Below are 72,089 nucleotides of genomic sequence, written 5' to 3' on the forward strand. Positions count from 1 at the left end.
GAAAAAATGACGTTTTGCCATTCGTGCACCCAGGTTCGTCGTGGAGTACAGGCGCTCTAGTCTGTGATGCAGCGTCAAGGGTAACTGCAGCCATGGTCTCCGAGCTGATAGTCCATGCTGCTGCAAACGTCGAACTGTTCGTGCAGATGGATGTTGTCTTGCAAACATCCCCATCTGTTGACTCAGGGATCGAGACGTGGCTGCACGATCCGTTACAGCCATTCGGATAAGATGCCTGTCATCTCGACTGCTAGTAATACGAGGCCGTTGGGATCCAGCACGGCGTATTACCCTCTTGAACGTACCAATTCCATATTCTGCTAACAGTCATTGGATCTCGACCAACGAGAGCAGCAATGTCGCGATACGATAAACCGCAATCGCGATAAGCTACAATCCGACTTTTATCAATGTCAGAATCGTGATGGTAAGCGTTTCTCCTCCTTACACGAGGCATCACAACAACGTTTCACCAGGCAACGCCTGTCAACTGCTGTTTCTGTATGAGAAATCCGTTGGAAACGTCCCTCATCTCAGCACGTTGTAGGTGTCGTCACCGGGGCCAACCTTGTGTGAATGCTCTGAGAAGCTAATCATTTGCATATCACAACATCTTCTTGCTGTCGGTTAAATTACACGTGTGTAGCACGTCATCGTAATGGTGTAGCAATTTTAATGGCCAGTAGTGCTTTTTTGTAAGGCAGATTATGTAATACCTAACTTTGCCCAACATGGCTTTTGAAATGGTGTTAAGGTCCTCCTGTAGTGCAAACTACGTTCAGTCAATTTGTCGAATATCTGCGGAGAGAATCCAGAGCGTTATACACACGTTATCCAGCTTCCCAGTACCTCTCTCTTCGTGCCGAAACTTAGCGCTGCAAATTTACAGTTTGCTCAACAGTTCACACTTGTCTTTCAACAAAGCTGTCGCAGCAGCAATTGGCGTAACCTGTACCATATTGATTCTTAAAGATGTTACAAGGGACATTACACAGATAAGCTCACAAGTTCAGATTTCGCGATATCGTGCAGTAGACCGCAAGCTGGTTCATATTTCCAAGATACAGTAGTGACGTCGCAAGCCGCGACTGGCACGTATAAATACTGCTGCTAGCGGGCAATTATTAGAGGTGAGCGGTTTCAAGAGTCAGTGACATGCGTAAGATTCAGACACTTCTGCTGTTGGCGACAGTGGCCGCCATGGTGGACGCCACAGCAGGACAGCTGGCGTGGTGGCAGTCCGGCGTCATCTACCAGATCTACCCAAGGTCCTTCAAGGACAGCGATGGTGATGGCGTGGGCGACCTCAACGGTAAGACACGGATGGACATTCTTGCACTGCGCCTGCGTTAGCCGTGAATCAAACTCTGTGACCGGAGGTAGACAAATATGTGGAGGTGGAGCGAGAGAAATGAGGTGATACGAGTAGAGATAAGAAACGGAAGAAACACGGGAAAGACTGAAGTAAAAACAGAGGAGGGAAGGCAGAGAAAGAGGGTTAAAAGACACGAGGATGGTGAGAAAGACCCAGACACGTACGTAAAAAGAGAGGGAGAGATGGGCGGGGGTTTGGCATAAAAAAGAGAAAGAAGTGGCAGAGGGAAAAATGAGGAATGAAAAGCTCATAGTAGGAGAGAGTGACGGAAATTGGGGAAGGAAGTTACCAGGAAGGACGAGAAGGAACTATAAAGACAACAGGTAGGATAATATACGGAAAATTGGCCAGTGAAGAAATAGACTAGAGCAAAGGCAGATGGTGGCTCTGATGGAGGTGATATACAGCACTTTTTAGTAAGAAGATTATGGACTAAAGAGGAAGCTGCTAACGTAACAGACAGATGGAAATTAAAGGGGCAACCTGAATAAACAGGCTATATATAACCTTTGTTCATATGGTATGCACTGGTGTGTGTGTGTGTGTGTGTGTGTGTGTGACAATGAGAGAGACGTAGGTGAATGATAGGTAGAGTGTGGTATAGAATGGAAGGAGGGATAGTAGAAGATGGCAGGAGAGCAAGGAAGTGTGATGGAACAAACAGGTAGAGACAGGGGTGGTGAGAGGAGACTAGGAAAGGCAAGAGAGAAATTATTGAGAAAAATGTAAAGTGAGACAAAAATAAAAATTTGGCGAACTATGGAGAAATGTAAGTAAAGATTAAGGGAAAGAGACAAGACAGAAAATAAAACAGAGAGATATGAGACTAACAGGAAGGGAACAGGTATAATCATGGGAAATGTGCTAAATGTTTTGTTACAAGTGTGTATATCTGTGTCATTGGAGGGATACTGAGAGTGTGATATAAAAAATTAGATCATTGCTATCGATTCAAGATACACCTCTCAAAAACGTCCAGAGAGCAACTAAGTTTTTATAGATTTAATTTTAAGAATCCACAACTTTTTTGTGTAAGACAGTTATGCAAATAAAAGCAAATTATTAATATCAATAAGTACTCACAAGCCAAAACACATGGAGACTGCAAAAACTGCGAAGAGCCAGAACCCACATTAAAGCTGCACTAGTGGGTAGAACGACAGGCATAATAATAGCAGAAACAATTTTTTGTATCGTAGATTTTCGCTGTGAACTATGAGTGAAATTAAGCAATTCCTCTCTCGAAAACGTCTTCATTCGTCCTACAAATACAGATTTAAACTGTGATTTTGGCTATTTAAACTTAAAAAAAGATGTTTATTTCTGTGTCTGACAGACAGCGGTATTATTTTGTGCTTTCTACCCTCACTGTGTCAGTCAGTAACAGTTATGTCGGCAACAGTAGCCAACACTTGACATTTGGATCCATCAGGCACTTAATTCAGACTGATAACTAGCTAATCTTTTCTCAGCACTCCATATTATTCAATTAGTGGCAGTTGGCAAGACACGATAAAACTGCACTTAATGGTTTAAGCTTAGTTACACATTTGAATGCTCCATAAAATAAATATATAACCTCAACTTCAGAGGCCTGAAGCGTAAGATATATTAGCACACAATAATGCGGGCAGTGTTTCATGAATATTGACGTTCCACCTTTACCGACCAGTTAAATTTGAACGCTGTCAATAGATCTACTTGAGGGGTTTGGGTTCTCACTTAGTGAAATTTATCAACAGAGACTTTGTGCTCCAGTATCTACTATTGCTGTGGACACTAAGAACAATGTCTCATGATGTCACTCAGAATGTGAGATCTAATGGGATGTTAAAAATGCGATGGATTTTGATACACGTACGATATTACCACTTCTGGGCTTTAGAATTGTAACAACATAAGCGTTGTTGCTGTTGTGGTCTTCATTCCAGAGACTGGTTTGATGCATCTCTCCATGCTACTCTATCCTGTGCAAGCTTCTTCATCTCCCAGTACCTACTGCAACCTACATCCTTCTCAATCTGCTTAGTTTATTTATCTCTTGGTCTCCCTCTACGAGTTTCACCCTCCACGCTACCCTCCAATACTAAATTGGTGATCGCTTGATGCCTCAGAACATATCCTACCAACCGATTCATTCTTCTTGTCGAGTTGCGCCACAAATTTCTCTTCTCTCCAATTCTATTCAATGCCTCCTCATTAGTTACATCTAATATTCAGCAATCTTCTGTAGCACCACATTTCTAAAGTTTCTATTCTCTTCTTGTCTAAACTATTTATTGTCCACGTTTCACTTCCATACGTGGCTACACTTCATACAAATACTTTCAGAAACGACTTCCTGACACTTAAATGTATACTCGATGTTAACAAATTTCTCTTCTTCAAAAACGCTTTCCTTGCCATTGGCAGTCTACATTTCATACCCTCTCCACTTCGAGCATCATCAGTTATTTTGCTCCCAAAATAGCAAAACTCATTTACTACTTTAAGTGTCTCATTTCCTAATCTAATTCCCTCAGCATCACCCGATTTAATTCGACTACAGTCCATTATCCTCGTTTCGCTTTTGTTGATGTTCATCTTATATCCCCCTTACAAGACACTGTCCATTCCCTTCAATTGCTCTACCAGGTCCTTTGCTGTCTCTGACAGAATTACAATGTCATCGGCGAACCTCAAAGTTTTTATTTTGTCTCCATGGATTTTAATTCCTATTCCGAATTTTTCTTTTGTTTCCTTTACCTCTTGCTCAATATACAGATTGAATAAAATCGGGGATAGGCTACAACCCTGTCTCACTCCCTTACCAACCACTGATTCCCTTCCATGCCCCTCTACTCTTATAACTGCCATCTGGTTTCTGTACAAATTGTAAATAGCCTTTCGCTCACTGTAAATTACCCCTGCCACCTTCAGAATTTGAAAGAGAGTATTCCAGTCAACATTGTCAAAAGCTTTCTCTAAGTCTACAAATGCTAGAAACGTAGGTTTGCCTTTCTTTAATCTGTCTTGTAAGATAAGTCGTAGGGTCAGTATTGCCTCATGTGTTCCAACACTTCTACGGAACCCAAACTGATCTTCCCCGAGGTCGGCTTATAAATGTTTCTCCATTCGTCTGTAAGGAATTCGTGTTAGTATTTTGCAGCTGTGACTTATTAAACTGATAGCTCGGTAATTTTCACATCTGTCGACACCTGTTTTCTTTGGGATTGGAACTGTTATATTCTTCCTGAAGTCTGAGGGTATTTCACCTGTCTCATACGTCTTGCTCACCAGATGGTAGAGATTTGTCAGGGCTGGCTCTCCCTAGGCTGTCAGTAGTTCTAATGGAATGTTGTATACTCCCTGGGCCTTGTTTCGACTTAGGTCTTTCAGTGCACTGTCAAACTCTTCACGCAGTATCGTATCTCCCATTTCATCTACATCCTCTTCCATTTCCATAATATTGTCCTCAAGTACATCTCCGTTGTATAGACCCTCTATATACTCGTTCTACCTTTCTGCTTTCGCTTCTCTGCTTAGAACTTGTTTTCCATCTGAGCTCTTGATATTCATACAAGTGGTTCTCTTTTCTCCAAAGGTCTCTTTAATTTTCCTGTAGGCAGTATCTATCTCACCCGTAGTGATACACGCCTCTACATCCTTACATTTGTCCTCCAGCCATCCCTGCTTAGACATTTTGCACTTCCTGTCGATCTCATTTTTGAGACGTTTGTGTTCCTTTTTGCCTGCTTCATTTACTGCATTATTATATTTTCTCCTTTAATCAATTAAATTCAATATATCTTCTGTTACCAAAGGATTTCTACTAGCCCCCGTGTTTTTACCTACTTAATCCTTTGCTGCCTTCACTATTTCAGCTCTCAGAGCTATTCATTCTTCTTCTACTGTATTTCTTTCCCCCATTCTTGTCAATCCTTCCCTAATGCTCTACCTGAAACTCTATACAACCTCTGGTTCTGTCAGAGGGTAGCATGTAAAAAAAAAACATGAAGTTGGTGTGAAATGTAGTAGTTGCCTGGGTACGTAAATGGTTAACACTACAGCTTAACCGCACGACACACTGTCCATACATATCAACGTGACCACCTGTCAACATCCTGAATAACCATCTCTTGCAGCGCGGACCGCTGTGACACGTACAGGAGGACAATCAGCGAGGTTCTGGAAGGTACCAACGGGCATGTGTAGCCATGCTGACTCCAGTGACGTGACCAACTGCGCTAGGTTTCTCGGTTAAGCAACCGTGGCGATAACAGCCCGGTTGAGGTGGTCCCACAGGCACTCGATTGCTTCTAAATCCGGGAAGTTTGGTGGCCAGAGGCGTATGGTAAACTAATCCTGGTGCTCTTTGCATCTCGCACGTACACTGCGAGCTGCGTGATACATTACACTGTCCTGCTGGTAGATGCCATTTTGCCGAAGGACACCAAACCGTGTTTGGTGGTAGATACGGTCTCCAAGGACAGATGCATACTTATGTTCATCCAGTATGCCTTCCAGAATGATGAGATGACTCAGGGAATGCCTTCAGGCCTGGGCCCTTCCGACGATTGTTGCAAGTCATTTGCTTTCAGACTTCTCAAGCTGTATGGGACAGTGCGCACCTGTCCAATGGAGCATAAAAAGTGATTCATCTGAAAAGGCCACTTGTCGCCTTACGGTATTGAGAAGCAAATGACAGCCTTCGTTGCCTATGAACAGTAGTCAGCATGAATGCACGAACCAGGCGCCTGCTGGGGAAGGCCATACTCAGCAACGTTAGCTGAACGCTCGTTGAGGAGAGACTGCTGGCAACCCTCGATCCATCTGGGTGGTCAGTTGGTAAACAGTTGCAAGTCTACTAGTCCGCATACAGCTCTGCAGCCTTCGTTCACCCCTGTTATCTATAGCCCATGGTCCATCACAGTTGCCTTGGCGTAGATTTAGATAGCCTCATTCTGTCATCCATGGTATATTTTAACCACAGGGCACGCGAACAGTTCACAAACTTAGTCATTACGGAAATGTTTCCCGCTTGGTCCGAAAGCCAATGAACATGCCCTTTTGGACTGCAGATGAATCACTACATTCCCGCATTGCGACAACGATGGCACTGTTTCCGGTGTTCCTCGGCAACCTTCACATACCGTCCACTGCTTGTGGTGCCACCTGCTGTCTGTGAGTGGTCACCGAACGTTGTCGTCTATCATAAGTGCTGTTGACTTTAATGTGATCGTCTGTATAAGGAAAATTACCCAGTGAGAATGTCATTCAAAAATTGCAGTTAAATCTTATTTGTTTGTGACAAGATTGCATTGTGTATGTGCATCACTAAGCGCTGATAAATAACCAGACTGTCGCTGGATGTGAGATCTCTCCACAAACTTACCACATATATGTCATTTTGGAGTCCAACGTTCAATGATGTCGCTTTTTAAGATACTGAGATCGTATTTACGAAGTGGTGGGCGAAAAGACCAAAGTCTTACATCTTTTGTAAAGGGAAGTCTAGAGCGAACCGTTTTTCACTTCATGGGTGGTGGGTTATTTGTATACTTAAAACCAGTTACATAGTACAGGTGACATAGTGTGTGAGGCAGGAAAGAACGAGTATTGTCTTACAGTATTAAGGAAGTGCTGGGGCAACGCAGGAGCATGTTGAATCTGTTGGAAATGGCAACCTTAATGTGATGCTGAGCGAATTTGCACGACAGGAGCAGACAGACGGCAATGCTGGTTTAGTTTCAACTATTTAGTGGTGGTTGAGTTAGGAGAGAGATCAAAGAAGATTTCATTGCTAGATGTAGCTTTAGTGATCCGATGCTATTAAATAGAAAATCAATAGGTTGAAATTTTACTTTTTCAGCGACTCATAACTGCTGTAAAATTTCAGCAGTATCATGGGCTATATAATCATTATTAAGGAATACGTCTACAATTTTATCGATACACACTGAAATTGTGGCAAAGCTGTTTTGGATGAAGAGATACCCGTATGGTGCAAACCGAATAGTGGCCTGTAGGTAAGATCGTCGACCTTCAGGATTATTCTAAGGGTTAATAATTACGACCGTGTATCAGTTTCTGCCATGGTTAAGCACCTGGGATGGAGATGCTGCCATCCAAGTCCAGAGCAGCACGTACCGACAGAGTGGAATGGATTGTGTGGGAGCAGGTACGGGGATCGATTGTGTGGATCTGTTGGAAGCAACACTCCCTTGTGTTTTCTCAGTACCCGAATGAAGTCTAGAGCAGCAGATACCGACAGAGTGGAATCGATCGTGTGGAACCATTAGTAGAGAGACTCCGTTGTGTTGACTCAGCACCCAACTGGAGGCTAGAACAGCAGGTACTTACTGGCAGAGCGGAACGGAATGTGTAGGACCATTGGTGCGGAGACCTCTTTGGGTTTTCTCAGCACCTGAATGAAGAAATTTTCTGTCCAGAGCCTCCATTATACTGTCGGGACCACTATGACAAGCCAACTACTGAGAAATGTTGCTCTCACACAGCTGGGAACTATGGTGCCGAGTAATTATTTTTCTGAGAAAATAAATGGTTATTCCATCGAAGTACATCACTGATCAACAAATGTTCAGAATGGGAAGGACAGCAAATTAGAAAAATTTACTTTATGCGTTTACACATTTAGTGGTAAGAGTATGAGAATAGGTGATTTGTGAGCACACAGGGTGCGAAATTTGGTGCAAACAGCTGCCACGTCTAGAAGCAACAAAGTCAGTCACCGTCTGGGAACCGAATCGAATGCAGCATGGATGACGTCATTCTATCGTACTTCAGCTCAGTGTTAGAGTTCATCAATTGGTGTGTCAGGTGAGTGGTGGAGTGCATGTCTCTCATTAACCTGTGACCGGATGGATTAAATGGGTGTCAGATCTGGAGAACGTGCAGGACAGGGGCAATACTCGAATACACTTTGTTTCGAGGGAGGTTAAGGAATAACGGGTGTTTTCTTGTTTTGCTATTTGGGAAGCAAAATAACTGATGATGGTCGAAGTAAAGAGGATATAAAATGTAGACTGGCAATGGCAAGGAAAGCGTTTCTGAAGAAGGGAAATTTGTTAACATCGAGGATAGATTTAAGTGTCAGGAAGTCATTTCTGAAAGTATTTGTATGGAAGTGAAACATGGACGACAAATAGTTTGGACAAGAAGAGAATAGAAGCTTTCGAAATGTGGTGCTACAGAAGAATGCTGAAGATTAGATGGGTAGATCACATAACTAATGAGGAGATATTGAATAGGATTGGGGAGAAGTTTGTGGCACAACTTGACTAGAAGAAGGGATCGATTGGTAGGACATGTTCTGAGGCATCAAGGGATCAACAATTTAGCATTGGAGGGCAGCGTGGAGGGTAAAAATCGTAGAGGGAGACCAAGAGATGAATACACCAAGCAGATTCAGAAGGATGTAGGTTGCAGTAGGTACTGGGAGATGATGAAGCTTGCGCAGGATAGAGTAGCATGGAGAGCTGCATCAAACCAGTCTCAGGACTGAAGACCACAACAACATCAACAACAAGGCGTATCACAGTGTAGTAAGGATGTAGAGTAGGATGAAGTTTGAGACACTAGCCTGAGCCGGCTACTGTGACCGAGCGGTTCTAGGAGCTTCATTCCGGAATCACGCTGCTGCTACGGTCCCAGGCTCGAATCCTGCCTCACGCATGGATATGTGTGATGATCTTAGGTTAGTTACGTTTACGTAGTTCTAGGGGACTGATGACTTCACAGATGTTAAGTCCCACAGTGCTTACAGCCATTTGAATACTAGCCAGGAAGGATCAATACGCAAAGAAGTGGAATATGGAAGTACTAAGGAATGAAGGGATACACTTTAAGTTCTCTGTGGCTATAGAGACTGCAGCTCTGTAGAAGAGGAATGGAAACACTAAGGAGGCAATCACAGAAGTTGGAGAGCAAAACATAAGTACAAAGAAGAAGCACGAAGAAATATGGGTAACACAAGAAATATTTCAATTGATCGACGAAAGAAGGAAGTATAAAAATATACAGGAATACAGAAATACATGCCACTTAGGAACGAAATAAACAGGAAGTGGAGGAAAGTTAAGGCAGCATGAAAAACTTGAAGAAATCGAAAAAGAAATGACTGTCGGAAGAACTGAATCAGAAAACAGAAAAAACAAAACAGTCTTTAGTGAAATTAAAAGCAAGGGTGGTAAAGCAAAAGGTGTATCTGGAATTCCAGTGTTAAATGCAGAAGAGAGAGAGCGGATGCGTCGAAGAGTACATTGAAGGAGTCGATGTGGGGGAGGATTTGTCTGATGACATGATGGAAGAAGAAATAAGGACCGACAGAGAAGAGATAGGGGATCCAATATTAGAACCAGAATTTAAAAGATCTTACGATGACTTAAGATCAAATAAGGCAGCATGGATAGATAACAATACACTGAAGTTTCTAAAATCATTGGCGGACGTGCCAACGAAACCACGTTTCACGTAGGTATCTAGAATGTATGAGACTGGCGACTTACCATCAAACCTTCCGAAAAAATCATTCACTTAACAGCTCATGGATCCAAGTTACTAGAACAATAATTTACAGAAAAATGGAAAAGAAAACTGAGGGTGTGTTAGATGACGATAAATTTGGCTTTGGGAAAGGTAACAGCACCACAGAAACAGTTCTTACGTAGGTGCTGATACTGAAAGCTAGACTAAAGAAAAACCAAGACACGGTAGTACGATTTGTCGGCCGTGGAAATGCGTTCGACAGTGTCAGATGGTGCAACACGTTCGAAATTCCGAGAAAAATAGGGGCAAGCTACAAGAAAATACGGGTAATATGTAAATGTACAAGAACAAGACGAGACAATACGACTGGAAAATCAAGAACGAAGTGCTCGAATTAAAAAGGGTGCAAGACAGAGATGTCGGCGATAAAGTTCGCTGATGACGTTTGTATCCTCAGTGAAAGTGGAAAATAATTGTTGTATATGTTGGGTGAAATGAACAGTCGAATGGGTACAGAATATGGAGTGAGCGTCAATCGAAGAAAGACGAAAGTAATGAGAAGTAGTATAAATGAAAGCAGCGAGAAACCTTACATCAGAGTTGGGGATCACAATGTAGATGAAGGTAAGGAATTCTGCTGTCAAAGGGCATATCTGGCCAAGACAGGTCTACTGGTATTAAAAATAGGCCGCAGTGTGAGGAAGAAACTTCTGAGAATGTACGTTTGGAACACAAAATGTATGGCTGTCAACCACTGGTTTTGGGAAAACCACAACAGAAGAGAATTTAAGCATTTGAGATGTGGTGCTACGGGAGAATGTTGAAAATTAGGTGGATTGAAAAGGTAAAGGATGAAGATGTCCTTAGCAGAATCGGCGAGAATGTGAAAAACACTGACAAGAGGAAGGAACAGGTGACAGGACATATGTTAACACATCAGGGAGTACCTTCCATGGTACTAGAGGGAGCTGTAGAGGGTAAAAACTGTAGAGAAAGGCAGAGACTGGGATTCACCCAGCAGATAATTGAGGGCGTAGCTCGCAACTGCTACTCTGACATGAAAAGGTTGTTATAGGAAACGGGGCGCGTCAAACGACTCAGAAGACTGATGACTCAAAAACAAAAGACAAAAATTCCGCTTTGTGATATTGCAATTTTAGTGGTCATCAGTGTACAAGCACCGTTTGTAAGATCTTTGGTAAAGTCATGGTGTACAGTATTAGCAGTTACAAAAATATAGATAACCTCTCATTTGCACTAATGAAGGAATACCATGTGTTCCCGAAGGGCGAGCTTCGGTAAACGGACGGCGTACAGTAGTAACTGTTATTAAAATAGACACCTAGTCCTATAGTAACTGCAAATACTCATGATCTGTCTATTAATTCGAGTGAGGTTTCTTGTTACTGCTGAATAGTTGGCTGTCAGTTATAATAGTGTACATACACATCAGAAGAAAGGACTGTATGGAATCTCTTGCTGAGAAATTTTCGATGGAAATGTGGGTAACTGTTCGAGTTGATACCTAAATTTATATATTCAAACCTAAATCAGTTTTGTGGTTATCCTCTGTCTTTTATAAACTCTTTCCCGTAGAGCAATGATTTAAAAATGTCCAAACGTCAAGCTACACCGTGATCAGGAGTTCCTGTTAAACTGTAGGTTCCCATGTAATTGACTGCGCAAGTACAATGGACAGAGGAAGGTAAGGAGGCAGTAGCTGCAATAAAATCATGGCTGTAAAACCACATCGGTGTTCAGGTAAAAATTTGGGTTGAATAATGCTTTGCTTTTATTTTATTTCTAATATTTCTACTTTGCAGAATGAGTATAACGTGTCTATTGTGGAATGGTTCGGAGTGATTCAGACGGGACTATGTAAACTAAAGTGTTGCGATTCTACTAAAGAAAATAAGAAAAAATATTTGTGGGTTGGGTGTCATGGACAAAGCATCATTACATACTGACTCACTGGGTGAGGATGAAGCATGAATCTGCCCTTTTGAAGGAACCATCCCAAAATCCTTCTAAAGTGGTTGGGAGAAACAGACGAAAACCCATATCAGTACAGTCATGTGGTAATTTCAGTTCCACATTTTTTTTCGAATAAGTGTGTACTGTTATAATCCTACCGTCGCTTTACATTCTATGTGCGTCTATTATCGACGAAGGTGGCCACATTGGGTAAAGTTAACGACGTGCGATATGGTGATGTGGAATGGAGCAAATAAATAAGGAGCCAGTCATTTTCACGTCAGGTGCTGTGAGACATACAGCCAAAGAGGATATGGCTCCCACCAAGTAACCTGGAAAGATTAGCTATTTTTATATAGCCGTAGTGTAAAATTATATTAAAAGCTCAAGTAGTATAATGTGAAGTAGCGGCTCCTGACTGGCTGGCATAAACAGTCCTTGTGCTGGTCAGTCTAGTGACGACACCGCTCGAAAAACTTGACATGTTCGTGGGTCATCGCGAGCGGTCGATGCAAAAGACTTCATCATCGGCACTAGATTTCAGTATAGTGTTGGAGAATATTCGTGAAATGCATGTGATATTTAACTTGCTCTATAGATGTATGTGTGTTCCCTATCCAGAATTTATTTGTGGCCTAGCCGTATTAATGTAAATTGTGCATTCCAAAAGCAAATCAACTCTGTACTGTAAATGAGACGTGATTATTGTAAGCAAGTACAGTCTTATCCTGGCTTAGCACTGTCTGTTGCAGGTGACATTTTCGTTTGAATAGTTCCTGATGATTTTGCATCCACTTGCGACGAGGGACAGAGGTGACAGTTGAAGTCGCAGACGGTTTTGCTAGTGAATTAAAAAGAAGATTTTGGTCCATTGGATTTCCCATGTTAGGGAATCTGCACGCATTAGCACAACATAGTAACGACGCTGTATAATTCCTAAATGCTACGGACAACTTGTACTATCACTACGGTGATTCTCCATTGATTCGGTCAACCAGGCTCCTCATGGTGGTCATATTCTGGCGATGGAAATTTACTCTATCTCTATGATTTGAAACAGCTGTCTCTGGGTTTACTCTATCTCTATGATCTGAAACGGCTGTCTCTGGATTTGTTAACTTCACAATTTAGATCAGACGAGCAGCTTGTACTCGTATTCTCATTCTTTACTGAGCACGACCCACTTCGCTTTCACAGGTGTGATTGAGAAGCTCGACTACCTTCAGAGTCTAGGAGTGGCAGCGATATGGCTGTCACCCATCTACAAATCTCCGATGGCGGACTATGGGTACGACATATCAGACTACAGGGACATCGACCCTCTGTTCGGCACCATGGAGGACTTCGAGGCCCTTCTGGAAGGTGCCCATCAAAGAGGTATGTATCTAACGTATCTAACATGTGTATTGTATCGGCACAGGAAAACTTTCTGGACGATCTACTATTCCTGGATTTACATGGCAGGAAGACTGCAACATAGTGTCCTGTCAGTGGAAATTTCTCTTTCTTCCTTACAATGTTATTCTTGTTGTTTTTAATTTTCTAGTAGTATATTTGTTATCGTTCCCTCACAATCAATATATTCTTTGAGATACATGTGTTTTTTATCTTCGATTTGAAGAGTGGTGATAGACTCTTCATTTATAAAATTTATATTGTCAGAAGTGTCAACTGACTACATTACAGGGTATGCCGTCTTTCACATATTCAGAAGCTCCACACGTTGTCAATAACTGCAGTATTGGTAGTGGCTATTACATACGAATTATTGTCATAGTAAATAATTGCAAAAGAAATCCGTTCATCTGAAGGCAGAAGCCGTTTATCAGCTGCGGTAACTAATCACAATTTATTTTTTCTTTTTGAGGGTACGGTCATCTAAATTTCTTAACGAATAATGGTAAAATTTCTCAAGAAGAAAAGGTGAATTTAGCTTCTAAAGAGAATTGTATCAGTGAATATAAGTGTTGAACTCAACAACGTCCTGTCTATTTTAAAGTTGGATTGTGCATATAAAATTTCTGATGGAGTTAACTAAACAAAACGCAAAAGTTTTCTGTTAGATAGGTATCATATCTGTGAGAATCCATGGATGCTCATGTCAGATGCACTTCACCCATTTTTTGTTGTTGTGAAAGTGAAAAATTATCAAGCACATTTATTTATTTTTAATGAAAGAAGTATTCGTGTCGTAGATTGTGCAGTACAGGGTAGGAAAATCCACAATTTTTTGTAATACACGTGTGATCAAAGGTATACGGACACCCCTACGTGATGAGAAATTGACCACAACACGTCACGAAAGGCTCACCAGCCGGTGGTCGATAGCAAAGCCATAACAGCAGAGTTGGTCGGGAAAGCTCAGTGACTTAGGTGGACTATTCATTGGATGCCATCTACGTATATCTGGGACATTTCAACCCTTGAAATCAGCGGAAGCAATCTCTCGTCAGTTCCAAAGTGCTACCAGTAGTTCAGCTAGCACAGTCGTCGTGCGTAGAGAGCTAAAATAATGGGTTTCAGTGGACGAGCAGCTTCTCATAAGCCACACATTTCTGTAGTTAATGCTGAGTGCTGATGACGTAAAGAGTGACGCCACTGGGCAGTGGGTGACTGGGAATGAGTGATTTTGACTGATGAATCACGTTATACACTGTGGCTATCCGATGGAAGAGTTTTGGTTTGGCGAAAGCCTGGAGAAGATCTGCCTTCGTGTGACGTGGCAATAGTGAAATACAGGCGGTGTTGTGGTATGGGATGTTTTTCATGGTCCCCTTAATGTGCTTTAAAAAACGCTAAATGGGGAAGGATATGACCACATTTAAGAGCTGTGTGTACTGAGTGCAGAGAGTAACAGTTCGGAGACGATTGTTTGTATCAGCATGAAAATGCACCCTCTCATAAAGAAACGCTGAGAGGCAATGGTTTGTGGACAGTAATATTCCTGAAATGGAATGGCCTACCCAGAGTCCGACCTGACCCAATGGAACGTCTTTGGGCTGAGTTAGAAGGTCGACTTCGCTCTTTACCGCAGGGTTCAACATCACTATTTTTTCTGATTTCAGCTCTTGAGGAAGAATGAGCTATCATTCTACCACAAACATTCAGAAACCGCATTGAAATTGTCCCCAGCAATGTTCGAAGAGTTATAAAGGCGAAGGGTACGCCCGATCCGTATTAACAGTTTGTCAAATCAAACACCTTTCAGACATCTGAATTTCCTGATCATTATTTTATTAGGCTATCAGTTTCGGCAATACAGTCCGGAGCCATCTTCAGGTCCCATGACCGATATGTAGGGAGATGCAGTCAAAATAGGGGCCATCATTCAAAGACTGCTATCCGTAGATTTTTGAGACTGAGTGTGTCTGCAGATGCTGTTTGAAGTAATCGCTGACTAAAAAATCTACGTATACCAGTCTTTCAATGCTGACCCCTATTTCGCTGGACCAAATGGGGACTCTTCCTACACGTCAGTCAGGGGCCTGAAGATGGCGTAATATATCGCCGAAACCGGTGGCCCAATAAAATAACAGGTTGGGAATGTAGACGGCCGAAAGGTGTTTTATTTGACATTCTGTACTGAACAGCCGCGGTTCCGCAACATCTGCGAAAAGATGGACGTAGAGCAACCAATATTAATGCCCTCTAATAGGTGGCAGATTGTTTTTATTTGATAGTGTATATTCCGCAAGCATATAAGAACTTTTGCCAAAGGTAAAAAGAGGCTACAAAACCCATGGTATAGTAAAATGTTTTTATTTTATATGGCTGAATTCCGAAGTGAAAATCAGTCAACATTCGATGTGATACTATGTGCAGATATAAAGGTGATCCTGGACTTCGTTCCCAACCACTCCAGCGACGAGCACGAGTGGTTCATAGCTTCCAGCGACCCAACACACGAGAACTACGAGAAGTACAAGGACTACTACGTCTGGGTGGACGCCAAAGAAGACGGATCAGTGCCCAACAACTGGGTAAGCTGTGCCACACATCCCATGTATCACTATGTAAATGGGGCGATTTGTTGACTTCTAGCTAATAGTTGAAAATTTTGTTAAAGAATGATAACATTTTTCAATCTCAGTGCTAACTGCCTGTATCACTTAAGAAATGAATGTGATTGAAAATATTTGAATTGCTCAGAATACTTCACCTGTGTGTAAAACAGTATATCTATTTGTCACCAGTTCGAACCTAGTCATTGTGATCTGTTATAATGAGTGTTCCTGGAATGTACTGAAGAAACGAGGTAGAATCACTATCTTCATTGTGTATATTGCAGTGAGAGATTTTACTGGAAATGTAGTGTTTGTGTTGTTATGGATGGTTTTGTATGTGAAAGGAAGGTGGAAAGCATGACAGGCAGTGTCATACTGCTAGTTTTCAAGCAGCGTGATTCGAACTAGCTACTTCTGAGCTGCCCCCTACCATGTGAGCCATGTTACAGATGAATGTAAGCAACTGTTGGTTAGTTATTTGCGATTTTCTGTGAGGTGCTGGGACTGCGTGCGGCACAGTTCGTATCTGTAAGAAAACTTGTTGAGAGAACAGAAATAATACCACAGGTGCTTCACGCCAGCTACAAGAGTGTTCACAAGACCAGTGTGGAAACAACGGATCATTCCATTCCAGTAAATGCTCCCAGGCTCTTGGAGGGACTAACAGACGGCACATTCAATGAAACCTGTTGCTTTCTTATTAGCAAAACGTCGACACCACACTAAATTCTCTGGGACGCTCTTTATAAACGAAATCTGAACTTTCCATGGCCGATACGATAGTAGGTCATCCAACTAAAATAACTGACATTTGTAGTGTGACGACTCTACGATAATGTGAGAAACTATACGACTGTCAGACAACCAGCTTATCATACAGTCTGCGGTATATCAGAATCTCGTTAACAACTCGTAACATTAGGTTCCCTGTCTCAACGCTGTAACCCACGTCTTTCCACTACTGTACGACGTTGTTAGGAACATCAAGAGCTAAGACTGAATGCTGACCACTATATTTTGGACTTGACAGAACAACTGTAGTGAACTAAATCTACTTACCACTTGTGGAAATTAAAGCTTCACTGTTTAGCTTAACGCGTAACTTCAGTTTAATCATTAGAGTTCTTGATTGCTGAGTGTATTTTGAAACGTTGCCAAGCAAGTAATACCCACGTTCCCAAAGCGATTAGTTGTTTTTTTAAATATTTATTTATTTACTGTTTTCTTTCAGTCTGTAGTCTAAATACAAGAACAGACACGTGAATTGGCTTGAATATAGCACATAATATTTTACCATAATTTCAAATGTTTTAGTATAACTAAGCATTATGGTGTTTCAGGGGGAAAGGTCTACATACAATATCTGTATAAAAAGATAAAAAAAATGGCTGCCTAGTCCATTTGGCCACCTGGCCCACAGACATATGTTCATATGGAATCCAGAGGTCACATGGTACTAGTCTGCTACACTACGCTGCATTGCTGGATCACAAATTTTGTAACTTACAAATCTGAAATACGGTGCTATTGCTATACAACACTACACTATACAACTCTACAGTGCAGTACACTACTGTACTTGGTATCAGAACCAAGAAAGATTTCTCATTTGCCTGCATAGTTAGTCCCTGGTGCGCTGAAGTACAACTCAAGATTCAAAGGGACTGCGCTGCTGTGCCAGCCAAGGTGTGAACAATTGGGTTATGGCTTGGGAGTCCAAGAAAATTCGCCCTGGTCCTCCCCGAGGCTCATCTCGTCACTGCCTCCGGAAGATTGTTGCAGTGGGTGTACTGTCGCAGATGCTTTATCGTGATGTATGCTTGGTTGCCTCTCTGTCATGCACGCTTGCAGTTCGTAAGCTGATATTTTAGCTGTCAGCGATTTCAGCTTATGCAACAGTTTCTCGTTCCTTATTATATTATAGACTGTTGTACTGCCCAAGACATTCCTGTCGCTGTAAGCAACATCTCGTCTAATGGCACATTCCCAAACGATGTGGTCTGGGCTGCTGATTGCTCCACATTGACAAATATCTGTAGTGCGCTGATGTATTTTCAGTAACTAGCTGGGATATGAACCATGTGTCGACAGGTAGCGTATAGCTCCCTCGGTCTGAAGAATTATGACATTTTTGATCTTTATTTTATTTCAGGAAGGAACTGGTGAGTTCTCCTTCCTGTTTCTGCCCTGTCCCCCATTTCTTGTCATTCTCTAACAATACAAGCCTTTACTTCTTTATCCAAAGTTGGTTTTGTGCCCAGTATCTTCTTTGCCTTATCACATTCGCCGTTTTTAAGCCAATATTGTGCGCCTCTCTATCTTATTGCCAGCTCCAGAGTAGCAAGCCTAATATCACGAGCAGTGCTTCAGTCTGTGTTGCCCTACAAGCGCCTGTCAGGCGCAAGAGTACACTTCTCTGTGCTCGCCGTAGAGCCTGAACTGTCCTTACCTTCTTGGCTCTATGAGCCCAAACGCTCCACCTGTAGCCCCAGTTATAATTATGACTGCATTGTGGTACGTTCTTATCGTACTTTAGTGGCAGCTGAAAACTTCTTTGGCCAATAGTTGCTATTTTGTTCAGGATTTTAATGAATCTCTGGCAGACGGTTTCAACAAGAGTATGAAAGTTTTTCGTTTCATCAATGTTTATACGAAGGTATCTTCATCATTATTTCATCCCCATCCGGCGCGCAGGCCGCCCAATGTGGCGTCGAATGTAATAAGAGCTGCACCAAGGCGGCCGGACCTGCCCCGCAAGGGGCTTCCCGGCCAGTGACGCCAAACGCTCATTTCCATTTTACATACTTCCTTTCTTTTCGCAGGTTGATCATTTATTCCGATTGTATGGTTTCTCGTTCTTGATAATGCTCCTTTTCGCAACATATGAACCGCTTTGTGCGCTCCTATGGTTAGTTATTTTCTACATACCAGTTACTTAGCCTTTCAGGAACTACCCTACCATTTTCCGCTAATTAAACACTTGGGCTGGCAGTATAATTAGCAGATCGTCTGCGTAGGCGATGCAGCCTCTTATGTTTGTCATGCTCTGAAGCTGGTTTAGTAATGGCGCTAAGCCAACATCGCAGAACTTTGGACGACAAACGGAACCCTGTGGGCAGCCTTTGGTGATTTATTTTTTACTATTTTCTTTTTTGGACAATGTAATTGCACCTGCTTGTCTGTGCAGTAATCTAGTAGGGTGTTATAGATACGCCTTGGACACTCCATCTGTTTCAGTCTTTTGAATAGGGCAGGCACCATTAATTATCAAACGCCCTAACTATATTAATCATTAAAGTAAAGAAAAAGTACCCCCAATTGGAATCCAAAGACGGATGAAAGCTGTGTGTGGTGATGACTGTATCGACTTCAGCAAAATGCGGCGTTAGCTTATTCGAACTCGTAATGAAGGTAACAGTAGTGCTAACCTCAACATGTGTGACAGAGCTCGTAGTGGTCGAACGCTTACGACAACCAGTTGACGAACTAAACAAAGAAAATCGCCGGATAACACGCACAGATCTGAGGTAAGTTTTGCATATCGCAAGAGCGGTACAGAAAACTGTGTGCATGGTGATTGCCTCGAATACTCACTACTCGCGTGGGACAGACGAGACGGGACATTTATCAACAATTTCTTTTACGTTTTGAGCGTGAGGGTTCATTGTCATTGGTCATCCTCCATACAGTGCTGACTTCGCTCCATGCGATTTTCATCCGTTTCCAAAACTTAGAGAACATCTTCGAGGACTTCACTTTGATAATGATGAAGCGGTGCAGTCAGAGCTGCGGTTGTGGCACCGTCAACGATGTTAGACGTTCTACAGTGACGGTATAAACAAACTCTCTCTCGTCGGGAGAAACGTGTTCGTCGCCAGGTTGACTATGTTGGGAAACAGACGTATAACGTGAAGAATAAAGGTATAGAATTTAAATAGAGTCTGGTTTATTTTAAGATCCTTAAGAGTTTTCATAGAAATAATTCGGAGGCATTAATTTTCAGCACGTCCTGCTATGAACTTCATAGAAAAAGACGTCTAGCTGCTAGATATCATGATTATAACTTGGCTAGTGCTTAATGAAGTGTCACGTGTGCTTTTCAGCCCACTCAATTCGACCAGCAGACGGCGTGGGAGTGGAACGACGCCCGCCAACAGTACTACCTTCACCAGTTCCACATCAAGCAGCCCGACCTCAACTACAGGAACCCTGATGTTCTCGCCGAAATGCAGGTACCTACAATGTCTCGATCCTCACTGATCTTTTCTGTGCAAAATGTACATGCTCTTGCAACAGAGGAAACGTCTATGGAATACTATGTGAAATATTGATCAATAGGAAACTATCGCCACTTACCGAAAATGAGACATGAAAGGTTATCCAGTAGGATTCTTTTCTACTTTTCAGTTAAAACAAGTATAAGATGTTTGGTTCACAGTAGTGGGAAACGATTTGTAACAGTTACGGATCTCACATAATGACCACCTTCTAAAGAAGATACTTAATGGGCAGCAGAGTTTCCAACCAAAACTTAAGATCTTCTTCTGTAAACTCCACCCAGTCAAGATTGTGGTGAGAAAGGAAGATTGCAACCATATTGAGATACTTACAATTGAAACTGCCTGGCAGATTAAAACTGTGTGCCCGACCGAGACTCGAACTCAGGACCCTTGCCTTTCGCGGACAAGTGCTCTACCATCTGAGCTAACCGAGCACGACTCACGACCCGTCCTCACAGCTTCAATTCTGCCAGTACCTCGTCTCCTACCATCCAAACTTCACAGAAGCTCTTCTGCGAAACTTGCAGAACTAGAACTTCTGGAAGAAATGAGTCCAGAGTTCAAGTCTCGGTCAGGCAGACAGTTTTAACCTGTCAGGAAATTTCATATCAGCGCTCACTCCGCTGCAAAAGTGAAAATCTCATTCTGGCACTTACAATTGGTTACAGAGTGGTATTTCCGGTTTTTGTTAATAGACTTCAGGTTCCTTGTCTGTTTACTGCGTCTCATCTATCAGAATTTGGAACACCTCAAATGCACAATTCGTTTTGAGGAAATATTCCGATGGTGACTTCTCTGGTAAATGTGGTGATCAGTTCGATTCAATATTTCGGCCATCCAACCGTTCGCCATCTTCAGGAGAACACTTTTGCTGCTGCTGCAGATCAGGTCTCAGCGGAATTCAGCAGTAGAATCGTTCTCCTGAAGATGGCGAACGGTTGGATGGCCGAAGTATTGAATCGAGTTTATTTTAGGATCCGGCAGCAAAACCGGAGATACTTTCAAGTCGTATTACAACTGGAAAGCCTACTACGTCACAACGCTGAGACTTGCTTTTCAGCAAAGACTTGTCAATCCTTTGCTGCCGAATCCACAAGGGTGTTGCAGTGCACAAGGGAAAAATTGTGGATCATAAAATACGTAGGAGTTAACATGTGCACTGATCGAAAGTGTAAAGGGCACATACAACTAATTGTAAGAAAAGTAGAAAAATCTGAAGAAAATGTAATTCATCTACGAAAGAAGGTGCCTACTAAAAATTTGTTCAATCTAGTCTTAAGTATTCTACATCAGTCTGCAATCCTCACCAAGTATGAGGTAGAGGAAGCCAAAAGAAGAGCGGTGTGGTTTAGTCGGTGCGAGAGCACTACGGAGATGCTCCGCAAATTTCAGTGGCAGTACCCTACAAGAAAGGCGTCGTAATCATAAGTAGCTTTACTATTAAAATTCTGAGGGTGCAAGTTGGAAGAAGAGTAGGGAAACTTATTACTTCCTCCATCATACGTCTCGCGAAATCAGAAATGTTAAAGTTCATATGGAGTATGTGTCGTCTTTTCCATGCACCATTCGCATGTTGAAGAGAGAAGGGGGTATGGCGACTTAAATAGTAAAATCAGGAGTACCCACCGCCACAACTTATGGTGGCTGAAGAACATATAGTGTCCAGTCATGAAACTTACTGGCAGTTTAAAATTGTGTGTCGGACCGAGACTCGAACTCAGGACCTATGCCTTTTGCAAGCAAGTGCTCTACCAAATGAGCTACCCAAGCACGTCTCTGCCCATCTAAAGAGGCCTGATCTCCGGTCCCGAGGGCTGCAGGCAAAGACTGGTAGGTCCTGTCTCCAACACACACATGGGGGGGGGGGGGGGGCTGCAGGTGTTACACGATACGTCGGAAATATCCGTGATTCGCTAAATCCGCCCGTGTGCGGCCAGCTAATGACAACAATCGGGTAAGCTAAAGGATATACAACACCTCATCGATGTTACGTATCACTATACTCAAACATGCCTGGCACGTCCGCCACTCATGTCAGCCCAGCAACAAGTATTTTCCCATCTCTAGTGTATCTGGCTAGGCTCACACGACCTGTATTTGTGTAAGCCAATCAGAAGTCGCCACCTCCCTCCGAGCTACTTAAGGGTTTGAAATTATTTTTATACTAACTGCTATTTTGTAAGCGTAGTAATGCCCCCAGACGACATAATGGATAACAGATACTCTTTACGTATGAGTATTGATGTAATAATTATTCTTTATCGTAAATAGGAGCCGCAAGTCAAATGACGGGGTCTGAACTGTCAGTTTCGTATTCCAGCCGTTTCCACGTTTTTGCGCTGACAAGCAGGACCGTGTGAAATGGCTCAGTGGCTGGTTAGTGCATTGGACTCCCATTCGGGAGATTGACGGTACAAACCCACGTCCGGTTATCCAGATTTAGATTTTCCGTGATTTTCCTAAATGCCGAGGTGGTTCCTTTGAAGGGCCATGGCCGATTTACTTCTCTATCCTTGAAACATTATGAGTTTGTGCTCTGTCTCCAACGACCACGCTGTGGACGGGACGTAACTCTCTAATCTTCCTTCCCACAAGATTCGGCATTCCTTTACCCGCTGTTGTGGAGGGCACTGGGGGTTATCGTCGGCCTCCACGGTGTCGTTCGGGTGTTGGAATTTCTCCTAGCTGCCTGCTATCAGCAGATTTAGTAAGGGCTATAGTCACCGCACTCACACCCAGGTTGCAGGCCGTTTTCTACTGACTTCCTCACTCACTTCGATTTGAACATTCTCACAGCACCCGGAATTACACTGGCTATCTCCGATTTCGTTGCTCCGATCCATTGCAAAATGTAGAAATCGAAACTGACACAACTACTCCCATGTTAAGAAAAAAAAAAAAAAAAACACAACACCTTGAACGACCAGAGATAGGACGTTCATATTCGCATGATATGTACATTAGTATGTTCTGCAGAAATTATTAGTATTTTAGTCACCTCGGTTCTGCATGTAACCTTTTGGTTAGTAGACACAGGGTCCACCATGGGCCTGATAATTTCTTCCGTGCGTGGTGGCATCGACGCGTATGAGGCGCGAATGTGTCCTGTGTTATAGAGATCCATGCTGCATTCACCTCGTTCCATAATTCATCTGTGGTGGTAGGTGTTGCGTCACAGCGCTGCACCCGTCATTTCACCAATCCCACACATTTTAGACTGGCGACATGTCTGGTGACCTGGCGGGCCAGAGCAAAAGGCTGACATCCCGTGACACCAAAAAGGAACACGTTCGTGCATTAACATGCGGTTCTGCGTTGCGTTCCTGAAAAATGGCGCTTGGGGTGTTGTGCAGAAGGAGTTTGGTGGCTATGGGTCGCAGGACGTCATTGACTTAGGTCAGAGCGCCCTGTGATTTGTGGTTTTACCCAATGGCACCCATACCTTAAGGCCTTGCGTTAGCGCTGTATGTCTTATGCGGATGCAGTCACTGTGTTGTCGCTTTCCATGTCTGCAGCGACCAAAATGTGGCCATCATTTTCAATAAAATATAATCTGGATTCATCTGAAAACACTATATGACGCCATACCTGCCCCAATGACATCGTTCCACACACCATTGCCGTCTAACAAGTTTCCATACATTCGTCAAAAGTAGGTGGAGAAGTGGACGGCTGTCACCCCTGACAGTGTACGATGTGTTAACTCTGTTCCACTGTTGCCCCAGAGAGGAGGAGAACGGAGATCTGTCGTGCAATGCCATTAGGATGAGGTATCGATCTCGGGGAGTGGGGGGGGGGGGGGGGGGGGGAAGAGCGGGGCGAGTTCTGTAACAAGTTTCAGCTAGTAATAGCGAATACCCTGTTCAAGAATCACAAGAGGAGGAGGTATACTTGGAAAATGCCGGGAGATACGGGAAGATTTCAATTAGATTACATCATGGTCAGACAGAGATTCCGAAATCAGATACTGGATTGTAAGGCGTACCCAGGAGCAGATATAGACTCAGACCACAATATAGTGGTGATGAAGAGTAGGCTGAAGTTCAAGACATTAGTCATCGAAGAATCAATACGCAAAGAAGTGGGATACGGAAGTACTAAGGAATGACGAGATACGTTTGAAGTTCTCTAACGCTATAGATAAAGCAATAAGGAATAGCGCAGTAGGCAGCACAGTTGAAGAGGAATGGACATCTCTAAAAAGGGCAATCACAGAAGTTGGGAAGGAAAACATAGGTTCAAAGAAGGTAGCTGCGAAGAAACCATGGGTAACAGAAGAAATACTTCAGTTGATTGATTGATGAAAGGAGGAAGTACAAACATGTTCCGGGAAAATCAGGAATACAGAAATACAAGTCGCTGAGGAATGAAATAAATAGGAAGTGCAGGGAAGCTAAGACGAAATGGCTGCAGGAAAAATGTGAAGACATCGAAAAAGATATGATTGTCGGAAGGACAGACTCAGCATACAGGAAAGTCAAAACAACTTTTGGTGACATTAAAAGCAACGGTGGTAACATTAAGAGTGCAACGGGAATTCCACTGTTAAATGCAGAGGAGAGAGCAGATAGGTGGAAAGAATACATTGAAAGCCTCTATGAAGGTGAAGATTCGTCTGATGTTATAGAAGAAGAAACAGGAGTCGATTTAGAAGAGATAGGGGATCCAGTATTAGAATCGGAATTTAAAAGAGCTTTGGAAGACTTACGGTCAAATAAGGCAGAAGGGATAGATAACATTCCATCAGAATTTCTAAAATCATTGGGGGAAGTGGCAACAAAACGACTATTCACGTTGGTGTGTAGAATATATGAGTCTGCCGATATACCATCTGACTTTCGGAAAAGCATCATTCACACAATTCCGAAGACGGCAAGAACTGACAAGTGCGAGAATTATCGCACAATCAGCTTAACAGCTCATGCATCGAAGCTGCTTACAAGAATAATATACAAAAGAATGGAAAAGAAAATTGAGAATGCGCTAGGTGACGATCAGTTTGGCTTTAGGAAAAGTAAAGGGACGAGAGAGGCAATTCTGGAAGCAAGGCTAAAGAAAAATCAAGACACTTTCATAGGATTTGTCGACCTGGAAAAAGCGTTCGACAATATAAAATGGTGCAAGCTGTTCGAGATTCTGAAAAAAGTAGGGGTAAGCTATAGGGAGGGACGGGTCATATGCAGTATTTACAACGACCAAGAGGGAATAATAAGAGTGGACGATCAAGGACGAAGTGCTCGTATTAAGAAGGGTATAAGACAAGGCTGTAGCCTTTCGCCCCTACTCTTCAATCTGTATATCGAGGAAGCAATGATGGAAATAAAAGAAAGATTCAGGAGTGGAATTAAAATACAAGGTGAAAGGATATCAATGATACGATTCGCTGATGACATTGCTATCCTGAGTGAAAGTGAAGAAGAATTAAATGATCTGCTGAACGGAATGAACAGTCTAATGAGTACGCAGTATGGTTTAAGAGTAAATCGGAGAAAGACGAAGGCAATGAGAAGTAGTAGAAATGAGAACAGCGAGAAACTTAACATCAGGATTGATGGTCACGAAGTCAATGAAGTTAAGGAATTCTGCTACCTAGGCAGTAAAATAACCAATGACGGACGGAGCAAGGAGGACATCAAAAGCAGACTCGCTATGGCAAAAAAGGCATTTCTGGCCAAGAGAAGTCTATTAATATCAAATACCGACCTTAATTTGAGAAAGAAATTTCTGAGGATGTACGTCTGGAGTACAGCATTGTATGGTAGTGAAAAATGGACTGTGGGAAAACCGGAACAGAAGAGAATGGAAGCATTTGAGATGTGGTGCTATAGACGAATGTTGAAAATTAGGTGGACTGATAAGGTAAGGAATGAGGAGGTTCTACGCAGAATCGGAGAGGAAAGGAATATGTGGAAAACACTGATAAGGAGAAGGGACAGGATGATAGGACATCTGCTAAGACATGAGGGAATGACTTCCATGGTACTAGAGGGAGCTGTAGAGGGCAAAAACTGTAGAGGAAGACAGAGATTGGAATACGTCAAGCAAATAATTGAGGACGTAGGTTGCAAGTGCTACTCTGAGATGAAGAGGTTAGCACAGGAAAGGAATTCGTGGCGGGCCGCATAAAACCAGTCAGTAGACTGATGACCAAAAAAAAGCGGCAATTTTCCCGATGGATGAATCATATTCTGTCATGCCAATATTGCGCCCTCTTTCAAACTCAGTGATTTGACGGTACGGCTCTCGGATACGTCTGCGAGGCAACCTGCACGTCTCCTCAAGGCACACTTATCCATTACCTTAGTTTTATAGCGACAACGAGAGCCGCAGGAGCATTTTACCGTTAGGTGGTGTTGCGCCGCGATATCGATGTTGAACTTTGAACCCGCGGGCCGACATGGTTCATTTCTGCAGAAGATACTAATGTTCGTGTCCTGTGAATATATTCGTCCTGTGTCTAATCACTCAAGGTGTTGTGTATGTTCTGAACATGAGTGTAGTTAGATTCGACGTACCAAACGTTTAAACACTTTCAGCTATGTTTGTGTATTTACTTTTCTATGTGGAGGCACGAAGTGTTTTTTGTATGAAGGTACCACTAAGGCGTTCTCGCTTCCCACGGCCGGGTTCCCGGGTTCGATTCCCGGCGGGGTCAGGGATTTTCTCTGCCTCGTGATGACTGGGTGTTGTGTGATGTTCTTAGGTTAGTTAGGTTTAAGTAGTTCTAAGTTCTAGGGGACTGATGACCATACATGTTTAGTCCCACAGTGCTCAGAGCCATTTTTTTACCACTAAGGAAATCAGAAATAAATTTGTTTTGACACTTGAGATCTTGGAGATTTTTCATCGACCATATGGAATTAAGACTGTTTCAGAACAGTAAGTAGAGCAGAAAATTATACGCTAGTAATAAGCCTCAATAGAACCCTTTTATCAGTGTCAGTAGTGAATTGATAAGTATCAATCGATCGTCGATTTGCTCCTGAGTCAAAACCAACTTCCAATTCTTCAAATTTTCTTCTATGCCGAAGTATTGTGCATAAAAACGGAAGCAACAATTCGGCTGAGCACCAAAAAGAAGAAAATTGACTTTTTTCGGGGAGGTCTAATGTTTCTTCTATCATCCGAGACGTCATTTCCTAACAGATTTACAATATACATAGCAACAGTTGCGATAGACGTGTTGATCCAAGTTGTGGGCCAAACGCTGCATTCATCGCCCGCTACTGCACATGACGATCAAGAACCGTTTTCACCACTCGAAAACTATTCACCAGTTCAATTCTGTTTCACCAAACGACTTATAAATCGGCCCGCTTTTCTCTGTCGCTGAAAAATCAGCTTTAGCCGCGCGGGGTTGCCGCGCGGTCTCAGGCGCCTTCTCGCGGTGCGCGCTGCTGCACCCGTCGGATGTTCGAGTCCTCCCTCGGGCATCGGTGTGTGTGTTGTTCTTAGCGTAGGTTAGTTTAGGTTAGATTAAGTAGTGCGTAAGCTTAGGAACCGATGACCTCAGCAGTTTGTTCCCATAATACCTTCCCACAAATTTTCAAGAACTCAATTTTGGTGCAATATTCACTTATCCACAATTTAGTTCCTTCCATTTCACCCATCTCCTGACTGTAAAACACCTCCCTCCCCTTGCCCCTTCTTGACACACACACACACACACACACACCCATCCACACAAACACACAACGCCAAGTCCTGTTGGACGTTCATCTACTTCAACAGCTACTAACATCATGTGGGCGCAACATGGCTGTTGGCTAGGATACAAAATTTGTAGTTCACCAGTCATCCGATAGCTGGAGTGAGAAAGTTGATGAAAAAAATTGTGTCTATACGTTACCAAGGAATAGTTGTGCAGACTGAGACTGCGTTTGGTTTCGACCCCAAATGCTTGACAAGCTTACAAAATTTCAATAAAAAAAGGAATTTCCGAATGATATTAATTTTTTAGGCTTGTACACCATAGACAAAGGATTTAACAACCATGTCTCTTTCACCTTACGAACTCCTCTTTTTTCCAACAGTATAACATAAAATAACTTCTTCATAAGAGCATAGGCTCTGAAATGACTTTTAAAGGACTGCCCTGAATAAATGAAGACTTCGGTTTTCAGGACAACCTACGATTCTGGCTGGACAAGGGCGTGGATGGCTACCGCATGGACGCGGTGACATTCCTGGTGGAGGCGGAGGGCTTTCCAGATGGGGTCCTGGGTGACATAGACCAGCCGTACATGCACCAGCCTGAGTCCTACGTCGTCGTACAAGAGTTTCGTGCCGTCGTCGATGAGTATGACAACAAGTAAGCAATCACTGGATTCCACTGAAGATACATGTTTCAGCGTTTCAGTGTCCATATAAAATTAAACCCTGGTTCTCAACACGTGGCAAACACTTTATACTGTCTGATCAAAAGTATCCTGACACCTCTATGTAATGCGGGATTCACTATTAGGTATCGTTAGAGGTGGACCGCCAGAGTGAAAAGGAGATAGGGACTGTTTTGCTGTCAGTAGAGAAGCAGTAATAGACTGGGTCAGTAAGGACAGATGAGTGACTTCGAACGTGAACTAGTCATTGGATGTCATCTGGGTAGCAAATCCATCAGCAACATTTCAACCCTTGTAAAGCCAATCAAGTCGACTTTTGGAGATATAGCTCTCAACTGGAGAGGAACAACCACTACTAAGCCAACAACACGCAAGACCTCATATACCGACGGACCAGGGACCATCGTGCATTGCGGGGTGTGGTTGTAAAAAATCGGATGCAGTCAGCGAGAGGAACCACTCGTGACTTCCAAAGTGCTACCAACAGTTTCAACTTGTACATTGTTAGTGCGAAGGGGGTGAATGGAGTTTAGTGGTAGAGCAGCTACTGACACCGCACACATTTCTATAGTCAATGCTAAGCGACGCTTGGGGTAGTGTACACACCGACTCCAGTGTACAGCTGATGACCGGAAAAGACTGATTGGGGTAATGAAACGAACTACACCTAGTGGTAATACGGTTGAGGGGTTTGGGTATTGAGGAATGTTTGGAAAATGTTCCATGGCTCTCTGTGTCTCGCCAACCATGAAGTGTGGAGGAGGTAGTTTACGGTATGAGGGTGTTATTTGTGGTTAGAGTCTGGTCACCTTTGTGTTCTTAAGAAAACGTTATTTGCATAAGAATATGACGCCGTTTTACAGCCTTGTGTAATGCATACAGTAGAGGAAAAGAGACTGTTTGTAACAGCATGACAACGCACTATCTAATAAAGTTATATCTGTGAGGGGACTGTTTGTGGTCAATAACTTTCTTGAAATGTACTGGAATGACCAGAGTCTTAAAATGAACCAAATGGTGCACCTGGAAGCGTTCCCAGGAAATTTCGAGTCATCATAAAGGTGGACAGCCCATGACGTTCACCAAAAGATGTCCAGATATTTTCTATGAGATGGTGTCAACCGGCCAGCCATGACATTATGGCTACTGCATCAATGCATCTGATGGTGACGCGGGGATGTGACGTGTAAGGAAACGTACAAGCGGAGTACGGAGGAACGAGGAATGATTCTAGCGACGATACGGTTCCTAATGTGGAAATCCACTGATGTAAGCGAACTTGACGAGGGACAAATTGCTACCGCCTGATGCTTGAGAACGATCATTTCGCAAAGGCCGAAGCTGATCGACTGTCACGTGATACGTGAATCTATGGAGAGCAGCTAAAGGACTATGTGACCACGAGTAGGCGACAACGTGTCTGACGTCCACGCCTCGTTACAGAACGCTGAGGTCGGAGGCTTGACAGCTATGTAGAGCAGGATATGCGACTGTCTGTCGCCGATCTGACGACAAAGTACGGTGCTGCTGCAGGCACAGGTGTCTCGGAATGCACTGTTCAATGCACATTGCCAGGGCTCCGTGGAAGACAACTCCACTGTGTTCCCATGTTGACACAATGAGTTAAAATAGCAGTGTGCACGGAATCGCTGAAACTGGATCCTGTTGCTTGGACGCATCACGTTTATTGTTACACCAGGTCGAAACTCGTGTCCAGATATGCCATCATTGGATGAACTTCTGATGGAAACGTGCACTGCGCCACGAACACATGCCGATGGGGCAGTGTTATATTATGGGGAACATTTCACTTGGGTTCCATGCGACCTGTGATAGTAATCAAACGCACCGTAACTGCTGTGGAGTACGTGCGGACCAACTGCACCCCTACACGCTGTATGTTTTGTCTGGCGGTGATGGCATCTTGTAGCTAGACAATTGCTGAAAGTCGTGCTTCTGTTCTTGGAGAAGCGTAATAGTGCACACACGTAAATGCCTTGGCTCCCAAATTCTGGTTCCTCCGACCCCAAGTTCCCTACCTCAAATTGTTGAATGGAGCATCCTTTTCTCAAGCTGTTACGGAAGCACTCTCTATAGCATCCCTGTGGTAGACACCAGTAACAGTGTAATACGGTGTGGCCGTTCACTCTGGTTTCCTTGTCTGCGAATTCAGACAGCTTGGAGCCTCAGGCAGTCATACCACAAACTATGTGATCATTTGCATATTACGGCAATCTGGCACAAATAATAGCTATGATATCCACTCCTTTGACATATTGATTGTGTCTAATGCCTAAACAGCTATTTTATTATGTTATCGGTTAGGCAGCTGGAGAATAGACAGAGGCAGGGAGTGAAATGGTGGTTCCGTTCCATGGTTCTATTCCTTTGCAAATACAGTGTGTTTATAAATGAATATCGGGGTTTTAACGCCTAATAATATTTATTACATTAAACTTACAGTTATAAATGATATGTCAAAAGAAAGAGCAAGGATAGATTGCATGCAACCGGTGGTGGAGTGTTCGTCGCTGTTAGTAGTAGTTTATCCTGTAGTGAAGTAGAAGTGGATAGTTCCTGTGAATTATTATGGGTGGAGGTTACACTCAACAACCGAGCTAGGTTAATAATTGGCTCCTTTTACCAACCTCCCGACTTAGCAGCATTAGTGGCAGAACAACTGAGAGAAAATTTGGAATACATTTCACATAAATTTTCTCAGCATGTTATAGTCTTAGGTGGAGATTTCAATTTACCAGATATAGACTGGGACACTCAGATGTTTAGGACAGGTGGTAGGGACAGAGCATCGAGTGACATTATACTGAGAGCACTATCCGAAAATTACCTCGAGCACTTGAACAGAGAACCGACTCGTGGAGATAACATCTTGGACCTACTGATAACAAAACAGACCCGAACTTTTCGACTCTGTATGTGCAGAACAGGGAATCAGTCATCATAAGGCCGTTGCAGCATCCCTGAATATGGAAGTTAAGAGGAATATAAAAAAAGGGAGGAAGGTTTATCTGTTTAGCAAGAGTAATAGAAGGCAGATTTCAGACTACCTAACAGATCAAAACGAAAATTTCTGTTCCGACACTGACAATGTTGAGTGTTTATGGAAAAAGTTTAAGGCAATCGTAAAATGCGTTTTAGACAGGTACGTGCCGAGTAAAACTGTGAGGGACGGGAAAAACCCACCGTGGTACAACAACAAAGTTAGGAAACTACTGCGAAAGGAAAGAGAGCTTCACTCCAAGTTTAAACGCAGCCAAAACCTCTCAGACAAACAGAAGCTAAACGATGTCAAAGTTAGCGTAAGGAGGGCTATGCGTGAAGCGTTCAGTGAATTCGAAAGTAAAATTCTATGTACCGACTTGACAGAAAATCCTAGGAAGTTCTTGTCTTACGTTAAATCAGTAAGTGGCTCGAAACAGCATATCCAGACACTCCGGGATGATGATGGCATTGAAACAGAGGATGACACGCGTAAAGCTGAAATACTAAACACCTTTTTCCAGAGCTGTTTCACAGAGGAAGACCGCACTGCAGTTCCTTCTCTAAATCCTCGCACAAACGAAAAAATGGCTGACATCGAAATAAGTGTCCAAGGAATAGAAAAGCAACTGGAATCACTCAACAGAGGAAAGTCCACTGGACCTGAAGTGATACCAATTCGATTCTGCACAGAGTACGCGAAAGAACTTGCCCCCCTTCTAACAGCCGTGTACCGCAAGTCTCTAGAGGAACGGAGGGTTCCAAATGATTGGAAAAGAGCACAGGTAGTCCCAGTCTTCAAGAAGGGTCGTCGAGCAGATGCGCAAAACTATAGACCTATATCTCTGACGTCGATCTGTTGTAGAATTTTAGAACATATTTTTCGCTCGAGTATCATGTCGTTTTTGGAAACCCAGAATCTACTATGTAGGAATCAACATGGATTCCGGAAACAGCGATCGTGTGAGACCCAACTCGCTTTATTTGTTCATGAGACCCAGAAAATATTAGATACAGGCTCCCAGGTAGATGCCATTTTTCTTGACTTCCGGAAGGCGTTCGATACAGTTCCGCACTGTCGCCTGATAAACAAAGTAAGAGCCTACGGAATATCAGACCAGCTGTGTGGCTGGATTGAAGAGTTTTTATCAAACAGAACACAGCGTGTTGTTATCAATGGAGAGACGTCTACAGACGTTAAAGTAACCTCTGGCGTGCCACAGGGGAGTGTTATGGGACCATTGCTTTTCACAATGTGTATAAATGACCTAGTAGATAGTGTCGGAAGTTCCATGCGGTTTTTCGCGGATGATGCTGTAGTATACAGAGAAGTTGCAGCATTAGAAAATTGTAGCGAAATGCAGGAAGATCTGCAGCGGATAGGCACTTGGTGCAGGGAGTGGCAACTGTCCCTTAACATAGACAAATGTAATGTATTGCGAATACACAGAAAGAAGGATCCTTTATTGTATGATTATTTGATAGCGGAACAAACACTGGTAGCAGTTACTTCTGTAAAATATCTGGGAGTATGCGTGCGGAACGATTTGAAGTGGAATGATCATATAAAATTAATTGTTGGTAAGGCGGGTACCAGGTTGAGATTCATTGGGAGAGTGCTTAGAAAATGTAGTCCATCAACAAAGGAGGTGGCTTACAAAACACTCGTTCGACCTATACTTGAGTATTGCTCATCAGTGTGGGATCCGTACCAGATCGGGTTTACGGAGGAGGTAGAGAAGATCCAAAGAAGAGCGGCGCGTTTCGTCACAGGGTTATTTGGTAACCGTGACAGCGTTACGGAGATGTTTAATAAACTCAAGTGGCAGACTCTGCAAGAGAGGCGCTCTGCATCGCGGCGTAGCTTGCTCGCCAGGTTTCGAGAGGGTGCGTTTCTGGATGAGGTATCGAATATATTGCTTCCCCCTACTTATACATCCCGTGGAGATCACGAATGTAAAATTAGAGAGATTAGAGCGCGCACGGAGGCTTTCAGACAGTCGTTCTTCCCGCGAACCATACGCGACTGGAACAGGAAAGGGAGGTAATGACAGTGGCACGTAAAGTGCCCTCCGCCACACACCGTTGGGTGGCTTGCGGAGTATAAATGTAGATGTAGATGTAGATGAACTCAAACAATTTAGTTTGGCACCAGTGCACATGCGCAGCACGCAATGTTTCCGCCGCAATCCACTAGACAGCGGTAGTAGCGAAGATGGCGACTAGTGAACAGAAACTGTTTTGTGTTTTGCAGTTTGCAAAGACCGAATCTGTAGTTACTCTGCAACGTGTGTTCCGGCTGAAGTTCGGTTGTGATCCTCCAAGTGATAATAACATTTGTAGATAGTATCTGCCTTTGTAAAGGGAAGAGCACAGGACGACAAAGAGTTAGTTAAGAGACTGTTGAGCGAGGGAGAGAGTCGTTCACTCGTAGCCCAAAGAAATCAGTCCAGCAGGCTAGACGTGAATAACAAGTTCCCGTGTCGACTGTTCAAAAAGTTTTAAGAAAACACGTACAGCTGCGTCCTTACCGTTTACAGTTATTACAGGCTCTAAAGCCGGCAGACCATGGATTACGTGCCAATTTTACAAACGAAATGTTGTTTCATGACGAAGAAGATTTTCTGGATCATGTTGTCTTCAGTGATGAATCGACCTTTCACCTTAGTGGACATGTTAACACTCACAATGTGCGCTTCTGGGGCTCGAAAATCCTCACGAGGTGGTACAAATGCAACGAGATTCTCCTAAAGTGACTGTTCTTTGTGCTGTCTCCCGACGGAAAGTTCATGGGTCTTTCTTTTTTCGTGAACCTACTGTAACTGGCACTTCTTACTTTGGTACACTAGAGCAATGGCTCTTCCCTCAGTTGGAAGAAGATGAGCCAGAGAACTTCATTTTCCACCTCACTGACATAGCGAAATACGCGATTGGTTGAACTTCACTGTACCCAAGCGCTGGATAGGCTGCAAGGGGCCCAATGACAGCGCTTGCTTTGCATAGCCTCCACGTTCACCTGACCTAACTCCATGCGATTTTTTCCTTTGGAGCTTCATCAAGAATCGTGTGTACGTACCTCCGTTACCAGCAGACCTCCCTGAATTAAGAAACCGGATTGAAGCAACTGTTGCTACAATCACTGAAGACACAATTATCAACGTTTGGGAAGAACTCGGCTAAACACTTGATGTGTGCCGTGTGACAAATGGTGCTCACATTGAAATCTATAAGGTTCTTGGTAAAACTGTTTGAGTTGCTTTTTCATTTGACATATCATTTATAACTGTAAGTTTAATATAATAAATATTATAAAGCGTTAAATCCTGGATATTCATTTATAAACACCCTGTATTATAATGCCTTGTACTATGTTTAGTCCGCTTAAGGTCCTGTCTTGGAAACCTGTGTGGTAAATAGTATTACTGATGTTGGCGAGTAACATTGCACTAGTGAGAACAGTTAAACAGCCTTCAAAAACCATTGGAATTTGCAAGGTGAACTAACATGTACAGAAAACAGCAACGATGAAGTCGTGGTAATAAGCCTTTGCAGCTATTTTAGAAAGAACTGCCAAGAGAATACGGTACATCTTGCAGACACCATGTCAGGTAGAATGGTGGAGATAACTGGTCATCAGCCAGAACAACATACGACTAGCATCCTACTGAACTGCAATTCGTAGTTCGTAATTTCATGGTACTAGCTCAGCAGTAACATAGTATCGGCGGTTTAAGAACGCTAATGTCGGACGAGTGACTGCAAGTAGAAGATCACAGTGGGCAGATCATGTTTTCCGAGCAGAGGGTACATCCCTTAGAAAACTATTAGAACATCAGATAACTGGTAGAAGAGGGCGTCCGCGAACGAGGTGGAAAGACAGAACTTTAATCAATAAGCAGATCCAACAGCCAGCGTTTAGAATGACAGAGACAAAAGCAAATGGGCAAACACTTGAAATCAATTTATGTGATTTTACCATTCTATTTAATCATGATTCGTGGAAAGTATGTGTTCATTATTTCGTAACGTTTTATGTTTATGTATTGGTATATTTTTTGTCTTCTGCCATGAGCCTAACTGGGCTGGTTATGTGCAATAAGCGACGATGATGATGAACATGTTTACAGTATTCTCCTCTTTCATATAGTTTAATTTAGCGAGAAGAACAGAAAAAAAATATTGTTTAAATTTCCTGAATTCAAGTAAAATATGTTATTACGATCAGAGCTATATAGGGATTACGGATGGGAAGCACTGGCAAACTGAAATTGTCATGCTGACGAGTGGATATGAGTAGATAGAGCGGACCATACGGAACTTGAAGTCTCTGTCCAGCACACGTTGTTAATATATCTCGTGGGTCAATGTGAGCAAAGAGTTGGCAAAAATTTGGGGTTTCCTTCCAGAGTTGTTAAGTGGTTTTATGGTTTTCCAGGACGATGATAACCGAGTCCTACGGCACAGTGGACCAGATTCTGGGCTACTACGGCAACGAGACCAATCCTGGGGCTGACTTCTCCTTCAACTTCCTGCTGATCACCGATGTCAACGCCAGCTCCACTGCTGCGGACTTCGCTGAAGTCATCGGCAACTGGATCGACATTGTCGACGAGCGGGGAGTGTGGTCCAACTGGGTGGTATGTTTATTCTTGGCGTTGATAATAAGTTTCTCTGATACAGTTTTTTAAAATTTTATTTTGACCATGCACAACACAAAAAAGAATCTTAAGATGAGAAGAGTTCAGCAACACGCATTTCATAGTTAGTTTTAGGAAAAGTGATGTCACTGGCATCCGTTATACGCAAGGTAATAAGCCCCAATGGGGGTTTATGAACGTGAGCCTTCCGTCTGCTAGTGGGATCTGCACCAGTTGGGCTACTCTCCCCAAATAACTCAGATACTGAATTAATAACTGTGTATATCGAATTTGACGATAGCTAGGGAGCTGACCCTGGTAAATGAGTCCTGGGTGTTGAGCTAGGAAAAAAATCGTTAAAGGTACGCAGTCGGGAAAAATGGATTCTCTAACTCCTGAATTTAAATCTTGGCCCAAGTGAACCTAAGTTTATTGCAACCATTCTCAGTGTGCACATGTCAACCGTAACATTCACATGAATCTTAATTAGGCACATGACAAAAGCAACAGCGATTTAAGGAAAAGAAATGAGACAGAGCAAGCAAAACTTGGCAAAGTTCTCAGAAAAGGAATGAAGGGTTTCAAAAATAATATTCCAATACTTTAACTGGAGGAAGCATGGTCTCTGCTGGTTGCACAGTGATTGTAAGATCATACCAAACAGAGAATGGAAAGCAAATAAGCAGCTACTCCTGCTCACTTGATTATGGATGAGTCTAGATGAATGTAATTGAGTGAAAAAAAGCCTGTCTTTGCTCCTACCTAACCTGCTGACGCCACCAGATAATCTCACCAAGGTGATGTGCATAGAGGAAAGCTGTATACGGTACTAATGGCTACTGTCGCCACTCGTCTGACAATGCACAAGCTGACACTCAGAAGTTTCATTCTCTGCCGAATTTCCTCGCTGAAGCCCCTAATTCTAGCACCAGGGTCTTCTCCTCGCAGTCCTACCCCTGAGAAAGTCTCCACCATGTCTCCTGTCCCTGCTCTAAGCAGAGTCTGCTTCACAATTCTCCAGTGAAAAAAGATGTACCAAATTCTGGCCAGTGAGCTTATTGATAACGCTCTGTCTGCTCTCTCGCCAAAGAAGCGATGTAAAAAGTTCTCCAATCAGTTGGCTTCTTGTCGACGCAGTTTTTAGAACATTCTACCTACCTATCCTGTCTTTTATCAGTCCGCGAATCCCTGGATTTGTCTACGCACACAATTCCCAGAAAGTCAGTGAACCGTGGTACTACTCAGTTGTTTAGAAAATCAAAATTACAATCTCATCACAGTTATTTAAAGAAAATGGGAAGCCCAGGATCACTGGTGAAGAACAAGCTTCTGATTGTCTTACAGTTTTAATTTGACTCAAAACAGACTTTACTATAAACTTCAATTTGGACATTTGCCCTCTTACTGATGCAGTCTATACATTTTTACTTTAATTGAATTACATAAACACGAATAAGGATTATATTTTGCATCCGAAATAAAAAAAATAGATAGTAGGCACGTGAATAATCAATTACAAACAATCTTTCTTGTTTAACGATACCTCAAAACGCTACTAACACTATACACTTGCAACTAAAAGTTCCACAGCCACATAATACCACAACTTCATTAAAAAAACAAAGATCTTAAAGCTTAGTAAAACTGAACTGCCCACATAAAGGTACACAGTGAACCATGCTTATACTAAAAACGCGAAGTGGGCCAACCAAGGTCGCAAAACTGGCACACAGGAAAAATAACAAGTTGCACATTCATTAAAGATACACAAACGATTAACGTAAGTGTTGGATAAGAATGGCTAGTATTAAGCAGTAAAATAACTTACAGAAACGCTAATAGCCGGCCGCGGTGGTCTAGCGGTTCTGGCGCTGCAGTCCGGAACCGCGGGACTGCTACGGTCGCAGGTTCGAATCCTGCCTCGGGCATGGGTGTGTGTGATGTCCTTAGGTTAGTTAGGTTTAAGTAGTTCTAAGTTCTAGGGGACTTATGGCCTAAGATGTTGAGTCCCGTAGTGCTCAGAGCCATTTGAACCATTTTTTAGAAACGCTAATATTAACAAAGTGGCCTCACTTAACTTTAGAGAACAGCATTAAGGCCCACAGCAGTATTTGGAAGCAATAACGCTGCGGTCGGCAGGAAATACAAGCGTTCACTCCCCACGGCTTGTGCACAGGCTCACAAGCAAGCGATATATGTTTATATATAGTCCGACCAGCCTCACAACGCGCGGTCCTGACAAGAATCCATAATCGCACCAACGCCAGGAAACGAGCAGACTTAGCAAATGGCCTACAGCACAAATAGATTTCAATGAAAACAAGGTCAAATCACAGCCACAGTGGAAAATATATTAAGCCTGCCCCCAAATTCTTATGGAGCAATACTCTAACAGTACCCGTCCCCCAGTAAATTAGCAGGAAACTTAGAAATCACTTTCAGTTGCCTTAAGGCACTTTCAACATTAAATGAAACGTACCAAATCCTGCCGTCAAAAATGATTAAACTATTAACTCTACAGCTGCCTGGCGCATGAACAACAACCAGTCTCCAAGCGGCCAATATGTCCTAAATCAAGTAAAAACTTGCATGGAAACCACTTAAGATACACACCTCACATATGATGGGGGAACGAAACGAGGAACATCAGCCTCCTTAAAATAGCCACTGTGGAACCATTTTCAGAACCATCTCCGGCAGCTACCAATGCCAGAATAAGTTTCAACAATCTTCTTAGTTAAACACAGAATAACTTGTAGCTGGGAAGAGGTTCAGCGTGAGACGACGAGCCCACCACAGTTTTGCACGTCAAGGCTCCCAATGACCGGCCCCTTACATCCGACGCGACAAAAGACAAGGACGGCGAGCACAGCGAGGCGCATGCACCATGGTTAGGGTCGCCGGCTTGTTTTCAACACAAGTTGGCTCTATGAACGCCGACCGGAGACTTACGTCACACGCTCACCCGGAAAACCCGCCGGGGGGAGCAGTCAAAGATAGCAAGACAGCCGAATATCGATATCAGCGATGCAAGTCGAACACCCTAGCGCCAGCCGCCACGGCTCAGTCAGATCCTAGTCTCACACTCTTGAGAATTTTTTAAGACTGACCAATAAGAACATGTCCCACCTTTGGTGGAGGTTGTTCTGGCGTAACCACAAGCGCCGGAACGAAGACTAAGAACTCAAGACCAGAGAAGGCGGTGAAACGCCTTCGGCCAATGGTGCGCTGATTACGGCCACGCCACGACAGGAGCGACACCTGCAAGAATTGAATATAAGCTCCGCCGGAGTGGACGCGCTGTTTGAGGAGCCATGTCACGGTCTGCGCGGCCCCTGCTGCTGTAGGTTCGAGTCCTCCCTCGAGCGTGGGTGTGTGTGTTGTTCTTAGCATAAGTTAGTTAAAGTAGTGTGTAAGTCTAGGGGCCGATGCACTTAGCAGTTGGGTCCCTTAGGAATTCACACACATTTGAACATTTTTTAAACGCCGCTCCTGCCAGCCTCGGCCAGAACATTAGTGGAAAGTGTTCGCTGAGTATTAGCACGGCCTAGGAGAGAGTGCTACGATATCAGATAGTAGTGATCCATATCTATTGCTTGTTTGCACTTTGTAAAGAGCGAAGAAGATTACTATTTGCATGTCGCCCATCGCTTGCAACATTTGTTGTGCGTATAAAGTTAAATATTGTCAGCCTGCTTTATTGAAATAAAACTACTAATGTTATGTGCTTGAATTGTTGTATAGCATTCTGAGAAGGCAGCATCGTTTAGGCACCCTATCTGCAATGAAATGATAATTAAATCAAGACCCCAAGCTACCGACAGGCGTTGATATACATCAACGGCGACAGTTGAAAGCGTGTGCCCCGACGGGGACTAGAGCCCGGGTTCAAGTCCCGGTTGGGGCACACAACTGTCCCTGATGACGTATATCAACGCCTGTCGGCAGCTTAGCGTCTTGATTTAATTATCATTTTATTCTAGAGAGCTGCACGGTTCTTCTGTTCTTTCGGATATGTCCGAAAGAACAGATACCATCTGCAATGAGTGGGCAGGACCCAACAGAAGTAATACCCACACGACTGCCGTTGACATCAGGCTGACACAACATGCTTTCTCGAGCAGGCCGAAAACATAGTTCACAAAACTGAATGCAGTTGGTTGCCTCAGAGCAGCAGGAGATAGGAATGTGGTCAAACTGTTTACAGTCCCACCTGCCTTCAAGAAGTCACAGATCCGAGTAAAATGCCCACTGAAAAGCGTTCTTTGATCTAGCTGGGATTGTTGGTAAAACGGCCGTTTATTTGCTATGGGCGACCCTCTCCACTATTCATTAGCCTCACCTTTCTTAGCCAGATATCTTGCAGTGTTCCTACAGCATGTTGCAAAAACTGTAGCTCCACTGGAATGGAGTCCAGCAGAACAGTGCTGCTCTGCAGAGCACTTGCGCCCTGGCTGACCAGACACATTACCTCTCCTACTCTTGTTACGAGTCTCAGAAGTCAGCCCCTGCCCTTTTGAACGTATGTCTGCAGGGTCTCAGTGCGCATCATATGCTGTGGCGTACTGCTGAGTCACCAGACGAAGGCTCGCAAATGACATTTACTATTCTGCATGCAAAAGTTATGAATCCTAACAGAGAAGGTTAATAAATAGAAAAAAATGGCTTTATCTTTACAGTCACTGAGATTCTTTCTGTACTTAGCAGCCCCTACAAACGGTGCAGTAAAATATGACTGTAATTTTCATTAAAGGAATCTACAGAACAAAAATAAGATGTTTCACGGTGGGAACAGACTGATGCCTCTCATCACTCTCACCTCACAATAAAAATTTGGGTGCGTGGAGTTACAGTAATGGATTACGACGTCACACCATCAATGAAATTTTCTCCTTTTCTCTCATTCATATCTTCTTTTAGTTATACAGTAAGTAGGAACGCCATACTACAAGTGGAAGTAGGAATGTCAAGGACGTGGGAAACGGGGCTGCTCCGCCAATACGAAAACATAAAATTCAGTCCCTGTATTTACACATATCACCAAACTCATTCATCCTCATATCTGGTGTGGATGATGAAGGATTTTATTTAATGTTTTGTTTTACAGTTGATGTAGGTAAATTTTCTTCTTAAGAATACATCCAGCCTGCATATCCCATTTATTACAAAATGAAAAAGTTTAAAAATGTTGCTAGTTTTAATCTTGACTTATTCTCTGACTTATTTACAATTCTTTTATATACATTACCCCTTCACTCACTCATTCGTTCCACTGATGGTTCCCTTGATTTACACTCACTCCACACACTAATAGTTAACTGTAGAACACATTCATTGTTAGCTTATATAATCTATGAGCACTTGCTGATCGTAGACAAGTATTTTATTAGCCACTGAACACATTCCTTCTTTCCTTGCGTAGAACAAAAACAGAAATTTATTTAAGTAATACTCTAATGATAAGCACATCAACATATATTTTACGAAAATAATTAATAACAAAAAACAGTGATAATACACGGCTACCAAGTACGCTGAGGCAACTCATGAGCAGTATTACTTAACTTGGATTGTCATAGCAACAGATAGACAGCACGTTCAGCAACACAAAGGTCAGAAAGTCTTTCCCATAAAATGTATAGATAGATATAATTTTACACACATGTCACGATCATTGCATTTAAATGTACATAAACACATCATACACAACATTGTGCAGCATAAAATAAAAGAAACACCGTGTTTCTGAAAGAGAGCAACTTAAGCGTGTATATTAGAAAAGGTTCAGTAGAAAATATTAATAGAAAAATTCCAGGTTTATGCTCAGTTTCAAACTCGGTAGGTCCTTCGTGCACAAATTGAAGAAAACATTAAACAAGGTCATTGCTGTGAGCACGGGTCGTGAGTCGTGCTTGGTAGCTCAGATGGTAGAGCACTTGCCCGCGAAAGACTAAGGTCCAGATTTAGAGTGTCCGTCCGGCACACAGTTTTAATCTGCCAGGAAGTTTGATATCAGCACACACTCCGCTGCAGAGTGAAAATTTCATTCTGGAAACATCCCCGAGGCAATGGCTAAGCCATTTCTCCACAATATCCTTTCTTCCAGCAGTGCTGCAAGGTTCGAAGGAGAGCTTCTGTGAAGTGCGGAAGATGGGAGACGAGGTACTGGCGGAATTGAAGCTATGAGAACGGGTTGTGAGTCGTGCTTGGGTAGCTCAGATGGCAGAGCACTTGCCCGAGAAAGGCAAAAGTCCCGAGTTCGAATCTCGGTCCAGCACACAGTTTTAATCTGCCAGGAAGTTTCAAGGTCATCATGTTCACGATTTTTATCTAGCCTTGTGCAGCCAAAGCACAACAACAAAAATCGTGGCACGACTAAGGTTGGCACTCAAGAAACGAAAATAGACACTAGCCGCACAAAACCTAAGAGGATGACGTAGATCTGTACAAAGGGGGTCGAGAGGGGGAAGCTATACCCGATGTCATTGACTGCCGGCACCTGCGTGCATAGTGGCAGGTAATGTCCAATGGTAGGTCCGTGTGCTGAGCAGGCCTCCTTCTCCCATAGGAAGCCGCTGTCCAGATAAGCTCGACACTGCATTTGTAGGATGAGACAAGACACAAGCTCCTGTTATCAACATTGTATGGATCATCTGGATTTTGTCATTACTCAGTAAAAGGGGAAAAGACTCGTAAGTACCGGCTCTACCGGGTGCTGTAAATCGAATACAGAACCGATACGAAAGCAGATGCTTCTCACCTGCGTGGATATCAGTGATATGCCTATGTTACACGCAGAAAGCATGAAAAGGCATTGTAAGCAGAGAAGCGCTACCAGACAAAGTACGGCTGTTCATTGATTTGTCAAATCTGGATTGCTTCTCATTCCCGCTTGTTCACTGTTGATGGGTTAAGGATTTCTCTGAAAGAGAAAGAATAGGACACTAGTTTCTGCAAGTCTGGTAACATTTAACTACATTCAGCATCTCTAAAAGTAGTTTTCAGTATTATCCACATCCTTAGAAAGAGTTAGTTTATATTGAAATAATGAATTATTCTTCACCTGAACTTTGGAAAATATTAAGTTACGTATGTAACGAGATTTTTCGTAGTGGAAGTTTCTCAGATTGGTTTGAAGATGCTGTTGTGAAGACACTCCACAAAATAGTAGATAATACACTGGTGAAACACATTATTGTCACTATTTTAAAAATGAATAACATGTCCACTACACTTTGTGAACAACTTCTACGGTAAATCATGCCCAGCAGTAAACAGCTTTTACTTCAAAGAAGACAATAAACTGGACAGCCTACACTTAGCTTAACAGATGATATACTATAAGGGGCAGTCATATGAAAACGATAGAGATGGAAAAAAGTAAGTAAACTATTCATTATTTCACAAGTAATCGCCATATGTGTTAGTATACTTCTCCCACTGTGAGACAAGATGGTCAGTGTATTCTTCGAAAAATGTTTCAGTCGTCGATGTGCACCTCTTCGTCCAAAGCAAATCGATGACCACTGCAGGGCCTGAAAAATATGGAAATCGTATTGGAATTGATCGGGACTCTATGGAAGTTGTATAAGCGCTACCCAGGGAAGTTTTGCAAGGTAATCGAAACAACCTTGTCAACAAGTCGACGAGCATTATCCTGCAACAGAATGACGAAGTCCATCACATTCGTGTGTGTTTGAACGTGATGGCGATTTTCAGTTTTTGTAAAGTGTTCACGTACGGCTGGCTGTGCGTTAACTGAAGTGTGCCATCAAGTCCAAACGCCTAGGCATGTTGAAAGACGGCATCAGTCTGGTTAAGTGTAACCAGATGTTGCCAAGGTTATTTTCCCTACGCTGCAGAAATTACGCTGGGAAGTCCTTACATATCCTCCATATAGTCCAAATCTCTCCCCATATGATTTGGATTCGCTTGGAGTGCTAAAGAAAGACATTCGTGGCCAACGACTTTGTCTGGATGAAGAATAACACGCCTGGGTAAATGTATTCGCTGTTATGGCTGTTACTTTTGAAATAATAAACAGATTAACCACTTTTCTTCCATCTATCTCGTTTTCATTTGACTTCCTCTTATGGAATCAATAAATCAGAAATTATTATCATAGTAAGGCAAATATTTTGATTGTGTGAGCAATTACGTCTTGATGCAAGTTTTTAAATGTTATGCAGGATGAGTCACTAACTGTTGGCACCTACAATAACTCCGAAGGTATGCTCCTATCATACTTTCGGAGTTATTTTTGGTGGCAAGCATATATATGGTTTACATCTTGATGACAGAAATTAAACTTAACTAGTTGTACATCAATCACGTGGCAGCTCCATTAAGATTTTGAAGGAATCAGAAATGGGGTATTGGAGGGTTCTGGTTTGGGACCCCTGTTGTTTCTGATACTACTAAATTGTCTCTATTTTACAGAATCAGAAGATCTGATGGTACCCTTTTCGATGATGCAACAAAGGAATAATACCTGGTGGCAGTCTACATAAGAAGGAACTAACTTAAAGTTCAAAAAGTCAGAAGATGGTTAAAATCAAACTGATTACTATTAAACTTTGACAAGACTCAGCACACACAGTTAACTGCTTCTTGTAAGACTCCACGAGTTGTAAAAATTGTCTACAGGAAATTGACTGTGTTAAGTTTTTTAAGTTACACACAAATCACAACCTTTATTGAACAACTTATTGGTATAGTGTAATTAAAAAGTAAGGAACTAAAGTATTCTGAAGATTTCCATTTACCACTGAGTTACCGACTCATTCCTTGGGGTAACTCAGCATAGAATGCTAGCACAAACACTTTCAGAACACATGTAACAACGATATCCCACATATACCTCTTAAGAAAACTAAGTACTCTGACAACTGTTTGACAGTAGATATATTGATGTCTTTTCGTTAAAACTATTTTCGCTTCTCAAAGAATAGTGAATCTCATGAACGGAACACCATCATCAAAACAACCTCTACAAACACTTCAGACGGTTAACAGTGGTGCAGAAAGGAATGACACATGTATTTAGAAATCTGCCGGAGTATATTTGATATATTTGATATATTGTAGATAATACGGTGAAGTTTAAGAGTAAATTACAGAACTTTCTGAAGAACAACTCCTTCTACTCTTGAAAAGTGTCTTTGCAGAAACTGATAGATTCATGTTTTGTGTTATTTTATAAGTAACGTTAGCACTGCAACGCAAAAGAAGTTCGTAATGCCCAGACTATTATAATGCATCTGAATATGTTTCATTTCTTTTTACATCCCAGACTGAGCGAATTGGCGCAGTGTTCAGCACATTGAACACCCAGTCTGGAGTAGGACGGTTCATAGCGCATCCGACCATCCTGATTTATGTCTTCTGTGATTTCCCAACATCGCTCCACCCAAATCCCGGAATGGTTCCTTAGAAAGGGAATGGTAGATTTAATTCCAATCCGAGTTTCTGCTTTCAAATGAATCACCTATGAATAAATGATAGCTCCGCCAACGCACTGCCGTTTTATACGTTTTGTACGCGGTACTACGGCCATCTGTGTATTTGCATATCGCTACCCCATGACTTTTATCATCCAAGTGTATTTACGGTAGTTGTATTACAGCTTTCCTCTGCAGATCGGCAACCACGACCAGCACCGCGTGGCCAGCCGCTTCAGCCCAGACCTGGTGGACGGGATGAACATGCTGGTGACGCTGCTACCTGGAACCGCGGTCACCTACAACGGAGAGGAGATCGGCATGGAGGACAACTACAACATGACATGTGAAATTGCTACAGACCCTGCAGGGTGCTGGGACGGTGTCACACTCGGCAATTCCAGAGACCCTGAGAGGACGCCCTTCCAATGGGACAACAGCACGAATGCGGGCTTCAGCACAGCTAACGAGACCTGGCTGCCAGTGAACGAGAACTACGTCATCCTCAACGCTGAAGCTCAGGAGCAAGCTGGTAGGAGCCACCTCAAGACCTACCGCCAGCTGGTGGAGCTTAGAGAGGAACCAGCTGTGCAGACTGGAGTGACGGCCGTCAACAGTTCCGCCCAAGTCATCGCTTTCTCCAGGTACCCAGACAGCTCTATGAGTTCAGACGCCAATCATGGCTAGCACAGGCCGCCGTAGTGAACATCATCATCTCAAGACTCAGCAGAACCATCATCACTGTCATATCAACATCATTAGTATATTCCTCACCATCACCAATACAGTCATTACTCTCAGCATTCGTACCACCACAACCCCCACCACCACCAAGTCCACCACCACTACCACATCACCATCGTAACCCGAATCTCCATTTAAAGTGATTGGCTCCAGCGCAATCTGAAGGCCATGCGTTCAGTAACTACCAACATCATCTTCATTGCCGGCCGGTGTGGCCGAGCGGTTCTAGGCGCTTCAGTCTGGAACCGCGCGACCGCTACGGTCGCAGGTTCGAATCCTGCCTCGGGCATGGATGTGTGTGATGTCCTTAGGTTAGTTAGATTTAAGTAGTTCTAAGTTCTAGGGGACTGATGACCTCAGAAGTTAAGTCCCATAGTGCTCAGAGCCATTTGAACCATTTTGTCATTATCATCAATCATTTCACACCAACTATTCGATGAACGCAGCCTCACGACTTTTCCAAACATTATGGTCTTCAGCTATTCGTATCAATGTTGTTACTTCATGTCTTCTAACGCATCTCAACGCCTTTCCATTAGGTCACCCTAACGGACACTTAGAACTGGGTAAATAAATGGCTCTGAGCACTATGGGACTTAACATCTATGGTCATCAGTCCCCTAGAACTACTTAAACCTAACATCACACAACACCCAGTCATCACGAGGCAGAGAAAATCCCTGACCCCGCCGGGAATCGAACCCGGCACGACCACGAGCTGTGGACAGACGTCGAACTGTTTAATTTCGAACTGTGCTTTTCCGTTTGTTTTACTTTGTTTTTATGTGTCCAGCCAGGTGTGTTCAACTGCATTAAATAAAAAAATTCGTCACCTGCACCTACGAATACTTCTTAATTTATACAAAATGGTTCAAATGGCTCTGAGCACTATGGGACTCAACATCCGAGGTCATCAGCCTCTTAGAACCTAACTAATCTAAGGACATCACACACATCCATGCCCGAGGCAGGATTCGAACCTGCGACCGTAGCGGTAGCTTAATTTGAACAATTTTCTTTTTGATATTGCGATTATATGTTATTTTAGTTAAATTACATTGTTTGTCATGTCTCGTTTTCAACTAGATCTATTAATTTCTTGCGTTATATGGTGTAAAATACCTTCAGCAATACAAAACGTATCCACCTACGAGGGTTGGAACTTTAATAGTGGCAACTATTTATTTACAGCTCGTACAAAGTAGATACGTGTTTCAAAGTTTAACTGACATTCAAAGTAGTCACCAGCATAGTGTATAACACGTTGCCAGTGATGTGGAAGTCGTAGGATACTCTTAGCAATTGCAGTTGTGTTGACAGTTCGAGCGGCGCGGTCTATTGGCCGACGAATTTGTAGCAGTTCTGAAGCGAATGCCGTGAAGTGTTTCCTTCAGTTTAGAAATCGAGTTGTACTGACGAGGGCTTAAGTCATGGGAGTTCTATTTGTGTATGGAGCGCGGAAAGAATGACTGTTTAAACGACGTTCTGAGCGCTTCATTATTCTAACCTTGTCTTTGCTATATCTGTGGGAACGACAGTAGCAGGCTACAGTATATTCGTAGATTCCTCATTTAATGCCTGATTCTTGAAACTGTGGAAGCTTTTTACTTTATGGAGACTAAGGTGATAGGTTTCAAGTATTCTTAGGCCTTTTGTGTCTCATTTATGGTGAAGCTGAGAAACTGCAGCCTTTTTCTGGTCGTAGGGAATATCCAAGTTTTCAGACATTCTGTAAATATCTTGCAAGTTTCATTTGCATAGTTTTTTCCAGCTTAAATATTTCCTATTGAAATCTTCTGTGGTCGTATATCTGTCCATACCTCGAATTGTTGTGTACGACCCATCTCGCATATTTCCGTCCTGTCTTTATTTCTAGCGTGCACTATCTGTTCCGATTCACATTTTGAACTGAACAAACATTTAAAGAACCTTAAACGTTTTCTTTTCTTGCAGTTTCTTTCGCCTCTACTGGTATCAATGGTTTCTCTTATCGAGTTGTCATTGTAGCTTCTCACATCCCTTTGAAAACGTTCTCGAACGATTTTGTTTAGTTTACCGTATACTACCAAATTTCCTATTACCGTTTGATTGAAACAATAGTCTTCACATTAACTGTCGCTTTGTTTCACCTGAATGTTTTTCTAAAATTACTCATTGTGTGATGAAATACAACACGCATTAGTTATTCTCATTATTCTCAATTCCAGTTTCCTTATGTTTTCCTCTGGATGAATGTGCTATGGACGACCATGTTAACCTCGGGAAATGCTGCTACTATATGCAAAACTTCCCATTAGGAATAACTTTGTTCGATTTCCCCTACTTTGTTACCAAAATCTTCCATCATCATCATCTTATATTCCTTCATAAATTAGGGTTTTTAATTGTTTTTAGAGTTTTTCTACACCCTCATTAGAAAGTGAACGCATTGATGCGTGGACTCGAATGGTTGAATGGTAACATCTTATCATAAAAATAAACGGTCGAGATTAAGTTTATTTTTACGTATATGGTGGCGCACGAATAACTGACACACTTCAAAGCTGAATAATAAACGTACCTCTACTACATTTCAGTCCAGTTTCGCTCCTACATGTTTTATTTCATGCAAAAATCGGCAGAGGTCGTGTTGCTGCAACATCGCCATCCCCTTGTTTCGAAGTTAGCGTTTCGCCATAGCCTAGCATCGTGCGGAGGCAATTCTCCTTTACGCTGAGTTGAAAAGTGTCACAGGAAATCAAAGAAGATTTATGGTACTAATCGTACTACTCCACACTTGTTGTGGTCCATCAAGAAACACAGTTCTCCGGTTACCTAGAAAATTAGAAGAATAACGCAATTTGTTGTAAGTACTACGACACCGGGTACCGACTGTTCGTTCTCCAGAAAACGTTGCAACGCTTCGGGTCGCCATTCAACTAGGTCCAAACAAGTAATCCCGACGGGCAGCAAGGTTACTAGAGATATCTCGTGGTTCTGTACAAAGAATCTTACTGACTGATCTCAGGCTATTCTCTTACAATATTACTGCGCTACAAAGGCTGACTGGGGACAACAAAGAAATGAGACTGGAGTATTCATTATGGGCAGAAGGAAAAGGTGAAATAATTCTCACAACATGGTTCTGAGACGAAGCTTCGTTTCAAGTTAATGGAATCGTAAAAAAAAAATGGCTCTGAGCACTATGGGACTTAACATCTGAGGTCATCAGTCCCCTAGAACTTAGAACTACTTAAACCTAATCAACCTAAGGATAGCACACACATCCATGCCCGAGGCAGGATTCGAACCTGCGACCGTAGCAGTCGCGCAGTAAATGGAATCGTAAACAAACAACATATTCGATTCTGTGGTATATAAAAACCGCTAAACGGTCATTTTTATGAAAAAGAGAGACACTGTCGGTAGGTCTATCCAGTCATGGCCTATTTCGGTTGTGCAACGAGGTAAACAAAGACTTGTGCCGCAAAGTTGTAAGTCATATGTGTAGTCGCCTACACGACGTTGTCCGCTGGAATGGAGCGCATGTTGTACACGTGATGAAATGAAATACATTGCCATGGACCATACTACCAGTGTGCAAAATTTGAATATTTTCGTTTCAGAAGTAAAAGTTTTATGACCACATTAAATGTGTCAGTCATTCGTCCGCAACCCTCTATTTATTAACTCAGTTGCCGGATAAATTCACAATTAGTCCTTCCTTTTTTTCTTTTCTACTATATGTTTTCAGTACAATGCGTCTATAGTCACCACTGTATTACCTAGAAAATAGCACCTACTTGATAGTGACGTGGTTGTGTACTGTTGGCAGGACTGCAGATGACGGCACCGAGGTGGTGGTCGCTGTGAACGTGGGCGACCGGCCGGATGTGGTGGACCTCTACGAAATGCTCGGCCTGTCTCAGAGGTCCTTTGTCATCAGCGCCGCCAGCGTATCCAGCATTCGACAGCCGGGGTGAGTCCAGCGTCTCCATGTCTCGCTGTTCGCATGTTGGGAAGAGCGTAAACGAAAAACATAACCAGTTACGTTAGAGACGAGGTACGCTAATGACTATGATAACTGCAACACAACAAGGACAAATGTGACTCATATGGATGTAATATCGCGCATTACGTATGCGAGAGCAGACAAGGGTTAGGATTACAGAATTGTACATGTTTTCTGCCTCTGAAATTTCATTACGGTGTGAATCTCCTCTGTGATGCAAGCTTAATGTACCCATCCGACGGACTGTCCGGAAAATATCAACGCTTTGTGCCGTTACTGTCTATCTTGTAACAGAAATGAATAAATCTAATGAGCGGAGGGATACCCTGAGGAGTAGGTAATCTTTCTTTCTCTGTGCCTGCAATGGCATCTTTCCTCGAGTTGCGTGTGAGTTCTCTTGAGTGTGTCTCTTGAGTTTAGGTCACTGCAGTGGGTGGGTGTCATGTTTGTGTTGTATGACGATGGGAGAAGGCGTTGGGGTGGACCGATGAACCGCGTGAGGTACAGATCCAGCCGGCCGCTGTGGCCGAGCGGTTCTAGGCACTTCAGTCCGGAACCGCGCTGCTGCTACGGTCGCAGGTTCGAATCCTGCCTCTGGCATGGATGCGTGTGATGCCCTTAGGTTAGTTAGGTTTAAGTAATTCTCTATCTAGGGGACTGATGACAGATGTTAAGTCCCATAGTGCTCATAGTGTTTAGAGCCGGTAGAGATCCAATGTCTCTATAACAGCAACAAGGGCACCGCAAAGCTTAACGTGCCCATCTGACGGACGGTTCACACATGACTTCACTGCATGAAGCGCTGGAGACAGGTCTGGTATTCAATCCAAGGTATTGGTACAAAGTCGGAACCCGAGATGGGCGAGAGGTATGCTTCTGAAGCTAGTCCTTTCGTTTGTTTTATAAGGTTTTAAAATATCAAAAGCGTTTGTTGGTACCCATTAGGAAAATACATATTAATGCAGTGGCGACGGTAGATTTATGGTAGCGAGCAAATTACAATACTGCACACATACCACGTAGGAAGCCAGGTTGTGTGCCTTGCTTATCAGTACATATGTTTATTGATGCAAAAAATTATTTGTAATTACAGTGCATTTAAAAAAATGAAAGAGGAAAGTGCTAAATGGTTGTTTACGTTCTCTAATGACACTGATAAAGAAAAAGGCACATTTTGCGCCTCCACCGGTGTGATACATATGAACCCAAGTTCGGAAGAGTACCGTTTGCTCACGCCATGCATCAGCTTAAATTGACGACCCCCGACAAGGTCTTTGAAAACACCTAATATATAGGTCAAAGTTAACGATAAGTTGAACGATGGCGGGGCGGGGTGGCGCTGTGAATGCGATCATCGATTGTCAACGGCTTCTCATTGTTCTGAGGAAAGACGGAAAATGCGTGTAAAGGAGACTGTCTAAGCGGACTTGCCACTGGTTTTCTAGTATAAACCGAAGGAAATGTCTATGCGCCATTTATTATTTAGTGAATTTTAACTAAGATTTATTAAAATCTATTGTTTCCAATCAATCGAACATCTACAGACACAAAAAAAGTATGAGTGTCCCCGTACAGTTGTATAAAACCCTCAGGGCCGTCCCGGGACGCCTTCAAAACTAGGACGGATCCAGGGATACCGATGCATCGCAGCCCTACGTTTCGGTGCAAAATAAGGTTTAAGATCGGATCACTTCCAGATCTTCACGTAACGGACACGCTGGAGACAATGAGCTCCCACCTTTGTGCTCTACAAGAGCCCTCGGCACGGGCAGTGTTCGAGTACTCATGGTCGGGTTCTCTTCTACGTGACGACAGACTGCCGCTTCAGAGTCAAATGTTCAAATGTGTGTGAAATCTTATGGGACTTAACTGCTAAGGTCATCAGTCCCTAAGCTTACACACTACTTAACCTAAAACATCCTAAGGACAAACACACACGCCCATGCCCGAGGGAGGACTCGAACCTCCGCCGGGACCAGCCGCACAGTCCATGACTGCAGCGCCTAAGACCGCTCGGCTAACTTCAGAGTCGAGAGTGTAGCGCGTCCGCGGAGAACCACAGTCAAACCGGCCAGTTGCGGCCGTACCAGTTCCTCTCAACACTTTTTTCCTTTCATTTGTTTTTCTTTTTTCTCTCACAGTTTTCTCACTGGTTTCATGCAGCTCACTATGAATTCCTTTCCTGTGCCAACCCGTCGATCTCAGAATAGTACCTGCGCCCTACATCCTCAGTTACTTCTTGGATTTTGTTATCCAATTTCTGTCTCCACCTATAATTTTTACCCACTACAGCTCACTCTAGTACCATCGAAGTTATTCCTTGATGTCTTAACCTATGTCCTACCATCCTGCCCCTTCTCCTGGACTTGTTCTTTTCTAATCCGATTGCCGGTCGCGGTGGTCTAGCGGTTCTGGCGCTGCAGTCCGGAACCGCGGGACTGCTACGGTCGCAGGTTCGAATCCTGCCTCGGGCATGGATGTGTGTGATGTCCTTAGGTTAGTTAGGTTTAAGTAGTTCTAAGTTCTAGGGGACTGATGACCACAGATGTTAAGTCCCATAGTGCTCAGAGCCATTTGAACCATTTTTTCTAATCCGATTCTTATCAGGCTACATAATTTTCAGCATACTGCTGTAGCACCAAGGGTCGTTTCATGAAAGGTGAAAGTTTGGTTACGCCCTTAACACTACCTGTACCTTTGTTTGGTGGCACAACAACACAGATTTCATCACCAAACCTTCGTTGTAAAATAGCGCCACATTCAGTTTATTTATTTTTTATTTTCGTATTAAGACTCCAATGTAAATCGCACAAATGTTATGTCCCTAACAATGAAATCAACACACTTCTGAAACGCGTCAATTCTTCTCTTTTCCCCCCCTTTCCGCAGTCCACGCATGGTTCGTTACCGTACAATATTGTGCTCCAAAAGCGAGTTCTCAGGAATTTCTTCCCCCAAATTAAAGCCAATGTTTGATACTAGTAGAGTTTTTTGCACAAGGAGTGGTCTCCATTCCTGTACTCCTAGACTTTTTATATCCTTCTTGCTTCGTCCCTCGTGCCTTAACTTGCTTCCAAGCAACCACAGTTCCTTCAGTTCAGCTAGTTAGTGATCAGCAATTAATATGTTGAGTTTATCGCTAGTCTCATGTTGCTTCCGGCCGTACAAGTGTCAAGGAGCTCTTATGCTGTAAGACGACGGATTCGTGCTGTCCCATCGACTTGATAAAGAAGATATAGGGATTCATCAGACTATGCAACGTTCTCCCATTACACCAACGTGCAGAGCCGACAGTCACGTGCCCACTTCAGTCGTACTTGCCGATGTCGTAGTGTTAACACTTGGGCATGCAAGGGTTGTCGGCTGTGGAGGCCCATCGTTACTAGGGTTCGGTGCACTGTGTGTTCAGACACACTTGTACTCTGCCCAGCATTAAAGTCTGATGTTAGTTCCGCCACAGCACGCCGCCTGTCCTGTTTTACAAGTCTTTCCAGCCTACGACGTCCGACATCTGTAATGAGGGGTGGTCGTCCAACACCACGATTTCTGGACATGGTTTGACCCTGGTTTCGCCACGTGTTGAAGACTCTCACCACAACACCCCTCGAACACCTGACAAGTCGTGCAGTTCGCGAAGTGCTCGTGCCGAACTTCCGGGCCATCAAAATCTGCCCTCGGTGAAACTCAGATTACGCGCCTTCTCCATTCTACACATGGACGAGACGCTCACTCATTCTACATGTTCCGTCCGTGTGTCCGACTAGCAGTCATTCTTCCGCAGGTGACGCTGCTATCGCTTGGACGAGTTTATATCGACAGTAGGGCAGTAGTTATAATGTTAGGGGTGATCAGTATATACGTTCGCTACCTAGCTGTGAAGTAGCTGCATATTTAAAGACTTATAGAAGAACATTTTCTTATAAGATGGCGTGACAAAACACACACACACACACACACACACACACACACACACACACACACACACACAAACACATTCACACAGACACACGCTCTACAGTGACAATGAACTCTGGAGACTGATTGATTTTGCCAGCAAAAATTATCGCTTCTAACTTAAAATAAAATGGCAGAAAATTGAATCGAGAAATAAAGAACTCGCAAATTACATGTACAATTAAATTTTTGAGTTCAGATTACCTTTCTCGGCCAGTAATTAATTCAAAGCACAAACACTGCCAAAATACAGGGTGATTCAAAAAGAATACCACAACTTTAAAAATGTGTATTTAATGAAATAAACATAATATAACCTCCTGTTATACATCATTACAAAGAGTATTTAAAAGGTTTTTTTTTCACTCAAAAACAAGTTCAGAGATGTTCAATATGGCCCCCTCCAGGCACACGAGCAATATCAACCCGATACTCCAACTTGTTCCACACTCTCTGTAGCATATCAGGCGTAACAGTTTGGATAGCTGCTGTTATTTCTCGTTTCAAATCATCAATGGTGGCTGGGAGAGGTGGCCGAAACACCATATCCTGAACATACCTACCCCCCTAAAAAAAAATTGCAGGGGGTAAGATCAGGGCTTCTTGGAGGCCAATGATGAAGTGCTCTGTCACGGGCTACCGGCTTGAACCAATTTCAGACGATAAGGTTTCATAACTAACCTTTTTGGTAGGACTCTCCAAACAGTTGATTGTGGAATTTGCAGCTCTCTGCTAGCTCTGCGAGTCGATTTTCCTGGGCTGCGAACAAATGCTTGCTGGATGCGTGCTACATTTTCATCACTCGTTCTCGGCCATCCAGAACTTTTCCCTTTGCACAAACACCCATTCTCTGTAAACTGTTTATACCAACGTTTAATACACCACCTATCAGGAGGTTTAACACCATACTTCGTTCGAAATGCACGCTGAACAACTGTCGTCGATTCACTTCTGCCGTACTCAATAACACAAAAAGCTTTCTGTTGAGCGGTCGCCATCTTAGCATCAACTGACGCTGACGCCTAGTCAACAGCGCCTCAAGCGAACAAATGTACAACTAAATGAAACATTATAGCTCCCTTAATTCGCCGACAGATAGTGCTTAGCTCTGCCTTTTGTCGTTGCAGAGTTTTAAATTCCTAAAGTTGTGGTATTCTTTTTGAATCACTCTGTATTACTTATCGAACTTAATAAATTATGAGCCCTTGAACTGTTGACAGAAGCACTTTTTAACAGCATGCTGAAAGAAAGGAAATCGAAATAATCTATTGTTACAAACTGCAGAAAACAAATGGAGTCACTGAGTCAAATATTCACCTTTGCATGCCATTTGTAAGTTGCAATGTTTATTTTCGTACTGGGACACCCTCAGTACTGATGCGCTGTATAATTATACTCGTAATAGAGAGCTTTGTGAAAGGGGTACACGGGGGGGTAGCACCCAACACGCTACACGAAAATCTTCGTAAACGAAGCTCACATCTTTCCCCACCAAATACTCACAAATATGAATTCAGTGCTGTTTTGAAGTAAACCAGAACATGTCGTCGGTACTGACTAATAGCCAATGTGCCCAGAGCTGTTTGTTGGAAATGTCAAAACGTTTTCGCCATTCAGCATGAAATTTACATAACTTACTCACGCCATGACAGATCCTGTGTTCGTTCTAGCTCAATAGATTACCTGACTGGAAATGCGACTGTTGTCTTTTTGTTCTCTATAAAGCGCTGTAGGAATGTAATCAGAATTATTTTCTACATCCGATTAAGTAGTCACACAGACCTGTATCTTTACTGTAGATGAATCATAGACATTAACATATAATTTCGAAATTAAATCTCAGTATCGACACACTGGTCTTACCTCACATGTCATCATTTTTCAAAATTAAAGCAAAAAATTTATTACACTTTGCAGTTTATGGAGATTATATATGTTAATTAAATTTATTAATTACAAATCATGCATAGAAGCGTCGCTACTATCTAATAGAAAGACTAATTAAAGCACTGTACCTTTATGCGCCATTTATAATCAATAAATAATAATAGGATTATCTATGGCAGGTTGAGAACTGTAATTAAACTAAATGATTATGGCTTTTATTTTAAATAAAAACAGCAGATATCGTTCTGCCATAAATTACATTTAAAAATAGTAACCAGCCCATTCCATTAATGATGATCTCAGAGTCGCTTTTCTGCATGTCATTTACTAATTACTTTGGGAGAAATAAAACATTCGCAGGAAGACTTTACTCGGATATGCTACTCCATTTCCTTAACAACTGCTGCAACTCCCGTGTACTGGCATCTGTGCAGTGTGTTTGAGTTGGCAGCACTTCTGTGTTTTAGTACTCAGCTAGGGAAAAGCTAGATCAGACCAGGCGCGTAACACCCGCACCTCAGACTAATTATCACCATTTTAAATCACAGGCAGTGCTGGGCTACCTTCCAGCAGACTTTGAAATCAGTCCCATAAGGTGCAGAAGTCTCTCGCCATTGTAGTACATTTAAATTTCTTGCATCACCTGGGTTTCTCCACATTTCATCCTGGGCGAGTCTTTACTTTCGATTGGCCAGATGGGATTTTATTTTATGTCATCAAGACTGTGTTAGTAGTTTTCGTTGCTGATGAGCAATGGCCTCTTTTTCACGCTAAAAAAATCACTTGCCGATAATATAACAGTTTATTGATTTTTTTCCCAGAATATGCGCACTCCTTGTTGAGTCGTAATATTTACGCCATATTGGCCAGAGCAGGAGTTCGTACATTATGCGCTACTTTTTCTGACATGACTTGACCAAAGATGCGGAAGAGGTATCTCCTGAAAATGCCGTGGCATTTGGGTCGGCTTTCCTAGTGAGTCTTTGTCTGGGGACGTTATTATCAGACAATGCGCCATACCTACATGTTTGATTACTTAAAAGAGTGCAGACAATAATAAAACGTTTTGATCAAACTACTTTATGGGAGACATTCACTGTAACAGAAGAGATAATGCTTTACACTGTCTCAGTCACAACCAGAGAAAAAATGCGGTTTGGTTTAGACAGACGACAACATATTTTAATTGCAGGAAAAAGCTCGAAATCTGATGTTAGAATTACGGTACGTCTATGAGCAATAAACTGAAAATTAACAGTTTGTATTCACTGAATTGCAACTGGTGAAAGTGTACATATATGATGGCACTTGTACAATTTTGTGATCGCACTGTGTAAATCTCGTACATCTCATATAAAAAATTACTGTTTAGCCGTACAATTTGATTATTATTTATACTCCATAAAATTCCACTTCTAAGACATCCTAAAATGTTTTCAGTACCTACTGAGCGTTAACTTCAAGGTTTTTGAATTCACGTTTTATCTTTAACGGAGTCGTAGGCTGCTTCTGTTATGGCAAAATGTGTTTTAGCAACTATTACTAGACAAAAATGATGGCTAAGCGCCAGACCACAGATTTTCAACTCTAAGTTTTTCCGTTACCTGAAGGAATATTATGGATTCACTTAGCCGTGTTGCAGGAATGTACTTTGTTGAAATAGTAGGCAATGTTATTGATATGTGAGTGTTTTATGCATTGAAAACTGGAAATAGTAATTGTGTAAAGACGTTGCTGGTTTATTTACATGATCCCACCACCTTGATTAAGGCTATTATTTATTCAAAATACTCCGGGCAAGTGTTGAGGGGCGTCCTACTAGTAGGAAAAGGCCTTCCCTTGCCCTTTATATAGATTTGTCATCATCATCACTAGCATTATTCATGTGGCACCCATTGCCGTGTGATGGCCCTTTCCAGATTTATTCACGTACTGTGGTCATTGGTCACATGCATGCACTTCACTTCCATTACAGTTATAACTAAGCTGGTGAAAGAGGTAAATTCGTAAGCTCTGTATTTACAATTGTTATTAACGTTCTAATTGTTATTTTTATAATATAATTACTAATTAAATATTGTTTTTATTTTGTTATTGTTTTTATTTATTTGCTTACGATTACGTTATGATGTATTGTAAAATGATACGTCAGAGACAATTTGAATAACAGTTAAGTAAATGAAGATGCTTTTACCGTGTGATATAACATGCCCAAGTACGCGATTGAATTGTTTCATTGCTACTAAAATCCTAGGTTTATGCTAATCATAGAGAGAAGATACATCATATTCTTGAGTTATTGTCGGCTGGAACAGCGACCAATGCACTTTAGGAGTAATACGTTTTAGTCTACAATCGGAAGTGCCAAGCATTTGACACACCTACTTGGGTAGCGAGCGTGACGAATGTCTAGCGTGTTATTGCCTGAGGATGATACTGTGTACGGAAACTGGTCGCCAGTGGGAAAATAAAACAGTGCGACTCTAGACTAAAATATATTATTTCTAAGAGATACATCTGTCTCATAACCTTGAGCTACACGTTCATCCTAGATACCTCTAGTCCCATGTGCCTCAGGAGCTTGTAGCTTAGAGATTGTGAAAGAAAAATTTGCGTAAACTGTATTTCACTTCTGCTTCTCTTGCAGTGGGCCAGCGGATCCCGGTCTGTTGGTGTTCTCTCCTCACGAATCCGTCACACTCATTTCGACGCCAGTGGAGCTCGAAGAGTACTAAGCGAGCTGTATCGACGTGTCACTTCCTCGACGTAGTGCGACTACTCACTCGCTACCGCCTACGTGATACAAATACAGTTCCCGAGAATTTATTTTGTGATGTGCATGTGTGTCATGACGCTAACAACTATCGTTTGACAAATGAATAAAGTACGCTTTCGTCGTCTATTAATTTAACGAACTGTCTGTCTGTCCTCAGGTGAAGTACAGTTGATCTTAGATTTCGATCTTCTCTGTCTGCGGTAAGTTGAGGTCCTACATATAGCATATTTTTCGCATATAAAATTGCTTCGATGCACCATCAGTATACACTCCTGGAAATTGAAATAAGAACACCGTGAATTCATTGTCCCAGGAAGGGGAAACTTTATTGACACATTCCTGGGGTCAGATACATCACATGATCACACTGACAGAACCACAGGCACATAGAAACAGGCAACAGAGCATGCACAACGTCGGCACTAGTACAGTGTATATCCACCTTTCGCAGCAATGCAGGCTGCTATTCTCCCATGGAGACGATCGTAGAGATGCTGGATGTAGTCCTGTGGAACGGCTTGCCATGCCATTTCCACCTGGCGCCTCAGTTGGACCAGCGTTCGTGCTGGACGTGCAGACCGCGTGAGACGACGCTTCATCCAGTCCCAAACATGCTCAATGGGGGACAGATCCGGAGATCTTGCTGGCCAGGGTAGTTGACTTACACCTTCTAGAGCACGTTGGGTGGCACGGGATACATGCGGACATGCATTGTCCTGTTGCAACAGCAAGTTCCCTTGCCGGTCTAGGAATGGTACAACGATGGGTTCGATGACGGTTTGGATGTACCGTGCAGTATTCAGTGTCCCCTCGACGATCACCAGTGGTGTACGGCCAGTGTAGGAGATCGCTCCCCACACCATGATGCCGGGTGTTGGCCCTGTGTGCCTCGGTCGTATGCGGTCCTGATTGTGGCGCTCACCTGCACGGCGCCAAACACGCATACGACCATCATTGGCACCAAGGCACAAGCGACTCTCATCGCTGAAGACGACACGTCTCCATTCGTCCCTCCATTCACGCCTGTCGCGACACCCCTGGAGGCGGGCTGCACGATATTGGGGCGTGAGCGGAAGACGGCCTAACGGTGTGCGGGACCGTAGTCCAGCTTCATGGAGACGGTTGCGAATGGTCCTCGCCGATACCCCAGGAGCAACAGTGTCCCTAATTTGCTGGGAAGTGGCGGTGCGGTCCCCTACGGCACTGCGTAGGATCCTACGGTCTTGGCGTGCATCCGTGCGTCGCTGCGGTCCGGCCCCAGGTCGACGGGCACGTGCACCTTCCGCCGACCACTGGCGACAACATCGATGTACTGTGGAGACCTCACGCCCCACGTGTTGAGCAATTCGGCGGTACGTCCACCCGGCCTCCCGCATGCCCACTATTGCCCTCGCTCAAAGTCCGTCAACTGCACATACGGTTCACGTCCACGCTGTCGCGGCATGCTACCAGTGTTAAAGACTGCGATGGAGCTCCGTATGCCACGGCAAACTGGCTGACACTGACGGCGGCGGTGCACAAATGCTGCGCAGCTAGCGCCATTCGACGGCCAACACCGCGGTTCCTGGTGTGTCCGCTGTGCCGTGCGTGTGATCATTGCTTGTACAGCCCTCTCGCAGTGTCCGGAGCAAGTATGGTGGGTCTGACACACCGGTGTCAATGTGTTCTGTTTTCCATTTCCAGGAGTGTACATTTATAGATCACCAATCCCATGGATACACTTATATTTTTGAAATCGTTGGTTAGAGCAAAGGTGCAAGCCCACGGGTTCCTTTGTAGTCTGCACGTACTTTAAAGATTGTTTACCAGTTAAGGACGAAAGAAAATTTAAGTTATGTTTGTTTATTTTTCATTTGAAGCTCGAATAAAAACATAGGCTACACACACACACACACACACACACACACACACACACACACACACACACACGCACAAATAGACAAAAAATTCTAAGATATCTAATATCACCGTGGCCACCATAAAATGATTTACAGTGAAAATGCTCATTCAAGACTTGTGAAATTCATCGTGTTTTATCTACTTCTCGAGATTTCTCACTTCCCCATTCCTCTAGTTGGAATGCCAATCTCCATAGATCGTTCGCTGTAAATCTATAAATCGCTTTTCCATTTCGTAAGCATAATCAGGTTTCTTGTTATTGTTTCTTGTTTAACATACTGCATAAGCTTCCTATAATTTTTTTATCGCTTTCTCCATCTGAATTTTTTTCTTAGAACACCTTTTTTCAGTTTCATTAAGTTCAAAATCATCATGAAGAGATACAATGACTTTTTGTATGTAGGGATTTAGAAGTGAAATTGTAGTATTGTTTGTAAAATATGAAAGAAAACATCTTGGTCAGTTTTTCTGACGAGTAGTGTGGTCACTTTCCTCGATGCTAAGCCATACCGGCAATAGTGGCTCACAGATGAAACTATCAAACCGAAAGAAACAACAAAAAACTACGGTACATTTATAACCACACGCGTTGTACAGACACTACTAGTGTAAAAAAAAAGTATTACTCAGCGTTTAAGTGAGGTAACAAGAATAAAATAAATGATTTACCTTCTATCAGACACCTCGTAATCAGAAAAGTTTTATGAAAAAATAACACAAAAAGCTTCTTCCGTCAAACTGAATTGCAACAGTGATAGTGTATATTAGAACTACTTTGACCGCTTCTTCGCAGGAAGCAGCACTGTACGGTAAAAAAACAATTATGCATGAAAACTTTTCCCGCCATATCCAATTTATCTCTCCTTTCCCTACATCAAACGGTAGCATGTGATCTGCAGAATACGAATCTACAATAAACTTTTTAAAGTAATTAATATGTTTTAATTAATTTTCATTAAATAATTAACCCACGTTAATTAAACCACTATAATATAGTCAAACTAGATGCAGGAATCGAGGTACTTTGATCATCTGGGCTACTTCATATGATTCCAAAGGTGAATTTTTAAAAGTATAAAATCAAGAGGAGTAATGCTTTCAATCCACGATGGGTGCGATTAACTCCATTGCAGCTATCCACAGAAGACCTGTTATCTCACTGCGAGATGATTTTCAATATTCCTTAACAATATCAGGCATAATTTTTAAAAACGAATCCAATAGAGTAATCTCGGACACACTATGACACCCAGCAGAACAAATGATTGGTATGAACCTAAAAAGTAAGGTTAAAAGTAACAAAGGTTTTCAGTCGGAGGCAGTCAATCCGCCATTCTCTGAAAGGTCCTTTTCTATTCTCTGATTAAAGTATGAATAAACTTGTACTCATGCCTTGTAGACTATGAACGCCGCATACGAACACAATCAGAAGGACATACATGTGAGAGAACATTGCCTTGGATAACAATTACAGTGAGCAGTATTCTCCGGCACCTTAGCTGTGAGACTGGAATAAAAATTCGAACTGTCGACGATTACCTAATCGTCATGCTATGAACATTCGTGCTGGCATTCTTTGTGTATCTTTCATGTCCCCTGATAATCCTATTTCACATAGGTCTGAAGCACTTGAGCAATATTCAGGGATGGTTTTGTGAGCAGTCTCCATTATATGTAGATAGAATGCATTTTCCAAGTACCTTACCAATAAACAGGAATCTGTCATCTACTTAACCTGTAACGGATTATTCCATTTGATATCCCCACAAATTTTTACAAAATGGTTCAAATGGCTCTGAGCACTATGGGACTCAACATGTGAGGTCATCAGTCCCCTAGAACTTAGAACTACTTAAACCTAAGTAACCTAAGGACATCACACACATCCATGCCCGAGGCAGGATTCGAACCTGCGACCGTAGCGGTGACGCGGTTCCAAACTGTAGCGCCTAGAACCGCACGGCCACTTCCGCCGGCACAAATTTTTTTTTTTTTTACACTCAGGTTTTTATAACAGTTAATTGATTCCATTTGTGACTTACTGATTCGGTGATCTGCTGTTTCCTGCATTTTTGGAGTGTCAAATTTTACTTTTGCTGAACGTTTAAAGCAAGCTGTCAGTCTTCACATTCCTTGAAAATCTTATATAGAGCTGATGCAATTTTATTCAGATCGTATTCCGTTCTAGACAACAGCAACATCTCCGAAAAGTGTGAGGTTGCTACTGTCTCATATATCACAATATACAACATTAACAGCCGGCCGAAGTGGCCGTGCGGTTAAAGGCGCTGCAGTCTGGAACCGCAAGACCGCTACGGTCGCAGGTTCGAATCCTGCCTCGGGCATGGATGTTTGTGATGTCCTTAGGATAGTTAGGTTCAACTAGTTCTAAGTTCTAGGGGACTAATGACCTCAGCAGTTGAGTCCCATAGTGCTCAGAGCCATTTGAACCATTTTTCAACAACATTAACAGCACGAACCCTAGTACATTTCTGTGGCGACAGACTGATAATAAAGATTCATGTAGAACTAACTCAAATGTCTTCTGGAAGTCAAAAATACTGTCATCTGATTGCCTTGACCCGTAACTGTCTAAAGGAGACTTCGAGTAGGGTTTCGCATGAGCGATTACGGAATCCATACCGACAGGCAAGGATGATGATGATGATGATGATGATGATGATGATGATGATGTTTGGTTTGTGGGGCGCTCAACTGCGCGGTTATCAGCGCCCGTACAAATTCCCAACCTTTGGTCAGTCCAATCTCGCCACCTTCATGAACGATGATGAAATTATGAGGACAACACAAACACCTAGTACGTTGCGCCCGAGCCACACACCGAACACTATGGTCTTCCCTCTCGGTAATGCCAACTGGCCGCTTCGAGCCCCGTCATCTAGCGCTCGTACATTCCAGTGCTCCCCAGTCCGCTTTTTTAGTATTCCATTTGTAAGTGGGAGAGGTTTTGACTCTTCAAGAGCTATTCTTGGCACGCGTACAGTATGGTAGTGTTATGAAAACTGATAGATGGTCCGAATTGAGGGGTTCCTGCGGTACCTCGTACATGGCGGCTATCACAATGATATGAGATGAGAAACACATGTCCACTGCACTGGGGCGCTGTCCTGATCTGGTAAGCTGAATGGGTGTTCCAGCGTTCGGTATTGTAAGATCGTCCTGTTCTATTGCCTCCACTACCAGTTTTCCTGTTCTGTCACTACGTAACGGATGCAAAGCCGAATGATGCGCATTGAGATCACCTATGATTATCTTTGGGTGCTGATCAATTCACGCAATTATTCAAATGTCTCTGAGCACTATGGGACTTAACATCTGAGGTCATCAGTCGCCTCGAACTTAGAACTACTTAAACCTAACTAAGACAGGCAGAGAAGTAGAGATGGTTGGTTGGTTTGGGGAAGGGGACCAGACAGCGTGGTCATCGGTCTCATCGGATTAGGGAAGGATGGGGAAGGAAGTCGGCCGTGCCCTTTCAGAGGAACCATCCCGGCATTTGCCTGGAGTGATTTAGGGAAATCACAGTAGTAGAGAGTGATGGACGATGGGGAAGAAAGTTGCCAGGAAGAAGAAGCAGGAAATAGAAAGGCAAAAGGTAGGAAAATACGTTGAATAAAAGCTGCTGGTGAAAGAATTTAGAGCAAAAGAAGGCGGTAGCTCGGAAGGAGGTGATGTACTGCTGTATAGTAATATGTATATTAAAGACTAATTAGGAGGCTGCCAATATAGCAGAGAGATGGAAACAGTAAGAAAAATAAGGACCAGCTGAATAAACAGACTGACATCTCGCCAGCAACACGTCGTGGTCGGCACCACAAAGTCACAATGAAGGACCTCTCAGGGTTCGATATTATGTCCTATACTCTTTTCATTGTTTGTAAGTGATATGTCTTCAGTTTTGTCCTACTGCAAATACCACTTATGTGCTGATAACCTCTAGTCGTATCTAAATGCAAAACCAATAAACTTGAAGATTGCTGTCGAGAATTTGAAAAGTGACCTGTGAGTACTATCGAAATGGGCACAGAATATAGGGTTAAAGCTCGACACATAAAAAACACAAGCGGTATTGTTTGGTCAGTATTTCATTAGCTTGAAATATTGGGAATTCCTACCATCTATAATCCTAAATGGGGCAAACACCAACTTCTCTCCCTCAACAAAGAGTCTAGGTTAATAATAGATAAAAATCTAAACTGAACTGAGCGCGTAACTGCAACGTGCAAGAAGGCACCAGCATCTCTTTACGCCCTACAAAAACGTGAAAAATCTCTTCCCTCTTGACATCAAACAGAAACTTGTTCATACACTCACACTTCTATTATCGATTACAGCGATGTTATTCTGCAAGGAATTTCTCAGGAAAGCTCTCGGCCTCTGGAACTGATTGTGAACGCCTGTGTTCGCTGTACCTGTGACAATGAACTCTTTGATCATATATCAGCAGCGAACGGCTGAAAGCAAGGGGAAACTACGGCCATAATTTTTTCCCGAGGGCGTGCAGCTTTACTGTATGAGCATGGAAAGCTGCATCAAACCAGTCTCAGGACTGAAGGCCACAACAACAACAACAGGCACAGTTATCCTGGCTACTTGCAAACAAGCGCAGAGATTTGTATACACTCTGTCTCCTCTATTGTCTCATCAACGGACGGTTTCGTACCCGTCTTCGATCTTAACGCTCTTGTCCGAACAACTTATAAAAAAACTCTGTCCCATCAATCAAAAACACTTCTATCCCACTTTATCGGTCAGCCACATTCTCGAATTCCTTTTCAGTAACTGGAACACGACTCTGGAATAACCTCCCACAATATTAGAGAACTGAATAACACTCTAGTATCAAAAGACAGTTGATGACATATCTACTGAAGCAACAATAATGACTACCATTGTCCCAGTACACACTCGTTAGCCCTTTACATTCTTCATTCCTATTACATTTTCCTGATTTCCCAGTGTTCTTAGCTGGAGCACTTTACTTAAATTTCCTTTCGCAGACCTCGCTATACCAGAAAATATTTTGTTTGCATCTTCATGTTTTCTCAGCGCAATGACGGCTGCATTAAATTGTGGTGTGCAGTCGCATAAATTCAGTTTCTTCTTCTAATATTTCGGCTGTATATCGTTCAGCCATTTAAAGAGTGGCTGGAAACTCTTTCGGTTCACTCTGAAGGTGGCTGAATGATATAAAATCCAAATATTTCAAAGAGAAGCTGAATTAATGCGGCTGTACATCCGAAATTTAGCAGAACAATATCTACACTGCCGGAAAAAATTAGTACATCCTTTTAGAAGTTTCCACTTCACTCACTGTTTATTGTTGCAACAGTGCCCATGGAGTACATGAAAGCATGACATTCACAGATCAACAGCACAAGCGGTTCTGAGGTACCAGGTACCGACCCATGCTGAAACATCCATATTAGTACGTGGAATTAGTACGTGGTATAGCGTTTACAGGCGCCAATGCAGGCGTTGACTCTGACATCCATTCGATCACACAGACAGCAAATACTATTCTGGTATATGTTATGCCACGCCTACTCGACCTGTTCAAGTATATCTGTTACATTGTTGGCTGACGAGTCGCACGAGGCGTCTCTCGTCCCATCACATCCCAAACGTGCTCGATTAGATACAGCTCCGGACATCATGCTGACCATGGAAGATGCTGCGCGTCTTGGAGAGCATGTTGAGCTCCACGGGCAGTGTGTGGGCAAGCACTACTGGAACAATACATAACCTTCCTGTTGCAAGAACGGCAGAAGAGTGGGTCTAACAACATCGCACGTACCGAACTCTGGGTAGCGTCCTCTCCGGAATACCACAGGAGAACGAGAGTTGTAGCTTATCGTCCACCAGATTATGAGACACGGTGTGGAGCCAGTGTGCCTTGAACGAATGCACTCCACGACTCTACGAGACAGCGCTCACCAGGTCTACGTCGTACTCGCAAACAACCATCACCTGCGTGCATGTAGAATCTGCTCTCATAGCTGAAGACTACGGCGCGCCATTCCAAGTGATCCTCCGACGGGACTAGTCGAGCCGTGCACGTCGATGCTGTGTGCGGAAAATGGACTAGAGGTGTGTGCACTCGTAGTGCCACTGACAATAACTGGTTCGCAACAGTTCGTGTTAACATGTATGGCCTACAACCTCTCTTATCTGTAGTACCTGTACGATCTCCCACTGCCGCCGTTATAATACGACAATCTTCGCGTACGTCTGTGCTGCTTGGGACACCCAGAATCTCGTCTACTGGTGTGGCAATGGTCACGTGTCCTCTGATACCAGCATAGTTCCAAAACTGACCCAACGCATCTAACTTGCGTGGCAGTTCTCCTACAGCACCGTCCTGCCACTAGGAAGGTCACGGTTTGATCCCTTTCAAAATCGTTTAGTTGGCTGTAAGAAGTACTAGTGCGTCTCTGTGGCATGGTCAACTGCTTGCTTCACACGTTATTCCACATTGAGCCTTCTGGCTGTGAGCATTGTCTATTAAAGGATAAACACAGATGGTGCTGTGGTAGCTATGCCAGCACGTTATCTGTTGGCGGTGTTGGCGGACGACGTTAAAATTGTTATCAGTACATTTACTATACCCCAGTGGGCATACGCCATCATCGTATAAAAATTGACGTTGTCTTTCCAAGCGTACTGTTTTTTTTTCTGCAGCGTGTTTTGCACACCTATAAATTTTCTTATATCTGCCACTATCATTATTATTATTATCATTAATGTCATTATTATTATTATTACAGTTATTATTGTTAATTGAAGCAGTAGTAGTTGAAGTACTGCGAGTATTAACTTTGTTCAGCTCTTAATCGATACTATATATTGACACTGTGTCTATAGACACTCAGGTCATTTTACTACTATTTGTCATATTTAAATTATTGTTGTTTCTTAGGTAACTAAGATGTAGAAAGGTACTGTGTGTATGAAACCCCAGCCCGATATAAGAGAAGACCAAATGGCCATAATCCGTCGAGGTTAAATAAGTAAATAAATATTACCTCAAACCTATGTGTGTGAATTTGTGAGTATGTAAGCATTGTTGTGTGTATGTGTGTGTGTAAGAGACAGAGACAGAACGAGAGAGAGAGAAAGAGAAAGATTGACAGGCAACAGACAACGGAAGAGATATCTACAGATGGGCGACAGCTAGACAGGTATAGAATGATGGAGGGAGTGATAACAAAATGGAAGGAGAATGAGAAAGTGTGATAGAAGAAGAGGTAGAGAGTATGGGCATTGAGACGAATGTAGGAAGAGCAAGACAGAAATTATTAAGAGAAACTTAAGAGAGAACAGAAGTTAAACCAAGACGAGGAGCTACATTAATACAGTACAAAGAAGCACTAATGAGGTACAAAAGAAGGTATGCAATGTACTTTTTTATTTTTCCTTTGTACTGTATTCTCCTACCTTCTCGTCTTCCTACACAGTACACCGTTACTCTTATGAGACGTCTTTCCCTCAAGTGAAGGCACACAATTAGACAGAGAAACAGTGAGTGGCAGGGAAGAGAGAAGTATGATAATTTGTTATGTCAAGTTCACCTAGTTACTACGGACATGCACATTTCAACAAACAACAGACATCTTCAGATGTGATATAAATCCAAAAACACTTTTGAATGTACAAGCTCTAGTTTTATCCGTATTAAACTCTATGTAAATGTTATACAGTATTCAATAAAATATGTGTCATAACGTCACATAGTAAAAGAGACTGAAATGAATATCCTGCTATGTGCTCCTGTTGTGAATGTTTTATGGAATTGAGGGCCACAGAAAACGGAAAACGGGAGTGGGAGGATCCAGGAACGAGGGTCATACGCAACAATTTTCTTTATAGCTGCGTGTGCAAATGGATATACACAGAGAGTATGATCAGGAAATATTACATAATTACAATCAAAAACGTCCAGCGAGAGGCAATGTTTTCACAAACTTGCTTTTAGAAATCTATAGCTGTTTTAGTTATTTCAACAAACGCAAATTATTGACGTGAATATGTACTCAGAAGTAAACATGCACAGACGTCTGCAAATATAGTGAAGAGAAAGATTTCACATCGCAGGTGCACTAGTGGAAACAAAGAGAAGCACACTAGTGAAAAAAAGAAACGAGTTTGTGTCACAGATCTTCATTGAGAACACTGTATAGTATTAAGCAAATACACTCAGGAAATACCCACCACTCGCCTTACAAGGAAAGATTTGAACAGAGATCTTACGTATTTGTACTTCCTACAAATTATGTTTACTCGTATTTCCACTCCTAACAACGAGCATCGTTATTCTGTCGCGCTGACCACTCGGCTACTGGGGGCGGACAATTCTCATATTGTAATGCCATAAGACACGTTAACGTTTATTGTTCTTTAGTTCAGCACGAAGGTAGTAATCGAGTTTCTCTGCAACCCCTATCCTAATTTGACTTTACTTATTACAAAAATATTAATGTCACCACCATTTGACTCCTTCAAATTGATACTGCATAATTCTTTACCCCTCCAGGTGTTGACTTGTAACTAATTACTTCTACAAATATTTCACTTATGTGTATATACAGACATCAATCTCAAAAGATATGGCTCTACTCAGTTACCAATTCACACCGGTACCGATCAAAATCTCTATTCTAATCACCAATCTTAGTTGAGAATGATACGATACAGATGAAATGATCAGTTTGTGACCGCTAGAGGCTTTATCATTATCAATGTAATTTCCTTTCTTTGTACCTAACCCTTAACTCCCATATAAATCGAATTCATTATTTTACCACAGCAAAATTAGCATAAGTTAACAAATGACAAAACACCGTTAATTTTTATCGTCTAGTGGATTCCCTAGACCTGACCTAACCACTTCCCAGTTACAACGTTAAGCGTTACTCTGAATTCGTCTCAACCATCTGGTACCCAAATAAGATTCAAATTTGCGCCAATACCAAGACTTGAACCAAGACCATCTACTTACTAGTCAGACGAACTAACCACTAACCACCGTGATTCAAATGGCTGTGAGCACTATGGGACTTAACATCTTAGGTCATCAGTCCCCTAGAACTTAGAACTACTTACACCTAACTAACCTAAGGACATCACACACATCCATGCCCGAGGCAGGATTCGAACCTGCGACCGTAGCGGTCACGTGGTTCCAGACTGAAGCGCCTAGAACCGCACGGCCACACCTGGTGGCTAACCACCGTAATGGCACTGTTGCTATCGCAGCTGCACGAACTACGCCAGTCTAACGCCATCCCTAACACAATCTACAATTCACGCCTTCGCCCTATTACACCCTTCTTAAAAAGTCAGTGCTGCTGAGGCTCTTCGATATTGTAACAGCACCCCAGCTTTGTACCTAATAGGCAGATCCTGCTTGTACCTCAGACGTAGATGATGCATTGTTCTGATGGAATTACATTTTCTTGGAGACATACGAGTCTCAAGTTTATCTTCGATAAAGATAGAAGTAATGAATTAACATTTATACCAAGGTAGCGACTTGGACTTAGGTGTCCTATTTACTAGGCAAATTTTGGTAACCTGTACAACATCGTGGCATTGATGCTACCACAGCTCCAATGACTACCATAGTTTAGTGCCGTCCCTAATACGAACTTCATTTTTCTCTTCTTATATCGTCTGCAGCTATTACCAAGGCTCTCCAGGAAAATATTGTTTCACAACATCAATAGATCACCTATGCCTTAGGTACAGGCAGGATTTTCCAATTATCTTCAAAACTGGTATGCTATTGCAATGTTGGAGCCTCAGCAATACTGACGATTTACGAAGCGGAAAATGGGCTGAAGGCTCGAAGTGAAGTTTCTGTTAGGGAAAGCTCTGGCCTAGGGTAAATGCCAGCAACGATGCTACAGTGGTGTGTTCATCAGTACATCTACATCTACATCCATACTCCGCAAGCCACCTGACGGTGTGTGGCGGAGGGTACCTTGAGTACCTCTATCGGTTCTCCCTTCTATTCCAGTCTCGTATTGTTCGTGGAAAGAAAGATTGTCGGTATGCCTCTGTGTGGACCCTAATCTCTCTGATTTTATCCTCATGGTCTCTTCGTGAGATATACATAGGAGAGAGCAATATTCTGCTTGACTCCTCGGTAAAAGTATGTTCTCGAAACTTCAACAAAAGCCCGTACCGAGCTACTGAGCGTCTCTCTTGCAGAGTCATCCACTGGAGTTTATCTGTCATCTCCGTAACGCTTTCACGATTACTAAATGATACTGTAACGAAGAGCGCTGCTCTCCATTGGTTCTTCTCTCTCTCTTCTATCAACCCCATCTGGTACAGATCCCAGAGCGGTGAGCAGTATTCAAGCAGTGGGCGAACAGTTATACTGTAACCTACTTCCTTTGTTTTCGGACTGCATTTCCTTAGGATTCTTCCAATTAATCTCAGTCTGGCATCTGCTTTACCGACGATTAATTTTATATGGTCATTCATTTTAGATCACTCCTAATGCCTACTCCCCGATGCACTCCGTCTTCAGGCCACGAGTGGCCTACCGAGACCATACGACCGCCGTGTCATCCTCAGTGGAGGCTGTGCATAGGAGGGGCGTGGGGTCAGCACACCGCTCTCCCGGTCGTTGTGATGGTATTCTTGACCGAAGCCGCTACTATCCGGTCGAGTAGCTCCTCAATTGGCATCACGAGGCTGAGGGCACCCCGAAAAATTGCAACAGCGCATAGCGGCCCGGATGGTACCATCCAAGTGCCGACCACGCCCGACAATGCTTAACTTCGGTGATCTTACGGGAACTGGTGTATCCACTGCGGCAAGGCCGTTGCCTACTCCCAGATGATTTGTGGAATTGCTTCCAGTTACTGATCTGCTATACTGTAGCTAAATGATAAAGGATCTTTCTTTGTATGTATTCGCAGCACATTACACTTGTCTACATTGAGATTCAATTGCCATTCCCTGCACCATCTGTTAGCACATCTGCCTAGTAAGTGGGATACGCAGGTTCAAGTCCCAACCTGGCCACAAATTTTAATTCATTGCTTCAGCTTCTGTCCTTATTGAAGATAAAGTCGATACTTATATGTTTCCAAGAAGGTGTAAGTCCATCAAATCATTGTCGCGACCTGCTGTCGGTGGATCTGCTTCTTATATGCAACGGAGCCTTTGCCGCCAACGAGCTTCCACACTCCTACCTACCGTCAGCATCGTCAGCATACGGCATCTCATTCCCGTTTTTACATCTACAACACATTTGACAAAACTTACT

At 42.9% G+C, this 72,089-nt stretch overlaps 1 protein-coding gene across 1 annotated transcript; it reads left to right on the top strand.

Annotated features, from left to right (window-relative positions):
• Positions 1-1,098: 1,098 nt before the first annotated feature.
• Positions 1,099-59,023, top strand: LOC126198754 (maltase 2-like). Its single transcript, XM_049935312.1, has 9 exons — positions 1,099-1,312; positions 13,034-13,213; positions 15,659-15,816; positions 19,944-20,072; positions 28,244-28,431; positions 35,895-36,096; positions 45,735-46,180; positions 50,095-50,238; positions 58,760-59,023. Exons 1-9 carry the CDS (start codon positions 1,156-1,158, stop codon positions 58,845-58,847), a joined length of 1,692 nt encoding a protein of 563 aa, XP_049791269.1. The 5' UTR covers positions 1,099-1,155; the 3' UTR covers positions 58,848-59,023.
• Positions 59,024-72,089: the final 13,066 nt, after the last annotated feature.

This window comes from Schistocerca nitens, chromosome 1 (assembly GCF_023898315.1).
Source record: "Schistocerca nitens isolate TAMUIC-IGC-003100 chromosome 1, iqSchNite1.1, whole genome shotgun sequence".
Lineage (NCBI taxonomy): Eukaryota > Metazoa > Arthropoda > Insecta > Orthoptera > Acrididae > Schistocerca > Schistocerca nitens.

Coding starts and splice junctions, on each gene's coding strand:
- LOC126198754 (XM_049935312.1), top strand. CDS start 1,156: ATGCGTAAGATTCAGACACTTCTGCTGTTGGCGACAGTGGCCGCCATG. Junction 1,313..13,033: donor TGGCGTGGGCGACCTCAACG/GTAAGACACGGA, acceptor TCGCTTTCACAG/GTGTGATTGAGAAGCTCGAC. Junction 20,073..28,243: donor ATGTTCTCGCCGAAATGCAG/GTACCTACAATG, acceptor TTCGGTTTTCAG/GACAACCTACGATTCTGGCT.